Genomic DNA, 68056 nt, shown 5'->3' with positions numbered 1-68056 from the left:
CCTCATCATGGGAACATCTCTCAACATCTTCCCAGGCAGAAGCCCTACTGCCCAAACCCCTCCCGTCCAGGCCTGTAAGTACCCCAGCCTGTAAGCGGCGGTGGGCTCTGGCATTAAGTTGGTCCCCCACCTCTGTAGGTTTCTGCACTATACCTCTGTTGCTGTAGAGCTGCCCTCTCTCTCTCTGTCTTTCTTTAACCCTCGCCTTCCCTTTAAAAAACCTAACACCAGGCTCAAGCCATCCTCCTATCTCAGCCTCCTGAGTAGCTTGGACTACAGCCCCATGCCATTATCCATGGCTATTTTTTGCATTTTATGTAGAGATGGGGTTTCACCATGTTGCCCAGGCTGGTCTCGAACTCCTGAGCTCAAGTGATCCGCCCACCTCGGCCTCCCAAAGTGCTGGGATTACAGGCGTGAGCCACTGCTCCTGGCCTTCACATTTTCTTATATGCTTATTGGCCTTTTTTGTTTCTTCCTTTGGGATTGGCCAGTTAATGTCCATTGCGCATTTATCTTTGGGGCCGTTATTGATTTTCACAGAGACCTGTGATTTTAGCATTAAGCAGGGGCCTCCCATCTCCACCACACCTGATTTTATTGATTTTGATTCTCTCCCCTTTAATTCTTCTCTTCTCTAACTCAAGGCTCAACTGTGGCCTGAAGAGCAGCCCCTCCCTGCGCGGAGGCCTCCTCCAGCATCCTCCAGCCTTCTCTAGCTCAGCCTTCTCCAGCCTCCTCTAGCCCAGCCTCCTCCGGCCTCCTCCAGCCTCCTCCGGCCTCCTCCGACCTTCCCTGGCCTCCTCCAGCCTTCTCTAGCCCAGCCTTCTCTGGCCTTCTCTAACCTTATCTAGCCTTCTCTAACCTCTAGCCCAGCCTTCTCCAGCCTTCTCCAGCCCCCTCCAGCCTTCTCCAGCCTCCTCCAGCCTTCTCCAGCCTCCTCTAGCTCAGCCTTCTCCAGCCTTCTCTAGCCCAGCCTTCTCTGGCCTCCTCCAGCCTCCTCCGGCCTTCTCTAGCCCAGCCTTCTCTGGCCTTCTCCGGCCTTCTCCAACCTTCTCTAGCCTTCTCTAACCTTCTGTAGCCCAGCCTTCTCCAGCCTTCTCTAGCCTTCTCCAGCCTCCTTCAGCCTTCTCTAGCCCAGCCTCCTCCGGCCTCCTCCAGCCTCCTCTGACCTTCCCTGGCCTCCTCCAGCCTTCTCTAGCCCAGCCTTCTCTGGCCTTCTCTAACCTTATCTAGCCTTCTCTAACCTCTAGCCCAGCCTCCTCCAGCCTTCTCCAGCCTCCTCTAGCTCAGCCTTCTCCAGCCTTCTCTAGCCCAGCCTTCTCCAGCCTTCTCTGGCCTCCTCCAGCCTCCTCCGGCCTTCTCTAGCCCAGCCTTCTCTGGCCTTCTCTAACCTTCTCTAGCCTTCTCTAACCTTCTGTAGTCCAGCCTTCTCCAGCTTTCTCTAGCCTTCTCCAGCTTTCTCTAGCCTTCTCCAGCCTTCTCTAGCCTTCTCTAGCCCAGCCTTCTCCAAACCTTCCCATCAACAGAAGAAACGCCTGCAGGACAGAGACAGGAACTGCAGCTCTTCCCTGTAGGGGGCGCTGCTGATGCTTACTTTCCCTTTAAATGTTTCAAAATTCTCTCCAGTGAATGTTTGAAATGAAACTTTGTTTTCATACAATTAAAGAGATGAATTTAAAAAGACAAAAAAGGAATGTACCCACCACTGTTCAGTTCCTGACTGTTCCACCCGCACCTCCAGGTTGCTGCTCCTCCTGCCCTGCGGAACCCCCCCTTCCCCGCTTTCACGCCGCGCCCCTGTACCTGCCACGGGCAGTGTTACCTGTAGGCGTACTTGGCCCTCAGCAGCCTCAGAGGGCCCTCGTAGGGAAACATGTCTTCATACTCAATGAGGAGGCCGTTTGCACCTAGTGCACGGAACAGAGGAAAAATCTGGGGGGTAAACAGGGAGGGGTTAGGAAGAAGTGGCTGCTGGAGCACGATGTGGCAAGTCCACAGCGGGGAGACGCCTTCCCTTTCAGCCTGTGGAGACTGTGGGAGTTGCTACTTCTATTTCTCCTGGGAACCTTAAATCCGGAATGTGTACTTTACGTTATGCCAAATGAAACTCCCCGTTCCAGTGACTATTTTGCACAGAAGGGGAGATATGCTATGAAACAGGGCTGCTACTCAACGCGCTGGTGGCTCAGCTTGGGAGGGACAGGTCCGGCCAGCAGGGAGCCACCAAGAAGCAGCTCTTCATGCACGGCGGCCCAGCAAGGCAGCCAGGCTGAGGGGCACCGGCAAGGCACGGGGGACAGGGCAGCCAGGCTGAAGGAGAATGGCAAGGCATGGGGGACGGGGCAGGAGGAGCTGGGGCAGGGGGAGCAGGGCTCTGAAGGGTTGGGGTCAGCACCTGGGGGAGGTGAGAGAGGGGTGCAGAACTCATTCGTTCCTGGTCTGTACTCATGGGGTCCCTTCCCCCTTATTCTCCTCTTCACTTCCTTGTCTTTCTTCTTTTTTTTTTTTTGAGATAGAGTCTCGCTCTCTCGCCCAGGCTGGAGTGGAGTGGCGTGATCTTGGCTCGTTGCAACCTCTGCCTCCCGGGTTCAAGCGATTCTCCTGCCCCAGCCTCCCGAGTAGCTGGGATTACAGGCGCCCGCCCCGATGCCCAGCTAATTTTTGTATTTTTAGTAGAGACGGGGTTTCACCATGTTGGCCAGGCTGGTCTCGAACTCCTGACCTCAGGTAATCTGCCCCTCGGCCTTCCAAAATGCTGGGATTACAGGTGTGAGCCACTGTGCCCGGCCTCTCTCTTTTTTTTAACAGATGGGGTCTCACTCTGTTGCCCAGGCTGGAGTGTGCTGGCATGATCATGGCTCGCTGCAGCACCCAACTCCTGGGCTCAAGTGATCCTCCAGCCTCAGCCTTCCAAGGAGCTGGGACTACAGGCACATGCTAGGCCTCCTGGATGACACACGTGCAGGAGAACTAAGGAGCCCCAGCTGACAGTTGGGATGAACTGCCGGACGTGGAAGGCCACGCGGACCATCAGATGTTTCTAGATGTTACGGGGCTGTGACCACCTGAGGGCACCTCGGTCAGAAAAGCAGAACCACGCAGCCAACCCACAGAAACACAAGGGGTGATGAATGGGGACCTCAAGTTTGGGGAGATCTGTCACGCAGCAACAGATGACGGAAACAGGGACTCCAGCTGTGTGTAAGTTGGATCTTCTTTGCCTCTATTCAATTGTCAGAACGCCTTTCCTTTCTTTTTTTTTTTGAGATGGAGTTTTGCTCTTGTCCCCCAGGATGGAGTGCAGTGGTACGATCTCAGCTCACCGCAACCTCCGCCTCCCGGGTTCAAGCAATTCTCCTGCCTCAGTCTCCCGAGTAGCTGGGATTACAGGCACCTGCCACCACGCCTGGCTAATTTTTGTATTTTTAGTAGACACAGGGTTTCACCATGTTGGTCAGGCTGGTCTTGAACTCCTGACCTCAGGTGATCCACCCTCCTCAGCCTCCTAAAGTGCTGGGATTATAGGCGTGAGCCACCGCGCCTGGCCCAAGTCAAAACGCCTCTTCATCAGCTGTATGTAAGTTCAGTCTTCTTTGCCATATTCAATTTGTCAGAACGCCTTTTCATCTGTTTGCTTTTATCTTTTCTGTCATCTGTTTCCAAATACTGCACTTTCCATGGTGTCTACTCACTTTTACACTTCTTATAGTTTAGTCTTCATTAAAAACATTGTTTTCTCCTTATAATTCATTCTGAGCTCCACAGGCAATTTTTTACAACCTCCTTTTGTCTAATTACCACATTTCTGGGTTTGTCTTTTTTTTTTTTTAGACTGAGTCTTGCTCTATCACCCAGGCTGGAGTGCAGTGGCACGATCTCGGCTCACTGCAACCTCCACCACCCAGGTTCAGGTGATTCTCGTGCCTCAGCCTCCCAAGTAGGTGGGATTATAGTTGTGAGCCGCTGAGCCTGGCCTGGGCTTTTCTATTTCTGATTTATGCTGTTCTTTCACAGCTTCTGTCATCTTCTGAGTATCTTTTATCTTGTTATGAAATATTATGGAACAGTGTTTCCTGCTGGGTGGGCCTGTGTGTCTGGAGCACCTTCACTGCTGCAATGCTATTCAGATCATCTTCTTTTTTCTTTTTTTTTTTTTTTTTGAGACAGAGTCTCACTCTTCTCACCCAGGCTGGAACGCAGTGGCACAATCTCGGCTCACTGCAACCTCCACCTCCCAGGTTCAAGTGATTCTCCTGCCTCAGCCTCTCGAGTAGCAGGATTACAGGCGCATGCCACCACACAGGGCTAATTTTTGGTATTTTTAGTAGAGACACTGTGTTAGCCAGGATGGTCTTGAACTCCTGACCTTGTGATCCACCTTCCTCGGCCTCCCAAAGTGCTGGGATTACAGGCGTGAGTCACTGTGCCTGGCCTTCTTTTTTCTTACCGATCTTTGTATGTTAAACAACACTCTTTTTTGCTTCTTTTTTTCTTTTTTCTTTTTTTGAGATGGTGTCTTGCTCTGTCACCTTGGCTGGAGTGCAGTGGCGCAATCTTGGCTCACTGCAACCTCTGCCTCCTGAGTTCAAGCAATTCTCCTGCTTCAGACTCCCAAGTAGCTGGGACTACAGGCATGTGTCACCATGCCTCGCTAATTTTTGTATTCTTAGTAGAGACGGGGTTTCTCCATGTTGCCCAGGCTGGTCACAAGCTCCTGACCTCAGGTGATCTGTCTGTCTTGGCCTCCCAAAGTGCCTGGATTACAGACGTGAGCCACCACGGCCAGCCTGTTGCTCATTTTTAAGAACAGGCTCTTGTGTTTGCAAGGGTGACAGGCCAGCCTCAAGGCCCCCTCCTCTACTGCTGCCACGCGGTATTAGAAACCGCAGGCTCTGTGTAGCTGCTCCTGCAGTGTTTTTTGACCTCCACCTCTTCTGGACGCCTTTCCCCGGGACCTTTCCCTTCGCTGTTCCTGCCCAGTTCAATGTGGATGCTTTCCCTGTTTTGTCCTTAGTGGGGGGCGCTGTTCCTCTGGAAGGAAGTTTTGTTACGTATTTCTGAGAGTTTTGCAGCCTTGGGCCTCCCCTGCACCCTCCTGGATGTTTCATTAGGTATTTCTGACAGCCTTGCAGCCTCGGCCTCCCCTGCACCCTCCTTTAAGTCTCTTTGCACTCAATCTCAGACGGGAGCCATTAAAACTCTGCCCCGCTTCTCGCTATGGGAGACCTTTACTTACTTTTGAGGCTATTTTCTGGGTCCTCTGGTCATAGCACTGTTGGAGTTTCCCTCTTTCCTCTGTTACCTCCTGCTTGGCCGCTAACCCCATACAGGTGTTATTCTGTCTGTGGTTTGGTCCCACCCACTTGTAGTTTGGGATCCACGGGGACACCCTGATACCTAATTTTGTTGAAGAGTGTCTTAGTTTTCTAGGGCTGCTGTAATAAATGACCATAAACTGGGTGGCTTGGCCGGGTGCGGTGGCTCACACCTGTAATCCTAGCACTTTGGGAGGCTGAGGCGGGTGGATCACGAGGTCAGCAGTTCGAGACCAGCCTGGCCAACGTGGTGAAACCCCGTCTCTACTAAAAATACAAAAATTAGCCAGGCATGGTGGCAGGCACCTGTAATCCCAGCTATTCCAGAGGCTGAGGCAGGAGAATTGCTTGAACCCGGGAGGTGGAGGTTGCAGTAAGCCGAGACTGCGCCATTGTACTCCAGCCTGGATGACAGAGTGAGACTCCGTCTCAAAAAACAAACAAACAACTGGGTGGCTTGACACAACAGAAATTTATTCTCTCACAGTTCTGGAGGCCCTAAGTCCAAAATCCAGGTGTCAGCAGACCCAGCTCTCCCTGAAGGCTGAAGAGGAGGACCCTTCCTTGCTTCTCTCTAGCTTCTGGTGATCGTCAGCTGTCCTCGGCATCCCAGGGTTCGTGGCGCGTCATGACCATCTTGGCTGCTGGCACCGCGGGGCATCCTCCTGGGTCTTCACACTGCCTTCCCTCCGTGTGTCTCAGGCTCTAAATTTCCCTCTCCTCATAAGGATGCCAATCACTGGATTAGGGTTCACCGTATTCTAGTACAACTTCATCTTATTTTGATTACATCTGCAAAGATCCTATTTCCAAATAAGGTCTCATTCACAGGTCCCAGGGGTTAAGACTTGAACATATCTTTTTGGAAAGATACACTTCAACCCACAAGAAAGAAGCTGTGAGTTTCTTTTGTTCTCTGTCTTTTTTTTTTTTCCCCTTTTGTCATCCTGGTTGTTCTGTTTTTGTGAGAGGCTATGGAGAAAATTCAAAATCAATGCTGCTGCCACCATCTTGCTCCACCGAGAACCCTGTGGTTGTGTTCTAGGTACCCATTTCCACAGAACACTGCTCAAAACTTTAAAGAATGAAGCCAAGGCAAAAAGTAATGCTCTAGAGGTAAAAGGGAGTCCTTACCTCTGAGAGGTACGAGACCTTTGGTGGAGCTCCTTTAAGGTCTAAATGAACTAATCTCATCTGAAATGGCGTGGAACCTGACATTTCAATATTTCCTGTGAACTCCTACGGCGAAGTCTCCTTGGGGACTTCTACCTAGTGGAGAAAATCAAGAGTTATCAACAGGGGCAGAAGCTTCTCCCTTTGCCTTTCTCCTTATACTTTCAGTTTCAGTTCTGATACTGGCCAGTTTTGATAGATTAACTTGGAGGAAACTCATTTTGCTAACATGAAAATGAACCGGAAGTCTACCTCCATGTTAAGATATAGAGACCTCTGCTATGTGTGATTTGTTGCTAAAACAAAACAGCACTGGTTTGTTTATAAGATGGTTATGATCTATAATAACACAAATAACTGCCAAACAACCTTGTTTTAAAGACCTTGTTAAACTAGATGTACTATGCTAGTGAAAACAGTCGGGCAGAAGCCTCTACACATTTTCTTATCAGGCCGCACAATATGATGCTTCTGTAGGAAATGTATCCTAATTTTAGGTAATATTAAAACTAATTTGTATTTCTAGAGCTCAGATCAGCTTGATTATAAAGAGGAAGAAACTGCAAAACTGACTCCAGGTTGGAGAAAACTGCCTAGGATTTAAGGTAAGCTGATAATTTTGAAAAAGCCCCCAAGTGCATCAGAGCTGACAGTAGTATTATATTGAATAAAGGCGGCATCCAAGGGATAACGAAGCAGCTGGGGAAGGGTAAAATTTATGTATTTTTAATTTATTTTTCCTATCTACTATGAAAGCACAAAGGATTGGGTGAGAAAAGGAAAGGAAAGCTTTGCATGTGAGACAGACTCAGTTCAGTAATCCAACCCCTGGTTCCGTGCAGGGGTTCGGAGGCTGCTGACCCTAAGGGCTCTGTCACACAGCAGGGCAGGCCGGTGGTGCACACGGACACCAAGCACTTTCAGTTTGTACATACGACCAGTTACACACAATTTTCACCCACAGGCTCGGTGCGAGCCTCTCTCAGCAGCCCCGCATCGCCGCTGCGGGACAGCCACGCTGGGAGGCGTCGCTCGGGATCCCGGCCGTCCCTCTTCAGGTACTGGCGCGGGGGAAACGCTTCCAGCCAGGAGCCGCCCGGCCTAGCGCGCAGAGCCAGAGCCGCACCCGCACCTCACCTGCGCCGCCGCGGTCCCGCGAGGTCCGGGGGCGCACCCAGGCCCGGCCGCCCCGCCCTCGCGGCCGCCGCCTCCGCTCTGAGCCCCGCCCCGCTCGGCCGCCGATTGCTCGGGCCTGGCTGCCAGCCCAGGGGCCGATGGCCGAGCGCGTCGCACCCGCGTCCCTGCGCCGTGCCTGCCTCGCGCTCCCTGTTACGGCGTTCGTCCCCGGGCCTGGCGCCCGCGTCCGGCCCGGCTCCGCGGCGGCCTGGTCCGATGGCGCCTCAGCGGAGGGCCGCAAGCAAGGCGCCCGAGGGCAACGGAGCGCCCGAGCGCCGGAACCGGAGCAGGTAGCGGTGAGGAGGGGAAGGGCGCGCGCTGCGGCGGCGGACAGGGCCATGGAGTGGGCGGGACTGGGGCTGGTGGGGCGGGGCCTGGCCCGACCGGGGTGGGGGGGGTGGGGGGTGGGGGCGTGGTCTGCCGCGGGGGGCGGGGTCTACCGCAGCCCATGCTGGGAGCAGGGCAGGTGCGTGCGGGAGCCGCGGTAGCCGACGGCAGAGGCCCACCTATCCCAGAGGGGCAAGAGAAAGAGAAGGGGGCTTTGCTCCCAGCCTGATGAGCTGCTGCTGCTGCTCCGGGAACCTGCCGTTTGGCTGTCGCTGTCCCGTGGAATAACCCACCCAGCAGCCTGGAAAGTCCGCCTGAGCCAGGAGCGTGCCTCCGCCTTCACTTTTAAACCACGAAACCTGCTTTCCCCGTGGAATTCTAGAGGATCGGGTGCCATGGAGGAATGGCTTAGTTTTAGGATTTTAAAATGTTACAGGTGATCATTGGTTTGCAGGTATTAGTGAAGGAGCCTCTAACGTGCAGAATACAGCTTCTCGCTTGCTTGATATTAATATTTTGCTCTTTTGGGGAGTGCCCAATTCCCCTCTATTGACGATTTGCACATTGAAGTCGTCAGTTTAGAAATATCAGGAGGACACCTCAGGTTTGGATAGACTGCAATAACTTTTAAACCTCATAGTTTGTTCTTGAGATTTTTATCCCTTTTTCATCTCAGCTGCTTTTGGAGTCTACTAGATAGGATCTTAAATGCCTCATGCTAGTTCACAGATATATATATATATATATATATATATATATATATATATATATATATTTTTTTTTTTTAGACAGAGGCTCGCTCTGTTGCCCAGGCTGGAGTGCAGTGGCGCAATCTCGGCTCACTGCAACCTCCGCCTCCCGGGTTCAAGAGATTCTCCTGCCTCAGCCTCCCAAGTAGCTGGGATTACAGGCGCCCGCCACCATGCCCGGGTAATTTTTGTATTTTTAGTAGAGATGGGGTTTCACCATGTTGGCCAGGCTGGTCTCGAACTCTCGACCTCAAGCAATCCACCCGCCTCGGCCTCCCAAAGTGCTGGGATTACAGGCGTGAACCACTGCACCTGGCCACAGCTATCATTTTTTAAAAGCCAGTCAAATTTAGCTGTGGGGGGTTGTATACCAACATTGGTGACACTAAGGTTAATAAGTTCTGGGGATCCACTACCATCAGACTAGCTTGCAGCTATAATTTTACAAATGAATGACCTAGTGATGATTTATAAGTATTCTACCTTCTCCCAAAAACCAAATCTCTCCAAAAGAATATTTCAAGTATAAACATACATGTATCTATTTCCTTCAATAGTAATATGAGAAGTTATTTAATTAATACATTTTAAAAATTTCCAGTAAGCTTGTACATTTTCTGAAATACCGAGTAACAGTTTTTGTCAGCACTGAATGGTTAATATAGAAATATAGACTTTTGAGGCTGAGCCTGGTGGTGCTTGCCTGTAATTGCAGCACCTTGGGAGGCTGAGGCGGTTAGATTACTTGAGGTCAGGAGTTCGAGACCAGCCTGACCAACGTGGTGAAACCCCATCTCTATTATTAAAAATACAAAAAAATACCTGGGGGTGGTGGTGCACGCCTGTAATCCTAGCTACTTAGGAGGCTGGGGCAGGAGAATTGCTTGAGCCCAGGAGGCAGAGGTTGCAGTGAGCCAAGCTCGTGCCATTGCACTCCAGCCTGGGCAACAAGAGTGAAACGCTGTCTCAAAAATAAATAAATAAATAAAAATAAAAAAATAAAAGAAATATTGTCCTAATATGCCTTAAATGAGTCTCTATTCAAGTTTTGGAAATACATGTGTCCAAAGCCCCTCTCTTATCATTGTTGGGACAGGCCCAATACCTGCTCCTTGGAACAGACGAGAAGCTTATTTTACAGGAGGGGAGGGAGTGCGGCCCTGATGGAATAACCTGAGCTGTAGGGGGCTCACCTCCGCCCCACCCTGGAAACAACCTTCCTCCAGTGGTCCCCGTCCTTAGTGTTCACCCCTGTGTGGAGGCCCCCATCACTACCAGCCTGTCCTAGAGCAGCTGCACCACAGGGCACCCCATCCTGTCCCATTTTGCTAAGTAAACCCTTTTAAACATCCTTATTTTGTTGTGAAACATCTCACATTAAAGTGGTGTGTGTTTGTTTGTTTGTTTGTTTATTTATTTATTGAGATGGAGTTTTGCTCTCGTTGCCCAGGCTGGAGTGCAATGGCACAATCTTGGGTCACTGCAACCTCCACCTCCCGGGTTCAAATGATTCTCCTGCCTCAGCCTCTTGAATAGCAGGGACTACAGGCATGTGCCACCACACCCGGTTAATTTTTTTTTTTTTTGTATTTAGTAGAGACAGGGTTTCACCATGTTGGTCAGGCTGGTCTCGATACCCTGACCTCAGGTGATCTGCCTGCCTTGGCCTCCCCAAGTGCTGGGATTACAGGCATAAGCCACTGCGCCGGGTCTGAAGTGGCTTTTATAAGGAGCATGCCTGGCTTTTTTTTTTTCTTCTGCTTAAAACTCATGAGTCTCTATTGCAATATTTCTCAAACTCCCAGGCTCAGAAGGCAGTTAGTGTGTATTGGAGATCCCTGAAGGGAAAGGGAGGGAAGAGTCCGTGTTTCCTGAGTGGACAGCGCTGGCCCCAGGCAGGAAGCCCTCGTTTCAGGGGTGAGGTGTGAGTGAAGGCCGGGTCATGGTGCATGCACTTTGATGATCGGGGAGCGTTTTCTCTGGCCTCACTCCGTGTTTGGGTGACGTGGCCTGTTTTCTCTTCTCAGCACCAAGAAGGACCGAGCCCCGCGGGAGGTGCAGAGGCTGTGGCAGAGGCCGTGGCTAAGGACCGCGGGCCTGGGGGCCGGCCTTGTGCTCACCGCACTCCTGCTCTGGAGCAGCTTGGGGGCCGACGACGGGGTCGCAGAGGTCCTGGCCCGCCGTGGCGAGGTCGTGGCAGGGAGATTCATCGAGGTGCCCTGCTCTGAGGACTACGACAGTCACCGCAGGTTCGAAGGTAGTTCAGGAAAGCAACACTTTAAAATGAGACTCAGTGTGGTTAAAGGACATTGGCTGCGACGAAGGGGTGGGAATTGGGTTGGATGTGGTATGCTTGGGGGTAGCAGACAACCTCTCCCCTCCTGCAGGCTGGCTAGTCCACATCTGACTGGGAGTGCAGGTGTTTCGGGCCCTGCCCATCACTGCCCGGCCACGGTTGGCGTTTTAGTAAGCTGTGCGGTCTAGCGGAGGAGATGGTTTGCCTTGGAAAGATAGGGATGAGAAAGTCAAAACCAGAAAGATTTTTTGACTGGAGAATGTGGTAGAGTCAGAGAATGTTGGGGAAAATGTAACAAGAAACGACCAGCAGCCCTTCTGCCGTCCTGTGCCCCAGCTCCCCTCCCCCGCTCCCGTTCTGCCTGGGCCTGAGAGATGCGGGAGGTGGTGGTTCCAGGGCAGCCCAGAGCCTGGAGCAGCGCTGCGGTTGGCCGGGCCGGGGTTCAGCACCTTGGAGAGCGCACGGCCTCGGAGCAGGTCTGACCGGGCTGGCCACCGCACACCCCCTGTAGGCCTCCTGTCGCTTCTGTTTTCTTGAACATTCCATGCCACCTGGATATATTCTTAGTTTTAAAAGTCCAGCATGCGCCCCTGGGTTTTTGAGGCAGAATTCAGGTTTTAAAAATTCAATTCAATGCTTTGCACTTGAACCAAGAAAAGATTGCCAAGTTCTTCCACAAAGGGGCGCCGTTGTGACGCACGTGAACGTGGTCCCAGCCGCGCCGCAGGGAGGGACGGGACCGCCTCGGAGTCAAGAAAATGAACGTGTTTCTGTTGTGTGTTGTTGTGGGTGCTCTCTCTTTCTTAGCAGAAGTTCTCTCTCTAACATCCCAGCTTTCCAAAACTCTTTTTTGAATGCTAGCATGGAGCAGCAATTTTTCATGTTATCATTAATAATTTATCGACATTAAAAATAGTTTCAATGGCCTGGAGCAGTGGCTCATCCTCAATCCCAGCACTTTGGGAGGCCCAGGCAGGAGGATCGCTTGAGGCCAAGAGTTCAAGACCAGACTGGGAAACACAGTGAGACCCCATCTCTACAAAATAAAAAATGGGCCAGGTGTGGTGGTGCACGCCTGTAACCCCAGCTCAGGAGGCAGAGGTGGAAGAATCACTTGAACCCAGGAGGTTGGGAGGTCGGGAGGTCAGGGCTGCAGTGAACCTAGAGTGTGCCACCGCACTCCAGCCTGGGTGACAGAGCGAGATCCTGAGCCCCTGCCAAAAAAGAAAAAAGCTGGAATGAGGGAGGGAGGATGGAAGTCCATGTTTAATAGATTTGGGGTTTCACCTGTGGGAGGCGGAAAAGTTCTGGAGGTGGTGCTAGTGACGGCTGCACGATGCTATTGTGCCCGATGCCACCACACCGCACTTTTTAAAAAACTTGGCTAAAATGGTAAATTCTATGTTGTATATGTTTTACAATAAAACAAATGGTTTGATGTATTTTCTTTCTCTTTCTTTCTTCTTCTTTTTTTTTTTTTTTTTGGACAGAGTGTCACTCACTGTGTTGCCCAGGCTGGAGTGCAGTGGCATGATCTCGGCTCACTGCAACCTCCGCCAGGCCTCTTGGGTTCAAGTGATTCTCCTGCCTCAGCCTCCTGAGTAGCTGGGACTACAGGCACCTGCCACCATGTCTGGCTAATTTTTGTAATTTTAGTAGAGACGGTGTTTTGCCTGTATTGCCCAGGCTGATCTCAAACTCCTGACCTCAGGTGATCCACCTGCCTTGGCCTCCTAAGGCCCTGGGGTTACAGGCATGAGCCACTGCGCCTGGCCTCTAATTTTTATTATTATTGTTTTTTAACTCATGAATTACTTGGAAATTTAAAAGATTTGGAAATGCGTGGGATTTTTGGTCCCTTTTCACAATGTTGTGGGTATTTCTCCTGACCCACGCTCGTGTGCACAAATTCTCATCACCAGCTTCTGTCTCCTTCACCCACCGGCTATGGAAAGGGGCGTCAGAACCTCCACTGAGCATGGACCCAGCAGCGTCTGTGCTTTGGTTGCCACGTGTGTCATGGGGCGATGCTGTCTGCTGTCTGCTGCCCCTTCCCCTTCCTGCCGAGTCGCTCCTGTGCCGCGGGGGACCCTCTCTTCCCTCTAGTGATTCTCTTTGCTAGTACAGAGGCTGCGCCACGGGCCTATGTGGCTCTCATTGCATTTGCTGTTTGCTTTCCGCTTTCCTGTGTCCTCGTGTTTTGTGGGGTAAACCTTATAAAAAAGCATAAAATGACTTTTTGTTTTTGAAATACAACACCTATGTCCATTAGATCATTTAACCACATGTAACTACAGCCCCCCTTCCCTGATATTCAGCCAAGTGGAGCTCTGTTTATCTCCTGGCACAAGGCCCAGAGAAAGGAACCAAGGTCATCTCGGTGCCTTGTGATCCCTGGGTCCAAGCCCCTGATGCTGGCGCTCAGCACTGAGTGCGAGGCTTTTATTCCCATGGTCCCGGGAGGGATGCTCCATGTCCAGGCTCAGGGCTGGCTTTTTAGGCAGGATGTAGGGAGAGGGAGGAAAAGCATATTGTGGAGTCCCGGTTTGCCCCGTGTCCTGGTGCTTGTGGGCTGCCGTCTGATCAGTCAGGCATGGCCTGACGCCTTCCCAGCGCATGAAGCCAGCTGCACTTGGTACCAAACCACAGGGGCGGGTCCCTGGGCCCCTCTCCGACACTCTGCTGTACCTTGTGCATCTGTGCGATGCTGCCTCGACCACCCTGCCCCTGCCCCGACCACCCTGCCCCAAACACCCTAACCCTGTCTGACCACCCTGCCCCTGCCCTGTCCACCCTTCCTCTGCCCCAATGACCCTGACTCCTGTCCACTCTGATCCTGTCCCAACGACACTGCCGCTGCCCCAAACCACCTTGCCCCTGCCCCGATAACCATGCCCCTGCCCCGATAACCATGCCCCTGCCCCGATAACCATGCCCCTGCCCCGACCATGTTGCTCCTGTCCCAACGACCCTGCCCCTGCCCTGACCACCCTGACCCACATTTGAGCTGCTGCTTCCTCTTCCCTCTCAGCCTCCGCAGGTCACCAAGGTACGGGGAGAGACAGGGGGATGTGGGGAGCAGTTCGCTGTGCCCTGGGGAAGGACTGGGACTAGACCCACAAGCTCCACTCTGGTGGTCTCAGGAGGGTTTTCTGCTCCAGTGGTCCCAGGAGGGTCTTCCTCTCTGGTGGTCTCAGGAGGGTTTTCCTCTCTGGCGGTCTCAGGAGGGTTCTCTGCGCCAGTGGTCCCAGGAGGGTCTTCCTCTCTGGTGGTCTCAGGAGGGTTTTCTGCTCTGGTGGTCTCAGGAGGGTTCCCCCCTCTGGTGGTCTCAGGAGGGTTTTCCTCCCTGGTGGTCTCAGGAGGGTTTTTCTCTCTGGCGGTCTCAGGAGGGTTTTCTGCTCTGGTGGTCTCAGAAGGGTTTTCTGATGGTGCCTGTGGGTGTCTGGACCTGCAGTCAGTGATGGTTCAGGAATGCTGTTGACGCCGTGTCTGGGGTTTCTGTGACTTTCCCAGGGTTTGGGGCAGCAACAGGTGCCTCTGGATTAAATCTCCAGTTGGAGCCACTGGAAGCCAAGGTGGCCCAGTGAGACGTGAACTCCAGATGCACCACACAAAGCGCATGCACCCTGGAGAGCTGTGGTTGTGTGTGTCTGAAATTCACATTTGACCGGGCGTATTAGCTGGCTCTGGCCCTGATTCCCTGGAAGGGCATGCGCTGGTGGCCTTGGAAACTGCGTCTCACCCTGGCTGTCCCTTCACAGGCTGCACTCCCCGAAAGTGCGGCAGAGGTGTCACCGATGTTGTCATCACCAGGGAGGAAGCGGAGCGGATTCGCAGGTAACCGCCTGTCCCTGAGCACGGTGGGATTTAAACAAACACACGTGGAGTGGGGCCAGGGCGGGAAGCAGAGCATTGTTAGTAATAAAGTGGTTTTAAGGATTTTATTGCCAGGCGTGGTGGCTCACGCCTGTAATCCCAGCACTTGGGGAGGCTGAGGCGGGCAGATTGCCTGAGTTCATGAGTTCGAGACCAGCCTGGGCAACATGGTGAAACCCTGTCTCTACTAAAATACAATAAATTAGCTGGGTGTGGTGGCATGTGCCTGTAGTCCCAGCTACTCAGGAGGCTGAGGCAGGAGAATCGCTGGAACCCGGGAGGCAGAGGTTGCAGTGAGCCAAGACTGCACCACTGCACTCCATCCTGGGCGACAGAGCGAGATTCTATCTCCAAAAAAAAAAAAGATTTTATTATAATTTTATAAGAATTTCCAGGCTGGGTGCGGTGGCTCATGCCTGTAATCCTAGCACTTGGGGAGGCCAAGGCGGGTGGATTGCCTGAGCTCAGGAGATTGACACCAGCCTGGGCAACATGGTGAAACCCCTGTCTCTACTAAAATATGAAAAATTAGCCGAGTGTGATGGCACACACCTGTAATCCCAGCTACTCAGGAGGCTGAGACAGGAGAATTGCTTGAACCTGAGAGGCAGGGATTGCAGTGAGCCGAGATTGAGCCATTGCATTCCAGCCTGGGTGACAGAGTGAGACTCCATCTCAAAAAAAAAAAAAAAAAAAAAAAAAGAATTATGTGCTTTCAAGGGCCAAGCTCAGATTTTCTGATTTCAGGAGAGGAGACCATGGCCCTCAGCGAAGCAGTAGCTGGGAGAGTACCCAGAGGCCCAGGTTCCTCTGCAGGGGTTGTGGCCGCCTCTGGGGGCTGCTGCTGAGTGCCCCATGCTCCCCACGGAGCCTCCGGGACACTGCTCAATGACCGCTCAGTGTCTGCTCTGAAACTGCCTCCAGGGAGCCCGTCAGCCCACCTGGCTATGACTTGTGGCAGCACAGGATGCCACTCAGAGGCTACTGGTGCTGGACTTTTCTTACTGAGATCTTAAAAGAAAGTTTTGATTTTCCAACCACTTGTTGAGACGATAAGCATGTGGAATGGTGTGCAGCCCTGGGCCACGTGCCCTGCCCTGAGATTCTCCCCAGGGAGCCTGCCCCCGAGGATGCTGCCTAGCTCCACGCAGGGTTACTGCTGCCTAGCTCCAGTGGGGTTACTGCTGTCTGACTGAGGCACCGGCGTGTCCCCACTTGGTGTCCACAGGCAGCTCCCAGCACCTGTGGCAGCTCAGGGTGGTCCTCTGTGGTCCAGCACAGCTGGCGTGTGGGTGTCTTTCTCCCACCATGGTCAGGGCCCCTATCTCCTGAGCTGGTGAATCTCAAAGCTTCCCCCACCTGCCTGGGGTTCCAGGAGAGATGGGGAGCAGTGGGCCTTCCCCTAGATGCTCCCCAGGCTCCTGAGCTTGGCCCAGGTGGCTTTCAATGTTGAAGATGAGAGATTAAGCCCAGCCCTCCCTTTCTCTCTCTCTCTCTCTCTTTTTCTTTCTTTCTTGACAGAGTCTTGCTTTGTTGTCCAGGCTGGAGTGCAGTGGCGCGATCTTGGCTCACTGCAACCTCTGCCTTCTGGGTTCAAGCGATTCTCCTGGCTCAGCCTCCAGAGTAGCTGGGATTACAGGCACCTGCCATCACAGCTGGCTAATTTTTGTATTTTTAGTTGAGACGAGGTTTCACCATGTTGGCCAGGCTGGTCTGGAACTCCTGACCTCGTGATCCACCCGCCTTGGCCTCCCAAGGTGCTGAAGCCCAGTCGTTTCTAAGCTGAGTCAAATATTGACAAGACAACGATGGCAGTATTGTCGCTTATGCACTGAACTTTGAAAGTTGAGTCCTTTGGTCTAAACATTTGTTTACATCATAAACATTAAACAGGCAGGACCCACTAACATTGCATTAATTTTGCTGATTGATGTTTGCCTAGATTATACATTATAGACAATTCTAGCAACTAAATTCTGAATTATTTTCTCCCTACAGCATAGCTGAAAAGGGGCTCTCCCTGGGAGGATCTGACGGAGGGGTGAGTTGAATGTGGTCCCTGCCCCCCTTTTTTTACCCGTTAACTTTGCTCTCACTTGGATGGGAAGGGGAAGGCACAGACACGCAGGGTTCCCTGCGTGCCCCCAAATGTGGGTGGGGCCTGCCGTGGTGTTTCTCAGCACCAGCCGCAGCAGCTGCGCCTGACTGAAACCCATGCGGCGTCCCCTCGTTGGGAAGAGTGTGTCCTTAGATGTGCGTGGCCATCTATTCATGGCATGTCACAGCCTGCCTGGCTCCAGTTCACACTGGGGGATAGAGGGGGTCGGAAGCAGGGAGCCGGCAAGGGAGCGGGGTGGGAGCCCAGCGAGGAGACGGCTGCGCGTGCTGGACACAGGAGAGCCCGTGGAGCTGCCGGGAAACAGCAGGGCCTCCGTGGGACAGACACGCTGCGACGCATCCTGCAACTTCCGAGCTGGACGCCTCCATGGACGCCCTGTGGGGCTGTCGTCCCATGTGAGGCTGCAGGGGGTCAGCTAGTGGCCTCGGATAATGTGTTCACCTGGAGCCCGTGGACATGATCTGATTTGGAAAAGGGACCTTTGCAGATGTAATTAACTTAAGGATCTCAAGATGACATCATCCCAGATTTAGGGTCCTAAATCCAATGGCAAGTGCCTATAGGAGACAGAGGCAGGAGGAGATTTGAGAGGGAGGAGGAAAAGGTCCTGTGATGATGGAGGCAGAGATGGGAGCAGTGCGGCCATGGAAGAGGCGGGCAGGACCTCCCCTGGAGCCCTGGGAGGGAGCAGGGCCCCTCCCACACCTCGATTTTAGACTCCTGGGCTCTAGAACTGTGAGAGAATAAACTTGTGTTGTTTTAAAGCCCCGGTTTGTGTTACCGCAGCCGCAGGGATCATGGAGCCACCGCTGGCCGTGGCCTCGCCCTCCTGATGGGCAGTGGCTGGGAGTCAGTCTGGTGCAGCTGGTGTTAGCTCCAATTCCCATGTGGTTTCCTCAGGGTTGTTTTCTTGCTCGGTGTGTGGAATTGTCTGAAGATCTGTTTCTCTCTGTTTATTTGGTGATCGCTTTGAATTATAATCACTGAATAGACTTGAGTCTTTCTGCATATTTGAAACTTCTAGAAAATTAATTTATAGACTCTTCGAGAATTTCAAAGTATTTCTGTGATGGTCTGTGTGACTTTTTTCTGCAAACTCTTTTCTCTTGAGTTCTGAAAATTAAGTTCCTTTTTTTCTTCTTTTTTTGAGACAGAGTCTCGCTCTGTTGCCCAGGCTGGAGTGCAATGGGGCGATCTCCGCTCACTGCAACCTCCAACTCCTGGGTTCAAGCCATTCTTCTGCCTTAGCCTCCTGAGTAGCTGGGACTACAGGCATGTGCCATGATGCCCAGCTAATTTTTGCATTTTAAATAGAGACGAGGTTTCACCATGTTGGCCAGGCTGGTCTTGAACTCCAGAGCTCAGGTGACCCACCTGCCTTGACCCCCCCAAAGTGCTGGGATTACAGGCGTGAACCACCGTGCCCGGCCTAAGTCCCTCCCTTTATTTCAGTTTGGTTTGGTTCAGTTCGGGGGCTATTTGTTAAAGATCTGTGAGTGAGTGGGTTTCTGTTTCACAGCTCCTCCACGTTCACATGGGAAGTTGTCCTGCATGGAGCTGGCTGGGCCGCTGCCGCTGCTTTGGGTTCAGTTACCGTTCAGCGGGCCCAAGCTAGGTTAGTGCCACAGGGCCAGTGGCTGTGGCGATGAGGAAGGGGCAGCAGTGGGGCTCCTCTGGGGTCACAGGTGGGATGACTAACGTGGGCTGGAAGCCTCTTCCTCTGAGGACGTAGGGAAGGACTGAGAGGTGGGTGGTCGGGCAGGAAACACTTCAGCAGTGGCTTACAAAGTGATGACTCAGGCTTGGCGTGCCGCGCACTGTGGTGCCAGCCGCCCAGGAGGCCAAGGTGGGAGCACCGCTGTGAGGCGTTTACTCGAGAGAAGTCAACACTTGCCCACAGGGACACATGACTGACTGGCACGGAGCTGCACGGAGATGGCTCCAGACCAAAAATAGCCCACACGCGCCACCATCCTTTAGGTCACAGGGAACAAAAGTGTTTGGTCCAGGAAGATTTTTTTTTTTTTTTTGAGATGGAGTTTCGCTCTTGTAGCCCAGGCTGGGGTGCAATGGCGCGATCTCGGCTCACTGCAACCTCCGCCTCCCAGATTCAAGTGATTCTCCTGCCTCAGCCTCCCAAGTAGCTGGGATTACAGCTACTTGGGAGGCTATCTCTGTAGGTGTCCCAGCTACAGCTGGGATTACAGCCCGCCACCATGCCCAGCTAATTTTGTATTTTTAGTAGATATGGGGTTTCACCATATTAGCCAGGCTGGTTTTGAACTCCTGGCCTCAAGCAATCCACCTGTCTCAGCCTCCCAAAGTGCTGGGATTGCAGGTGTGAGCCACCACGTCTGGCCGGTCTGGGAGGATTTTAAGAAAGTCCTGGGTTGAGGCTGGGTGCAGTGGCTAATGCCTGTAATCCCAGTACTTTGGGAGGCTGAGGTGGGAGGATCACTTGAGCCCCGGAGTTCGAGACCAGCCTAGGTAATATAGTGAGACCACATCTCTACAAAAAATAGAAAAATTAGCCGGGTGTGGTGGCGAGCACCTTTACTTGGGAGGCAGAGGGTGGGAGGATTGTTTGGCCTGGAGCCCGGAATATTGAGGCTGCAATGAGCTGAGATTGTCCCACTGCACCCTAGCCTGGGCAACAGAGTAAGATCCTTTTTACAAAAAAAAAAAAACAAAAACCTGAGGTGTGTGCTGGCCAGACCTTGGAAACTCGCATTTACCATCCATGACTTTTAACAGCCATTGCCATTGCTGCGGCTGCACGCTTTACTCCAGAACGTCTTTTCCAGGCATCCATTCTGGACTTGCACTCAGGGGCCCTGTCTGTCGGGAAGCACTTTGTGAACCTGTACAGGTGAGTGCTGCAGCGTGACCTCAGTGCTGGCTCTGAAAGCCGAGTGAGCGGCTCCGTGCCTCTTAGCCATGGACATGTGGACATGTGGACATGTGAGGGGGGATCTGGCTCGGTGCAGCCTCAGGGCCTCAGTGGCTGTGATGTTGGCCGGGTCCTTCCTGGTTCTTTGGGACGCAAGAGCTGGGAGGTGTGGACTCTCCACAGCCTGTGGGCAGGGGGCTTGTTCATGAAGCTTTAGGGGAATCTGGTGTTTTTGTGGGCCCAGGGACAGAAGGGATGGGAGCAAGAGGCAGCAGAGGTGGGAGGCTCCCAGGAGCAGCTCCCAAGAATCCAACGGGGCCTTTGACGCTCCATGAGGGGCCAGGAGAGCAAAGAGACCCTCCCTGCGTGGATCCGTGTCAGCCTCATGCATTAGCCCTGGGTCCCGCTCCCGGCTGGCTCCTTGTTTTTATTATTATTATTATAATTTTGAGATGGAATCTTGCTCTGTCGCCTAGGCTGGAGTGCAGTGGCGCAATTTCGACTCATTTGACTCTGCCTCCTGGGTTCAAGCAATTTTCCCATCTCAGCCTCCTGAGTAGCTGGGATTACAGGCACACACCACCACGCCCAGCTAATTTTTGTATTTTTAGTAGAGATGGGGTTGTGCCATGTTGGCCAGGATGGTCTCGAATTCCTGACCTCAGGTGATCCACCTGCCTCGGCCTCCTGAGTAGCTGGGGTTACAGGCACGCACCACCATGCCCAGCTAAGTTTTGTATTTTTAGTAGAGATGGGGTTGTGCCATGTTGGCCAGGATGGTCTCGAATTCCTGACCTCAGGTGATCCACCTGCCTCGGCCTCCCAGAGTGCTGGGATTACACGCATGAGCCACCGCGCCCGGCCCGGCTCCTTCTTTATAGCAGTTATCATTGTGGAAATGGAGTTGCTCTGAGTGTGTGAGTTGATTTTCAGGGACTTGAGGAATGGCTGAACTGAAAGGAGATGAACAACAGATTAATGAAGTGTTGTGACCGTTGTGAATACTCCTTTTCTCACAGATACTTCGGGGATAAAATACAGAACATCTTCTTAGAGGAGGACTTCCGGTTATACCGGTAAGGAGGAGTGAGGCGGGTGGGGGTTCGCAGGCGGGGTGGCCTGGGGCTGAGGGGTGTGGCAGAGCTGGCCGGTCCGGGGAGGCCCCACGGAGAGGCCCAGGGGCCAGGGCCAGGCCCGCAGAAGTGAGTTCTCATGGAGCAAAGGCCGGGGCAGGCCCAGCGTGGCCAGGATGCTCCCGGGTCGGTGAAACAGATCTGGAATCCTGTGGCTGCATCCTGGTCAGAACCTCTTGTTTTCTGCTGTGTAAAATCAGCCCAGTTTTTAAAATTCTGCCAGATGAGGCTGGGTGCGGTGTCTCATGCCTGTAATCCCAGCACTTTGGGAGGCGAGGCGGGTGGATCACCTGAGGTCAGGAGTTCGAGACCAGCCTAGCCAACATGGTGAAACCCCATCTTTACTAAAAGTACAAAAATTAGTTGGGTGTGGTGGCGGGTGCCTGTAATCCCAGCTACCCCGGAGGCTGAGGCAGGAGAATTGCTTAAACCCCGGAGGTGGAGGTTGCAGTGAGCTGAGATTGCACCACTGCACTCCAGCCTGGGTGACAGAACAAGTCTCATCTCAAAAAAAAAAAAAAAAGAAAAAAAGAAAAAATTCTGCTGGAGGAGCCCAGGTTGAGATGAGGGCAAATGAGCTAAGAGTCACGCAACCATCCCAGGACACACGAGTGCCCCCCTCGAGCCCCCCACATGGGCCCATGCCCACCCAGACATCCATTTCAGAGCTGCTCTGGCCTGGCACGTGGGGTCTTCTGAGTGAGAGTCCCTTTGTCCCCAGTACAGACACCCCATCCACACTTAGCAGGCTCGACACCCACTCCCCTCTCCCCACGTCCACGCACCCCGCACACTCACGTTGGGGGACAGCAGCCTCTTCGTTGCTGAATAGGAGGCTGGGCTCCAGGCCCTGCAAGTGAAGCCTGGAGGCTCTGGCATCTGGGGCCTGACTCCACACCAGCCTCCCCAGCGTTGGTCCTGCAGGCGCCCTTCTGCCTCCCCAGTCCTGCTGCTGTGGTCTTGCGCCTGCCTCTGGCTGCTCTGCGCGTGGGCTGTGGGCCGCGTCGTTCCCAGGCGGAGCCGGTATCTGTTCCCGGTGTGCTTGGGAGCCCCCGCCCCGCGGGTCCGGAGCCGTACGAAGGCTGGTTCCTTTCCTGCCGCCCACGGGTTGGGACCCACGAGCGTCCCCTCCCGCCTGGGGCTGCGCTGACAGCTATTGTGTCCTCTACAGGGAGGTGCGGCAGAAGGTCCAGCTCACCATTGCTGAGGCTTTCGGCATCAGCGCGTCCTCGCTGCATCTGACCAAGCCCACCTTCTTCTCCCGCATAAACAGCACGGAAGCGCGGACGGCGCACGACGAGTACTGGCATGCGCACGTGGACAAGGTGAGCGCGCCCGTGGGCAGGGTGAGCGTGCCCGTGGACAAGGTGAGCGTGCCCGTGGGCAGGGTGAGTGCGCACGTGGGCAGGGTGAGTGCGCACGTGGGCAGGGTGAGCGCGCATGTGGGCAGGGTGAGCGCGCATGTGGTCAAGGTGAGGCCTGTTCTCCCGTGGCCTGGGGCTACCTACCACAGGGCTGTCTTTTGCAGCATCCGCCTGCTGTGTGCATGGTGTTAGGATTGATTGGTTGAGACAGAGTCTCGCTCTGTCGCCCAGGCTGGAGTGCAGTGGCGCGATTCGGCTCACTGCAACCTCTGCCTCCCGGGTTCAGGCGATTCTCCTGCCTCAGCCTCCTGAGTAGCTGGGACTACAGGCACGCCCCACCAGGCCCCGCTAATTTTTGTATTTTTAGTAGAGACGAGGTTTCACCATGTTGGCCAGGATAGTCTCAAAATCCTGAGCTCAGGCAATCCTCCTTCCTCGGCCCCCCAAAGTGCTGGGATTACAGGTGTGAGCCACCATGCCCGGTGGGTGTAAGCATTTAGATGTCTTCCTCTCTGAGGTTTCAGGGCACACCCTCAATCTCACTGATGGAGTTGGAGAAATAAAATTTCTCATTTGATGGTGACAAGAAGAAGTGGAGAACCCGGCCCACACGGCCTGTGGTTACCCCATTGTTATTTATTAACAGACTGATGCTTAACCTCTTACGGCAGATGGTCTCTGCTCAGCCACTCATGCTCTCTGTGGCCCAGGTCTCTGTGTTGTCTCTGGGAGCCTTCTTTTACCACTTTCTATCTTTCTTTTATTTCTTTTGAGTTACAGCTTCACTCTGTCACCCAGGCTGGAGTGCAGGTGTGCAGTCATGGCTTACTGCAACTTTGACCTCCCAGGCTCAAGCCATCCTGCTGCCTCAGCCTGGGACTGAGACTATAGCTGGGACCACAGGTGCGTGGCCCGATGCCTGGCTCATTTTTCTATTTTTGTAGACACAGGGTCTCACTATGCTGCCCAGGCTGGCCTGACCTCCTGGGCCGAAGCAATCCTCCCGCCTCGGCCTCCCAAGGTGCTGGGATTACAGGCGAGAGCCATTACCCATCTCATTTCTTTTCTTTCTTTTTTTTTTTTTAAGATGGAGTTTCACTCTTGATGCCCAGGCTGGAGTGCAATGGTGCGATTTCGGCTCACTGCAACCTCCACCTCTTGGGTTCAAGTGATTCCCCTGTCTCAGCCTCCCAAGTAACTGGGATTACAGGCACATGCCACCACGCTCGGCTAATTTTTGTATTTTTAGTAGAGATGGGGTTTCATTGTATTGGTCAGGCTGCTCTTAAACTCCTGACCTCAGGTGATCTGCCCACCTTGGCCTCCCAAAGTGCTGGGATTACAAGCGTGAGCTACCATGCCCAGCCTTTTCTTTCTTTCTTTCTTTCTTTTTTTTTTTTGAGACAGTCTTCTTCTGTTGCCCAGGTTGGAGTGCAGTTGTGTGATCTTGGCTTACTACAACCTCTGCCTCCTGGGTTCAAGCGGTTCTCCTGCCTCAGCCTCCCAAGTAGCTGGGACTACAGGCATGCACCACCACGCCCAGCTAATTTTTGTATTTTTATTAGAGACAGGGTTTCACCATGTTGGCCAGGCGGGCCTCAAACTCCTGACCTCAAGCAATCCACCTGCCTCGGCCTCCCAAAGTGCTGGGATTACAGGTGTAAGCCACCGCACCTGGCCCTTAATAAAAGATTTTAGAAGATAAAAGTAAAGCACAGCTAATACAAAGAATGGTATTATAATAATTCTTTAAGGTTGATTTTTATGGTGTAGAAGCCATGAGTTCCCTTCATACAGTCAACCTGGATGGAAGTGGTTGAGTGGCACTGTGAGCCCTGGAGCTGAAGCTCAAATAGAAGATTAAAGCCAGAAAGCACATGGCTGGGGAGATTAGGACTCTTGCTGCCCCACCGTGCCTGCTGTGACAGAGGAAGGAATGGCAGTTAGATGACCAGCTTTCTGTGCCGTGTGACATTTGTTACTAAATTATTCTTCAAGGGCAGTCTTTTTTTTTTTTTTTTTTTTTTTGAGATGGAGTCTTGCTCTGCCACCCAGGCTGGAGTGCTGTGGCGCGATCTCAGCTCACTGCAACCTCTGCCTCCCAGGTTCAAGCCATTCTCCTGCCTCAGCCTCCTGAGTAGCTGGGATTACAGGTGCGTGCCACCGCGGCCGGCTAATTTTTGTATTTTTAGTAGAGATGGGGTTTCACCATGTTAGCCAGGCTAGTCTCGAACTCCTGACCTCAGGTGATCCACCTGCCTCTGCCTCCCAAAGTGCACTCTGTGCAGTTTCAGTTGTAATCAGAAGGAGAGAGAGATTGCAGTTATAATCTGCAATCAGCATCTGCCATCTTGGCGCTCTGCTACTTGGCATTAAAATGGTAAACCCAGGGCCGGGTGCGGTGACTCACACCTGTAATCCCAGCACTTTGGGAGGCCGAAGCGGGTGGATCATGAGGTCACGAGATCGAGACCATCCTGGCTAACACAGTGAAACCCTGTCTCTACTAAAAATACAAAAAATTAGCCGGGCGTGGTGGCAGGCGCCTGTAGTCCCAGCTACTCGGGAGGCTGAGGCAGGAGAATGGCATGAACCCGGGAGGTGGAGGTTGCAGTGAGCCGAGATCACGCCACTGCACTCCAGCCTGGGTGACAGAGCGAGATTCCATCTAAAAAAAAAAAAAAAAAGGTAAACCCAAGGGAACAGGAACAGCGAAGGAACCCAAGGCCTGGGACTGCCTTCAGTCCTCCTCTCTCCCTCTCGGGCTGCAGTGTCGGGAGCAGCCGGCGCCACCGCTTTGCCGTAACCACTTTAACCACTTCCTTTTTCACGACTGCACGGCACTCACCGGCCTTCCGCCGGCACAGACAGCGGATTCGCCCTGGTCCGGTCGCTCCCGGCTCCTTCCATGGCCCCCGACCGAATTTTGTCTGCTCATCAGGAAACCAAAGTGGCGTCTGAAGATCAGTGTTTTTCTAATTAGCAGAGACTTTACTTCAGTGAAACAGAACTGTTTAGAAACCTGGGTGATTTTCGTGTTGTTCTGTGGGGAGCTATTTTGCTATGACTTCTGGCCAGTGTACTTTATTTTAAATTTAGTTTTGAATAAATCATGCATCAAAATTTGAATATTTGAATAAGTAATGCATCCTACAAGATTTAAAAGTCATATATATATATATATATATGTATATAAATAAAGGCAAACCAGTAACCCCCTCACCTACAGGTAACCACAGTCCTGAGATCTCAGAGTTCCTTCTTGAATTTCTCTGTGTGTATAAAAACGAATGCATAAGAATACCGCATTCTGTCAGTTGTAAAGAATCACATTTAAAACAGTTTTGGCAATTGTTCCTTCTTGCCATTGCATAACATAAGGCAGCTGTGGCTGTCAGATCATGGACCCTGGTGTGGTTTCCTTTTTACAGAAGGCAGTGCAGTCCGCACGCGGCTTTGCTCACTTGACGTCTGTCTTACTCTGGTCTCCCCAGAATCAGAGCCTGTCACTGACTTGTGTTTGGGAAGCTTTTAAGGGTGGACTCCGGGGGGCATCCGTGAGGCCTGGAGGGGGCAAAGCCCACGGGAGCTGAGCCCAAGGGGCCTCCTGGCAGCTGGGAGGGGCAGGGGGGAGGGAGCTTGACCCACCGCCCAGGGCACCACCTGAGACTGGGCTTCCTTACAGCGGATTATGTGAGGTGGATATTGGCGGGACGGACTGGGGGCTGGGCCCCAGCGTGATCCTGCTCTCCTTCCCAGGAGGACTCAGAGGAGGCCACCTTGCCCAGGTTGGGGGCCCGGTGTCTGCCTTCAAGCCTGGGCTCTCTCCACTGCACAGAGGCTCTGTTGTGTGTGATTTACCTAGCTCAGCGCCCGCACAGTGGGTGTCCAGTTCCGCGCTGGTGCGGCTCCATCCCCCTTCCCTCCCCAGAGTGTCTCTTTCCCTCCATGCTCTGGGTGTGCTTATGACAGCTGAGCTGGGTGAGACGCGCCCTCCCCTTTGCAGCCGGTGTCCTGGCAGCTGCACCTTTCACCCCCAGGGCGTGGCCCCAGCTGGGTTCTGGAATGGAAGCTGAGTGCTGCGACCCCTGAGTGAAGTAAGCCAGTCACGGAGGGACAGATCCTGCCTGATCCCACGTCCGTGGGGACCCTAGAGTCGCCAGGTTCACAGAGACAGAAAGCGGAATGGAGAGGGCAGGACTGGGGGGCGTGGGGAGTCAGTGCTTCCTGGGGACGGAGCTTCGGCCCGGGAGGATGAGATGTTCTGGAGAGGACGGTGCGGTGGCTGCACAGCGTTGGGAATGTGCTTAACATCACTGAACTGTGCTTAAAAACAGTGAAGACACAGTTAAGCTGGTAAATCTTAGGTTCTGCATTTTATTACAAGTTTTAAAAAGTTTGGGATTGCTCCATTTCTGAAGAAAGGAGAAAAGCGCGTCCACCGCTGCCTCTGGTTCCCATGTGTGGGCAGCGAGGCTGGCACTGGGGGACCAGCCCAGCGTGCACACCCTGCTGGCTGGCCTGCTGCCCGCAGCCTTTGCTGGAACACGGCTGCTCCAACATTTGAGCTTACGGGAAATCCTGGGCAACAATGCATGAGGCTGGAGACTCTGCAGAGGGTTTTTAAAGTTGCAAAGGAACAAATGGCCTCATTAATGGGGCCGACACATGTTGTTAATTTACCTTCTGGAAAATAAGAAGCACAGATGTTGGTGACTCACGCGCGTAATCCCAGCACCCGGGAGGCTGAGGCGGGAGGATCACTTGGGGCCAGGAGTTTGAGACCAGCCTGGGCATCATAGCGAGACCCGCCCCCCCCGCCCCCACCACCCCGCCCCAACCTCTACAAAAAATACAAAAATCAGCCAGGCACAGTGGCTCATGCCTCTAATCCCAGCACCCGGGAGGCCAAAGTGGGTGGACTGATGCCATCTCTACAAAAAAAAAAAAGAAAAGAAAAAATTAGCTGGTTGTAGTGGCGTGCGCCTGTGGTCCTGGCTACCCGGGATGCTGAGGCAGGAGGATTGTTTAAAGCCAGGAGTTCAAGGTTATGGTAAGCAATGACAGTGCTGTGACTGCACTACAGCCTGAGTGATGCTGTCTGTAAAAAAAGCAATACCCTATTAAAAAAAAAAAAAAGAGGCTGGGTTCAGTGGCTCATGCCCGTAATCCCAGCACTTTGGGAGGCCAAGGTGGGTGGATCACCTGAGATCAAGAGTTTGAGACCAACCTGACCAACAAGGTGAAACCCTGTCTCTACTAAAAATACAAAATTAGCTGGGTGTGGTGGTGGGTGCCTGTAGCCCCAGCTACTCGGGAGGCTGAGGCAGGAGAATTGCTTGAACCTGGGAGGTGGAGATTGCAGTGAGCCAAGATCGCATCACTGCACTCCAGCCTGGGCGATGGAGCAAGACTCTGTCTCAAAAAATAAATAAACAAAAAATAAGAGAGAGAAGCAGCACCTGCCCTGGTCGCATGCTGAGAGCCCATTCTGCCCCCTCCTCCCGGCTCTGCCCTCAGGTGACCTACGGCTCCTTCGACTACACCTCGCTGCTGTACCTCTCCAACTACCTGGAGGACTTCGGCGGAGGGCGGTTCGTGTTCATGGAGGAGGGTGCCAACAAGACGGTGGAGCCGAGAGCTGGTAGGAGGCGTGAGCGGGGCCTGGGCGTGGGGCTCCCGGCTCAGGCAAGCACCGTGGGTGTGGGGGGTGTGTCCCTGGGAGCGAGGCTGAGTTCACGGAGCACCTGCTGTGTGCCGGGCCGGTGCTGAGTGATTCCCAGGTCTAGCGCCAGTCCCAACACCCAGGAGGCCGGTGTCTATGGGGCCACATGTCTGAGGTCACTGTCAGTCAGCGGCAGAGCCCCCCTCCACGCCCTGGTGTGTGTCACCTTGACAGGCACCATCCATTTCCCTCCCTGGTGTGTGTCACCTTGGCGGTCAGGGTCTCCCTCCCTCCCTCTCTGGAGTGCGTTCACCTCTGTACCCTTCTCAGAGACTCGCAACCTAAGATTAGACGAGGCCCCAGCCCAGTGTCGGTGACCGAGTGCCCTCCTCGCTGGTGGCTGGAACCTCACCGGGTGGCTCTGCGGTGCCGGCTTCAGAACCCATCACGCTGGACCTTGCAGTCCCAGAGCCCCAGAGCCCCAGCCATGCCCAGCCTGCTGCAGACACAGCAGTGCCAGTGAGCATTTGCTGAGCGGACAGTCGTCCTCTGCTCCTTGAACTTGTGGGTAACACAAGCCCAGATCCTGGGGTGGGAGGGTGTGGGGAGTGGGGAACCCCTGTTAGGGGCCTCCTCAGGTGGAGCCCACGGCCCTGACCCCAGATGCAGCCGAAACTCGCATAGGCCTGGGAGCCCTCTGGACTGTGCCAGCGCCATCCACCCACCGCTGCCTCACCCGTCCCCAGGGCACTGCCCTCACCCCCCACTGCCTCACCCGTCTCCAGGGCACTGCCCTCACCCCCCGCTGCCTCACCCGTCCCCAGGGCACTGCCCTCACCCCCCACTACCTCACCCGTCCCCAGGGCACTGCCCTCACCCCCTGCTGCCTCACCCGTCCCCAGGGCACTGCCCTCACCTATGGGGTGGCCTCTCAGCACGGGTGTTCCTCCTGCCTGGCCGCTCAGTCAGACCAGGGACTGTGTGACAGTCAGGACTTCTTTCTTTTATCTCTTTTAAGATCTCCAGCTTGTTTATTTTGAGATTCCTGTTATTTGTACTTGCCTTTCTCAGGTTAGTTTACGACTTCAGTTTGCAAGCTCAGTTTGAGGGACTCTCTTTCCACGACCACCTGTGGCAGGTGGCCTGAGCTGCCCGGCCACTTCCTGCCATCCTGCCTCCCTCAGCTGCTCCCTGACCACAGGCTGGACAGTTCCTGCTGTAGCCAGTGGCTGGCCAAGCCCACTCCCTGCAGCCGGCTTCAGGCCGTGTGTGCCGCAGCCCTGGGCACAGTCTCCCCTGGTGTGGACTGGGGGCGTTTGGCCTGACTGCGTCCTGGCCTCGCTCTGCCTTCATGTCAGTCGTTCTGAGTCATCTCTGCATTAGGGGAAGGGTTTGGACGTCCAGCCTCTGCAAGCAGGAGCCCAGCCTGTCTGCCCTCACCCCAGAAGTCCCAGTCACAGCAGTTTTGTGGGAAAATGAAAAACTCACAGAGCACAAGACAGGCGTTTTCTTGAGAAGTCAAGCAGCTGAAGCCTCCTGGGACTCGAAATTACACAACTTTTTAGCATATTTTGATCTTAGTCATTTTAAGCATGATAAATACTTGAGTCAAACATTTTGTATCACGATCTTCTTTCAGATAATTAAAACAACCTGTCTCCTGCATGTGTCTGTCTAATTGTGTGTATCTATGTGTTTACCTGTGATTTGATGTCATACATATGTCTAATTGTATCTATGTGTTTACCTGTGATTTGATGTCATACATCTGTCTAATTGTGTGTATCTGTTTCCCTGTGATTTGATGTCGTACATCTGTCTGATTGTGTGTATCTATGTGTTTACCTGTGATTTTATGTTGTACATCTGTCTAATTGTGTGTATCTATGTGTTTACCTGCGATTTGATGTCGTACATCTGTCTAATTGTATCTATGTGTTTCCCTGTGATTTGATGTCATACATCTGATTGTGTATCTGTGTGTTTACCTGTGATTTGATGTTGTACATCTAATTGTATCTATGTGTTTACCTGCAATTTGATGTTGTACATCTGTCTGATTGTGTGTATCTATGTGTTTACCTGTGATTTGATGTCATACATCTGTCTAATTGTGGATCTGTGTTTACCTGTGATGTTGTACATCTGTGTGTTATCTATGTGTTTACCTGTGATTTGATGTCGTACATCTAATTGTGTGTATCTATGTGTTTACCTGTGATTTGATGTCATACATCTAATTGTGTGTATCTGTGTGTTTACGTGATTGATGTCATATATCTAATTGTATCTATGTGTTTACCTGTGATTTGATGTTGTACATCTGTCTAATTGTGTGTATCTATGTGTTTACCTGTGATTTGGAGACTTTTTTTTTTCTTTTGAGACGGAGTCTTGCTCTGTCGCCCAGGCTGGAGTGCAGTGGTGCGATCTCGGCTCACTGCAAGCTCCGCCTCCCGGATTCACGCCATTCTCCTGCCTCAGCCTCCCGAGTAGCTGGGACTACAGGTGCCCACCACCACGCCCGGCTAATTGTTTGTATTTTTAGTAGAGACGGGGTTTCACCATGTTAGCCAGAATGGTCTCAATCTCCTGACCTCGTGATCCACCCGCCTCGGCCTCCCAAAGTGCTGGGATGACAAGCGTGAGCCACCGCGCCCGGCCGTGTCGCAGTTCTTACCATGAGTGGCAAATGCTAGTTTTCTTTGTAGGGCAACTTTATCGAGGAAGGCAGAGTCCTGTGTTCGGGGGTTCCCAAGACCACCCTTAGGTCCAGTGACTCACTGTTGGGACTCACAGAACTCAGCAAAGCCATTATACCCTTGGCTGTAGTTTATTACAGTGAAAAGAAATGGATTAAAATCCACCAAGGGGGCCGGGTGGGGCGGCTCACACCTGTAATCCCAGCACTTGCAAGGCCGAGGCAGGCGGATCATTTGAGCTCGGGAGTTCAAGACCAGCCTGGCCAAGATGGCAAAACCCCGTCTCTACAAAAAATACAAAAAGCAGCCGGGTGTGGTGGCGTGCACCTATAGTCCCAGCTACTCAGGAGGCTGAGATGGGAGGATTGCTTGAGCCTGGGAGGAGGAGGTTGCAGTGAGCCAAGATCCTACCATTGCATACTGCATTCCAGCCTGAGAAACAGAACCAAACCCTGTCTAAACAAAAACAAAAACAAAAAACAATCCAGCAAGGGGAGAGGCCATGGGGCAGGTTGAGGAGTGACCAGGTGTGAGCTTCCCACTGTCTTCTCCCGGAGTTGGGTCAACAGCTCTTAGTTCTCCAGTAGTGATGTGTGATGATATTCGGGGGTGTCACTGACCAGGGATGCTCGGCCGAGCCTTGGTGTCCAGGGTTTTTACTGGGGGGCTGGTGGTGCAGGCACGGCTGGCCTCTGTCCCCAGCCCCTCTGGATATTGAGCTGCTGCTCTGTGGCCCACGTCCCACCATAAGTGACACTGTCAGTGTGGACCATCTCGTGTGGCCCTAGGTCCCCAGTAAACAGAGGTTCTCCTATCAGGCAGGATGTTCTGAGGGCTCAGAGGTCCCCCCTGGGAGCCGGGGCAAAGGCCAGGCCTCTCTCTGGAGGGTGTAGGGTGTGCACCGCCCAGGCCCCTGGAGTCAACCCTTTACCACACAATCCCTATCCTGTGTCCCCAGGATGTTTTTGTTTCCGGGTGATGTCTTGTGGGTTCCAAGAAGTTAATGGACCGAGAGCCAGTGAAGCTGCTGGTGCGAAGGCTGGAGTCAGGTGTCCTCCGGGGACTCACCACCCGCCCGAGAGGGGAGAGACACATGCGATTCTGGAAGCTGAGAGCATTGCTTATTGTTGATTCCTTGGTTGCCGTCATTGCTTATTGTTGATTCCTTGGTTGCCGTGCTGAGTCCTGCTTTAAGGAAGCAGGTGATAATCTAATAGTCATTTACTAAAGAAAGTGCATCTTAGGCCGGGCGTGGTGGCTCACGCATGTAGTCCCAGCACTTTGGGAGGCCAAGACGGGCGGGTCATGAGGTCAGGAGATCGAGACCATCCTGGCTAACACGGTGAAACCACATCTCTACTAAAAGTACAAAAAAATTAGCTGGGCATGGTGGCGGGCGCCTGTAGTCCCAGCTACTAGGGAGGCTGAGGCAGGAGAACGGCGTGAACCCAGGAGGCAGAGCTTGCAGTGAGCCAAGATCATGCCGCTGCAGTCCAGCCTGGGCAACAGAGCGAGACTGTCTAAAAAAAAAAAAAAAAAAAAATGAGTCCTTTTCTGGCCCCGTATTGATCTCATCTCCGTCTAAGCCTTCAGTAGTGTGGATGGTGGGTGGTTTCCTGTCCTCCCACAGCTCACGAGGCTCAGCTGTCCTCCATCCTTCCCCCTGTCCTTTGGTGCCTCTGTTTGCAAGATGTGCAGAAACACCAGAGGGCCAGAGGAGACCCTTTTACTGAATGCTGGCAGCCTCCTGAGAACCATGTCTGCCAGCAGTGGAGAGCAGAGAGTGTGGACGAGCATGGGCGACTGAGGTCCCAAATGGCGCGAGCCGCTGGGCCCTCCTGCTTGTGCCGATGTCTCAGGCTCGATTGAAGCTGGAAGAAACCAAGGACAATGTGTCCTTTAAAAGTGTAAGGTCAGAAGGTGCCCTGACTCCAGCCGACCTGGAAAAGGACGTGTCCTGCCTATCTGGAGGTGGCCCACACGGTCCGGGAAAGATCGGCTGCCTTGCCTGCATCCCAGGGCGCTTCCCGGCCTCCATTAAGAGGTGACCATTGCATCCACGTGATTTCTTTTGCTCCGATATTTCCAGGCACAGTACGACTGACTCCCTCTTGAAGCTAGAATGCCCTGCACACCCGGGATGGACTTCTCTCCCCTTTCAAAGATCGAGTGACGTTTGCAAATGTGAAAGGAAGGAATTGCGTTTCCAGTGGAAACCTCTGAAGGGGAATGAAACTGTCACAGGACGTCAGGAGCCACGTGGGGGAGCGTGGTGTCCTCTGGGTCTCAACGCCCCTTGCTTCCCGCTTGGTGACGGTCGATGGCTGTGTCCGGCGGTGAACGCTTTACCACAGAACTCTACGGTGGGGTAGGCAGCGCCACTTCAGTGTGAAGACAAATGAACTGGCGTCTCTTGAGATAGGCCCCTGCCTCCAGGACCTCTCAGGCCCCGGGCCCTGGTTGCTGCGGTGGAAGCTGCCTGTTCAGACGTCATCTCCATCACCCCTTGAAGGGAGCCGGAGAGGTGTTTGCGAGTTGGATGTTTTATCTTGACTTGTCTTTCCTGATTCTTTGTTAGAACACCCCCAGGGCTTGGTTTTTGTTCTCAACCTGTGATTAGAAATAAGATCCTAAAGCGTCAGACCTGGAAGGCCCATGAGAGCTGAGGAGATCAAATGCCTGGAGCTCGGGAGATCAGATGACCTGGGGTGCCTGGAGCCAGTGGTGGCCTCGTCTGCAGCTCCTTCCTCTGTCCCGCCCACCACAGAGTCCCTGCTGGCCCCGGGGGGCCCCTCCTCCACCACAGGGCCCCTGAGCATTGCTGGGTTTGTTTCTCCAGCTCCTCCTGCTTCCTGCAGAAGCAGTTCCCAGAGGGGCAATTTCTCCAGCCTGCCTGGTTGGTTGTGTTGATTGGTTATAGTTGCTCTTTCAGGTGACCGCAGACCCTCTGAAGGCTGTGGCCGTGGGTGTGGCTCTATGGCCACCTCTCTCTCTTCTCCTCTCCCAGGTCGCGTCTCCTTCTTCACCTCGGGGTCCGAGAACCTACACCGCGTGGAGAAGGTCCACTGGGGCACCCGTTACGCCATCACCATCGCCTTCAGCTGCAACCCCGACCATGGCATCGAGGACCCAGCGTTCCCGTAGCCGGCAGCCGGGCCAAGGTAACTTCAGGAGGGCCCGTGTGGAGGCAGCCGCACCAGTCGTGCGCCCGCCCCCACGTCCACCCGCTCCCGTTGCACAGAGTGCCTTAGGAATTCTCTGATTTTGATTTGCTGACATGTTAATCTTTTCATCCGTGAGTAAATGAAGGGAACCAGCTTTTCACTTCTCCAGCATCATGTGTGCTTGGGCTGTAGGCCTGGGAGCCTGAGGTGGAGGCCAGCTCCTCCCTCAGGAAAGGGGCCCAGCAGGACGGGGCACAAGTCCCCATCTGTGAACGGACGGGACTCATCCACCCAGGCCTCGTCGAGGTTCAGCAACCCCCCGGCCCATCAAAGACTGGCTAAAGCATCAGCCATAAATGGGGACAAACGTGGGGCCAGCAGCTTCCGTTCGGGGTCTCGGCATCAGCAAACCGCAGCAGCTTTGGAGAAGGGTCCGTGAGTGGCGGCTCTGGAGGCAGCAACGGGGTCCTTTGGGGTGGGTGGGAGTTCTGCTGGATTCAGGTGGAGGTGAACATCTGCCGTTCCCACAGCCCTGCGTGCACCCCCAATGCTGCTGGCCCACAAATCACCGTGGGCCACGGCCCCACCACATCAGGCTTGGCCCTGTCAGCAGCCAGCATCCCGAGGGCCAGGGTCCGAGTGTCCTCACCAAGGAGGCTCTTGGCGTCGCTGTGCCGGCTCCCATGGGCCTTCTGCTGGGTTGAGGGTAGGTCGTCTCCTCCCCCTTTGCCCTGGCATTAAACTGATGGTCAGGCATTAAACTGATGGTCAGGCTGGGCGCGGTGGCTCACACCTGTAATCTCAGCACTGCGGGAGGCCGAGGCAGGAGAATCACTTGAGGTCAGGAGTTCAAGACCAGCCTGGCCAACATGGCAAAACCCCGTCTCTACTAAAAATACAAAAACAAATTAGCCAGGCGTGGTGGCGCAAGCCTATAATCCCAGCTACTGGGGAGGCTGAGGCAGGAGAATCGCTTGAACCCAGGGGGAAGAGGTTGCAGTGAGCCAAGATCGTGCCACTACACTCCAGCCTGGGTGACAGAGTGAGACTCCATCTTAAAAATATAAAAATAAAGTGGTGGTCAGAGAAGCCCCAAATAGACGAGCTGTGGAGAGGCCTGGGTGGGGTGGCTGGCAGGGAGGGCAGGCCAAGCCCAGTTTCTGCCCACAGTCACCTCGAGGTGACTGTCCAAGGCTTTGGGCACCTTCCCGGGAGGGGGACGGCTGCCCACCCTGAGTGGTGTTGAAGCCGGGCTCGCCTGGATGCCCTGACCCAGCTGCCTGGGGAGAGCCCTGGGCCCCTCCTCCCTCAGCCCCTCCTGCCTCGGTCCCTCCTCTCTCAGCCTGTCTGGCATAGATCCATGTTCCCCAGCCCCTGGCACAGGTGCCTCTGGCTGGAGGAGGCCCCACCTGTGGCCCAGGAGCTGCTCTGGGGGTTGATAAAGAAAGGGCAGCGTTATTGGGCCCTGGGAATGAGCGGGCGTGAGGCCAGCTGAGGCATGGTGACCCCTGGGAATGAGCGGGCGTGAGGCCAGCTGAGGCATGGTGACCCCTGGGAAGGAGCGGGCGTGAGGCCAGCTGAGGCACGGTGACCCCTGGGAAGGAGCGGGCGTGAGGCCAGCTGAGGCACGGTGACCCCTGGGAAGGAGCGGGCGTGAGGCCAGCTGAGGCACGGTGACCCCTGGGAAGGAGCGGGCGTGAGGCCAGCTGAGGCATGGTGACCCCTGGGAAGGAGCGGGCGTGAGGCCAGCTGAGGCATGGTGACCCCTGGGAAGGAGCGGGCGTGAGGCCACCTGAGGCATGGTGACCCCTGGGTATGGGGGACTTGGGGGCCGCACCTCGGTTTGCCCAGGGCCCCTCCTGCACCACGGGCCACATGCGGAGGACGGCGTGGGATAGGCTCCCTGGGTCCACAGCTTCTGCCCATGTATGGGGAACCCTCCTTGGTCAGGGCTGCGGGCTCTGGGCAGATGGGGCAGGAACCCTGAGGCTCCCGCGCCCTCCCATGGCCTCTGACATGGGACACTGGAGCGAGGCATGATTCTGAAGGACTCCATGGATCTGGGAGGATGAGGCCCATCTCCGGTTGGTGGCCAAAGCCGTCCTTGCGGGGCCGGCTGCTTCACGGACGCTCTCCGGGTCGGGCCGGTGGGCCCCATCGTGGGTGGGAAGTCGCCTGAGCCTGGGCCGCCCTTGAGCTTCTCCCAGTCTTGACTTTCCGGAGGGTCCGTGGCTGTGGTCATGGTCGGGGCAGGTGGAAAATGCTGCATGGAAACCTGATCCTGTCACCTTGGAGTAAATGATGATGTCGCCGGCTTCTCGCCACGTCTAAAGGATAAATGCATTTGAAGAAAGTGGGTGTTGGGTTTGTTATGGGTTAAAGTGCTTTTGAAATAAGTAAATTATTAGTTTGATTTTCATTCTTGGCTACTTATACTATTCATGATAATCACAGAGGTACTTGGACAAAGAAATATATTTGGGCAAAAGCAAGAATTTCCTTCTTTTTTTTTTTTGAGACGGAGTCTAACTCTGTCACCCAGGCTGGAGTGCAGTGGCGCAATCTCGGCTCACTGCAAGCTCCACCTCCTGGGTTCACACCATTCTCCTGCCTCAGCCTCCCGAGTAGCTGGGACTACAGGCGCCCGCCACCATGCCCGGCTAATTTTTTTTGTATTTTTAGTAGAGATGGGATTTCACCGTGTTAGCCAGAATGAAGAATTTCCTTCTGAAGTGGGAACATATGGCTCATGCTGGTAATCCCAGCACTTTGGGAGGCCAAGGTAGGAAGATCACTTGAGCCCAGGAGTTGGAGACCCATCTGTGCCACATAGTGAGATGCTGTCTGTACAAGAAACTTTTTAAAAATGTAGCTGGGCGTGGCAGCGTGCTCCTGTGGTCCCAGCTACTCGGAGCTGAGGCAGGACGACTGCTTGAGCCCAGGAGGTCGAGGCTACAGTGAGCTGTGACGGCTCCACTGCACTCCAGCCTGGGAGACAGCAAGATACTGTCTCAAAAAAAAATTTATCATTGAAGCCTGGGCATTTTTAAAAAATAAAAAGGTGGGAAAACACGTGGGCACAGCAGTGAATCCTCACACCCTGGGCTTTGCCCAAGAAGTGCTCGTGAACCTGATGAAAGTGTCGGGTGTGGCCGACGTGAGGCTGTTCCAGGAGCCACGAGGGGTGATTGGTTCCGCTAGAAGGTTCCAGGGAGGAACTGGAGTCTCAGGTGTGTCCTCTGATAAATGATCTATTTTTAAGTAAAAGTGTTTCATTAAAGTCAAAGATGATTATTCCTTTCAAAATAAAGAATCTAGGAGGGCGAGTCCTGCTGTCGGGAAGGGAGACGTTTCCTGCTTCCGTCCGTGCTCCTGGCCTGGCGGTGGCCCTGTCCCTGCTACCTGCGTGGACAGTCTCCAAGACGCGGCAGCCACCAGAGCCAGGCCCGAGCGCACAGCCGTGCATTGCGAAAGCAAAGCCGAAACACGAGGTCGCCGTATGTCAGCCTGGGGAGTACAGAGCCCCAAGGCTGGGTTTCTTGAGTTGTGCGGAAAGCTCCGTGTACATGTCCCGAGTTCTCACGAACGAAGGGGAGGAAGCCACGAAAGCAGAGGCCACGATGGTGAAGTGGGTGGGGGGTTTCCGGGGAGGGGTTCCGGGGAGGGGTTCCGGGGAGGGTTCCCGGGAGGGTTCCGGGAGGTCTCCGGCTTTCTGCAGGGCCGAGGCCGGGAGGGCCTTGGTGCCGTGTGGGTGTGTGGCCGGGGCCTGTGAGGCCACAGGGTGAGCAAGGAAAGCCGTCCATTTTTATGTATGGGAGACTCGTTTTCAAAGGAAGGGAAACGGGCGTGACCCTCCCATCATTGGTCCCATCCCGGAAGACTCGTCACCACGGCCAGCCTGGAGCTGACTCTGCGTGGTGTGTGGGTCACTGCCAGGAACCCACATGGCAGCCACCTCTCACCCCCCCATGGTCACAGCCCTGGAGTGGAGCGTGGTGGCCTCTGCTCCCTCCACCTTCTCTCTTGATGGGGACCCTGGCCCGGCTCTGCCCAGCCCTGCTGTGCTTATCACCGAGATGGGAGCCAAGGGCCTGAGACACCAGCGGTGTGTGCCACGCCCACTCGCCACCTGGCACGTCTCCCAGGTCAGCGCTCGCTGCTGGACAGCTCTGGGCTGGGGAGCTGGAGGACCCGCGGCCAGAGGGTGGCCCCGCGAGCTCAGGGGTGGCTCAGGCATCAGGAAGGCTCCGTCCACACTGGACGCTGTCCCTGACCTGCACGTCACTCTGTTTGTCACACCGTGGCACTGCCCAGTACTGGTCCTCGCCCTGTGATCTGGGGGTGCCCAAGCATTGCCCCTCACCTGGCTGGCCCATGCATTTTCTGTTCCTCTCTGTCCGTTTCTGTCCGGTCTCTGTCTCCTCTGTCTTGTCTCTGTCCTCCTCTGTCCCCTGTCTTGTCTCTGTCCAGTCTCTGTACCCCATCTCCTCTGTCTTGTTTCTGTCCAGTCTCTGTCCATCTCTGTCCCCCTCTGTCCCGTCTTGTCTCCATCTCTGTCCAGTCTCTGTCCCCCGTCCCCTGTCTTGTCTGTCCATCTTTGTCCCCCTTTGTCCCCTCTGTCCATCTCTGTCCAGTTTCTGTCCCCTTCTGTCCCCTCTGTCTTGTCTCTGTCCATCTCTGTCCAGTCTCTTTCCTGCTCTCTGTACCCCTCTGGCTGCTGTTTCTGTCTAACCTCTGTCTGATCTCTGTCCAGCGTCCTCACATCTTAGAGCCTCCTGGCCCCCAAGGCAGGTGGGTGAGGGACGGAGCTAGGCCAGCTGGGAGCAATGAGAGTTATTTTCCATTTATTCCATTTACACATCTAAATAATTTGCGGAACATCAACAAAGCACGAGGCAGGAAGAGGATGAAACAGGAACAGCAGATGAGGAGGGGCTGAGGAGGCCCCTGTGCCTGCAGCAGTGAAAATGGATCCCGAGGCTCCTCGTGTTGGGGAAGAGGGCGTGGGGTCCCCCGCAAGCCAGTCCATCTCCGTGTCGTTCTGGGGACGCCGGACACATACTGGAAATATCCGAGTTTCAGGAGAAGAGCGGGTCAGGCCCCTCACCATCCCCTGGACTCACTTTGCATGGCTGCACCTTCCTCCCCAGGAAGGGGCCCCGTGGCTCCTGTCTAGCGTCCCGGGAGCCGGCCACACCCTGCCGAGACACACCTTCTTTCTGCGTGGTCTGGGCCCCTTCTCCGTGTGTCTCTGTCCTTCCTGTCTGCTCCCAGCCCCAGCGTAGGGTGGGGATCAGGTCCTGGCCGGTTTAGGGCAATGCCAGGCAGCAGCTGCTCCCTCACGGACCCCAGGCTCCCAGCAGAACCTCCGGCGGCTCACCCTTGGGGGCTTGCCCCACCCCGCCTGCCAGCATGCCCTGCCTAGAGGGCAGGGGAGGGTCTGTGGCTGGAGACCAGGGCGGGTGCTCCGGGGAGGGTCTGTGGCTGGAGACCAGGGTGGGTGCTCGGGCCCCTGACAGACCCTACCTGGGCTTTCCTTCCCCCGTAGCCCCTTGTGAGGCCAGGCCAGGCTCACTGTCCCCACGTGCCCCTTGGCCCTGGGACCCCGCACCCAGGCCCTCCTGCTAGCCAGTCCTGCCCTGCATCTTCATTTCGGCTGGCGTGTGTGGCCACCTCCCTGCTCTGGGCCCTCCCTGGGTGGCCACGCCGTGTTCAGGGCTCTGGAGCATGCAGTCCTCAGAGGGGAGCCCAGACCCCTCAGCCCGGCTCAGAACTTGCTGGCATCCCTACCTCGCTGTCCGCCCAGCCCTCTTCCCGTGCTCTCGCCCGCTGGCCCTGGAGTCCTGCCCATGGTGAGGTGGGTACGCTGGCTCCTGCCTCTCCTTGGGCCCCTCCCTCCACCCCTGAACCCACACCCCCCGGGACTGCCTCTTAGCGTCCCAGGGAGAAGGCTTCTGGCCCCCAGCTGCCCAGGGGAAGGCGGAGGGAGGATGGGGAGGAGAGCCTGGGACAGAGACAGCCCCTCCCCATCACTAGAGGCCGGGGGAAGGCAGAGGGAGGATGGGGGAGGAGAGCCTGGGACAGAGACAGCCCCTCCCCATCACTGGAGGCCGGGGGAAGGCGGAGGGAGGATGGGGGAGGAGAGCCTGGGACAGAGACAGCCCCTCCCCATCACTGGAGGCCGGGGAAGGCGGAGGCAGGACGGGGGAGGAGAGCCTGGGACAGAGACACCCCGTCCCCATCAGGCCCCAGGCCCAGCCCCCGGGAGGAATTTTGGCTCAGGGTGGCCAGGTTTGGCTGAAGGGCGGGGGGGCAGCGGCTCCAGTTTCCCGCCAACTCCTAGTTCTGGGGTGAGACACAGCTCTGTGTTTTTAATCACGCTGTGGGGTGCTGGAGGCCACCTGGACGGACAGAGCCCGGCCCGACGTCCTGCGAGGACCCGTCAGTCCCAGGCACCTGCATGTGTCCACTCCCGGGATTTCCAGCACTGGGCCCCAGGCGCGGCCTGGGTGGTTCTTCGAGCCGAGGTCCCTTAGCTGTGAAACAGGAGAGCACTCGGTCGGAGAGCAGCCCAGTGGTGGGCTCTGCCAAGGGGGCTCCCGTCAGGGCCATGAAATACCCAACAGCCCAGGCTGCTCGGCCTGTGGGTTGCTGTGGGCTTCAGGGAAGCGGGGGTGGGGGGGGGCTTGCCAGGAGGTCCCGTTGGGCTGGCTGGAGGTGACAGGAAGATCCCAGGCCTAGCTGGCAGTGGGGTCTGCAGGGGCCCCATGCGGGGAGGGCAGAAGGGGCTGGGGCTTGGACCGGAATCTCCAGGCTGCTGACCGTTGGGGCTGTGTCCTGCTGTGACCTCACTCACCCCCCAGGCCCTCGCAGCCTGGGTCTCCTTGGCTGCAGGTGGGCAAAAGTGACAGACCAGCGCTACCCAGCCTTGGGCCAGTGCCAGCCTGTGCACCTGTCCTGGTGGCTTGGGGCACGCGACGCCTCTGGGCCCTGGGTCAGTCCCAGGAGAACTGGCCTCCCCTGACCCCTGCATGGGGCTGGGCACTTGGCCTGGGAAAAGCCGGAGTCTGGAACAGCCTGGCCGTTGGCCTTGGCAGCCTCGCTTCCAGCTGGGACTGTCATCTGTCTGGAATTCAGATGGAAAAACCTGCCCTTGTGAGTGATGAGGGAAGGTGCCAGACAGCATGGGTTGCACCAAGTGCTTTCCTAGGGGCAGAAAGGGGCCCGTGCACCCTGCCACCTCCCGGGGCTGACCCTCCAGGTGGCCAGGAGCGCACCTGTGATGCTGCGCAGGTTCAGGGCAGGAACAGCGCAAGTCTTTGCCAAGCAGCTCCAGCCATCCTCCCCGGCCAGGGCCGCCTCACCCCACAAGCGCAGTCACTGCTGCCACCCGCAGCGGCGGGCCGCTTTGAGGTCCATTCCACGGGGACGGCCTCCCACAGCAGAGAGCGCCCGGGCAGGTAAACAGCGGAGCCTGCTGGCTGGAGGTGCGACCCACTTCCTGAAGCACACTGTTCCTGGAATGCCTGGGAGTTCAGCTGCTCTAAATGGCAGGTGCTTCTTTGTTGAGGAATAACTCATGTGAAGTGCAGCTTGGGGCCTTGAGACCCCTGTGTCCACGCGCCGGTGCACCCCACCCTCCCCGCCGTGGACCCCAGAAGACCATGTCCCCACGCTCACTATTGGGAAGGCGGGAAGGTGGGACCTGGGGGTGTCTGAAAAAGCCCCTTTGAACTTGAGGCCAGTTTGGGGAACATGGCGTCCACCCCCACTGCCCTGCAGCAGCCCTGGTCAGGGAGCGACGATCAGAAACCAAACCCCAGCCACGCCAGAGCCGCCTGGAGACAGACCAGACGTGGGGCAGTCTGTGAGGGCGCCTGGCAAACCAATCACCCGCCGCCAGGCACCTGCCGCCAGACATCCACCCCCAGCCGGGGACACAGTTCATTCATGCGTTCCTTCGCCCCCCAGGCATGGGCCACCTGCTGCCTTGTTCTCGGGCCGAGGCCTGTCCAGGACACCTTCTCCCTTGCCATTTTTGCTCTGGGCTGAAGCAGCTGGGGGTGTGGGTGGAGGGTAGCAGGGGTGGGCATGGTGGGGGGATATGACAGTGCTGGAACCCAGCCCCTATCCTGATGCAGGGGGGGCCCCATCCCGGCTGCTCCACTGCCCAGGGCCTTCCAGGGGAGCTGCACACCCCACACAGCAAAGGCCTCTCCAGCACAGGCCGTACCATCTACCCCATAGGCCAAACCCAAATTTACAAAACCTCCGATCCAGCACAGTCAGCGTCTCACAAAGGGATTTTCAGTCGCCTTTTATGAAAAGAAATGCCTTTCCCAAGTGCACCTAATATCCAGTAAATTCCAGGTGCTTGCAGGGGGGCAACGGGAGGGCCGGTCCCTTGCTGGTGAGTGTCCGCGGCACGGCTGAAGCTGCTTTGGGGAACAGGGAGACAGCGAGACAGCTTCCACCTGCCCAGTGATTCCGCCCCTGGGTTCTACCCAGGGCAAACGAAAGCAGAGGCTGAGGCAGCAGCGTTCACAGAAACTTCCTTAGCGACTGCCCACCCAGCGCTGGACCCAGACAGCCGCCCCTCGGCAGCGGCAGCGATCCCTCGGCCAGGCCCCGGCAGCGGCAGCGATCCCTCGGCCAGGCCCCGGCAGCAGAAGGGAGGCAGCTGTGCTGCAAACTACTGGAGTCCGGACATGCAGGACCGCAGGCTGCAGGCTCCCATTTGTAAGGAATGCTGGAACCAGCAACACCTGCCAACGGCCTGCAGCAGGGATGCAGCCTCGTGGGGAGGGTCCAGGGGGCCTTGCAGCGGGGGGGGAGCCTTGTGGGGAGGGTCCAGGGGGCGTTGTGGGGGGTGGAGGGACATGGCAGGGAGGGTCCAGGGGAGCCTGGCAGTGGTCGGGGCCGTGGGCACAGCAGAGCTGTGGTGCTGGGGGCAGCCAGCCATGGACAACGTCAACTAGGACCTGTTAGAGCCGGGGTCTTACTCTTGCTTTCAGGGCGGAAAGGACTTTTGCTGAAATCCCCAGCGGGGCACTCGACCCCTATAGTGGTGGGTTGTGCCATGCGCTCCACTGTCGCCGCCCCCGACCGGCCCCTGGCGCCGTGTCCCTCCTACCTGAGCGGGCTCTGACTCCAGCCCTGGACACAGCTGGGGTGGCCACGGCGACTCCTGAGGAGAGGGGCTGTCCACACAGCCTGGTGGCTTGGAGCCCCGGGACCCCCACGCCTGGCTCAGGGTGGGGCTGGATGAGGTCTGAGTAAGGGAGTTGGGTGCCAGGGAAGGGCAGGGCCTGGGGTGGGAGGGGAGGAGGGGAGAGGAGGAGAAGGGCCTCCAGGGGTGGCCCAGGGGACGGGGGGCAACGCGTAGATGGACACGCAGGCCTGGGCCCAGCTCTGACCTCCCCAGCTGCAGGCCTCTCACGTGCCATGTCCTCCTCCTCCTCCAAGGCAGGCGCCCGACAGCCCCGTGTGCAGGAGACGCACAGCACTCACCGACCCCAGGCCTGGCTACGTTTGAGGCAACCGTGAAGGCCTCAGACATTCAAACTTTTTAATAGACCAGGCGTGGTGGCTCACGCCTGGAATCCCAGCACTTTGGGAGGCTGAGGTGGGCGGATCACTTGAGCCCAGGAGTTTGAGACCAGCCTGGGCAACATAGGGAGACCCTTGTCTCTACAAAAAATACAAAAATTAGCCGGGTGTGGTGGCGCGTGCCTGTAATCCCAGCTGCTCAGGAGGCTGAGGTGGGAGGATCACCTGAACCTGGGAGGCGGAGGCTGCAGTGAGCTGAGATCACACCACTGCACTCCAGCCTGGGCAACAGAGCAAGACCCCATCTTAAAAAAATTTAGTAACAATCCTGATTTTAAAGCTGCGTATACCTTTTGGGAGAAATCTGGAAAAGACTCAAAACTATAAAAAGTAAAAAAACAAAAAACAAAAAAACCTACCTAAAATTCCCCACCAAGGGCTAACACTGTTGCTTTTTTTTTTTTTTTTTTTTTTTTTTTTGAGATGGAGTCTCACTCTGTCGCCCAGGCTGGAGTGCAGTGATGTGATCTCAGCTCACTGCAATCTCTGCCTCCCGGGTTCAAGTGATCCTCCTGCCTCAGACTCCTGAGTAGCTGGGGTTACAGGTGCCCGCCACCGCACCTGGCTAATTTTTGTATTTTTAGTAGAGATGGGGTTTCACCATGTTGGCTAGGCTGGTCTCGAACTCCTGACCTCATGATCTGCCCGCCTTGGCCTCCCAACGTGCTGAGATTACAGGCATGAGCCACCGTGCCCGGCCCACTGTTGCTATTTTAAAGTGTCCCTGTGAAGCCTTGAAGCATACATGCACACGCATGCACCCGCACATGCCTACACAGCCACCTGTGCACATGACACAGGGTCCCAGTCACACACACGCCACACGCCTACACAGCCACGTGTGCACATGACACAGGGTCCCAGTCACACACACGCCACACGCCTACACAGCCACGTGTGCACATGACACAGGGTCCCAGTCACACACACGCCACACGCCTACACAGCCACGTGTGCACATGACACAGGGTCCCAGTCACACACACGCCACACGCCTACACAGCCACGGGTGCACATGACACAGGGTCCCAGTCACACACACGCCACACGCCTACACAGCCACGGGTGCACATGACACAGGGTCCCAGTCACACACACGCCACACGCCTACACAGCCACGGGTGCACATGACACAGGGTCCCAGTCACACACACGCCACACGCCTACACAGCCACGGGTGCACATGACACAGGGTCCCAGTCACACACACGCCACACGCCTACACAGCCACGGGTGCACATGACACAGGGTCCCAGTCACACACACGCCACACGCCTACACAGCCACGGGTGCACATGACACAGGGTCCCAGTCACACACACGCCACACGCCTACACAGCCACGGGTGCACATGACACAGGGTCCCAGTCACACACACGCCACACGCCTACACAGCCACGGGTGCACATGACACAGGGTCCCAGTCACACACACGCCACACGCCTACACAGCCACGGGTGCACATGACACAGGGTCCCAGTCACACACACGCCACACGCCTACACAGCCACGGGTGCACATGACACAGGGTCCCAGTCACACACACGCCACACGCCTACACAGCCACGGGTGCACATGACACAGGGTCCCAGTCACACACACGCCACACGCCTACACAGCCACGGGTGCACATGACACAGGGTCCCAGTCACACACACGCCACACGCCTACACAGCCACGGGTGCACATGACACAGGGTCCCAGTCACACACACGCCACACGCCTACACAGCCACGTGTGCACATGACACAGGGTCCCAGTGACACACACGCCACACTCCTACACAGCCACGTGTGCACATGACACAGGGTCCCAGTGACACACGCCACACGCCTACACAGCCACGTGTGCACATGACACAGGGTCGCAGTCTCACAAGCCACACTCGAAATGCCACACTCACCACACATCCACACACACATTCTTATTTGTTTCAAATGAAACCTGGATTAGGTCACTCGGTTTCACTTTCCAGCTTTCCTCATTGGCCGTCATGCCTTGGATCGTTAAGGACACTTTGGAACGGACCTTTGCCATTCTCTGAAGATACACAAAATCCTCCACTGCTCACGTCATAATCTATTTACCAACCGTGGAAAATTCCGCGGTGCCTGTGGTTTTTAAAGTAATGCTGAAGCGAGCACCTTTGTGCATACGTCTTGATCCACGTCTGATTTTTAAATTTCAGATAAAATCCTAGAAGTGAAATGGCTGGAGAGAGAGTTACAGCAGAGCCAGGGGCTCCATCCTGCGCGGTTTCTGCGTTTGGTGTTGAGTCGTCCTTTCTGCATCGGAATTCTGACTCCTGAAATCACATTTCTCACCGTGTCTAGGTCATACTTTCAATAATCTTTCAATAACCTTTATGCTTCTTCTTCTTTTTTTTTTTTTTTTTGGAGACGGAGTCTTGCTCTGTCGCCCAGGCTGGAGTGCAATGCAATGGCGTGATCTTGGCTCACTGCAACCTCTGCCTCCCAGGTTCAAGCGATTCTCTTCCCTCCTCCTCCCGAGTAGCTGGGATTACAGGCACACGCCACCACGCCCTGCTAATTTTTTTCGTATTTTTAGTAGAGACAGGGTTTCACCATGTTGGCCAGGCTGGTCTCAAACTCCTGACCTCAGGTGATCCGCCTGCCTCGGCCTCCCAAAGTGTTGGGATTACAGGCGTGCGCCACCACACCCGGCTAATCTTTGTATTTTGTGTTTTGGTAGAGACGGGGTTTCACCATGTTGGCCAGGCTGGTCTCAAACTCCTGACCTCAGGTGATCCACCCGCCTCAGCCTCCCAAAGTGCTGGGATTACCGGCATGCGCCCCCGCGCCCGGCCCCTGCTTCTCATTTTAGAATACATTCACTGCTACTTCCTCTTCACTGATTATGACTTTATACCCGGCATTTACATATAAAATTCCATCTGGATTTGAGGGTGCTGTCCTCAGTGCCCTTTCCCCGGGACAGAACGCTGCCTGGGCTGCACCCCCTGCCAGAGGGTTCTTGGCAGAGCCCTTTGGTGCTTAGGAAATGTGCAGAAGAGAGAACGAGACACAGAGCAGCTGCCAGGCCTGACGGGCTCCGGGGACCCTGCAACAATGGAGGCTTGGCAGGGCAGGGCCCAGCTGTGGGTGTGGGTGTGAGTCTGCAGTGGTGTGTGTGTGAGTGGGTGTGAGTCTGCAGTGTGTGAGTGAGCGGGTGTGAGTCTGCAGTGGTGTGTGTGAGTGGGTGTGAGTGCAGTGGTGTGTGAGAGCAGGTGTGAGTCTGCAGTGGTGTGTGTGAGTGGGTGTTAGTCTGCAGTGGTGTGTGTGTGAGTGTGAGTGGGTGTGAGTCTGCAGTGGTGTGTGTGAGTGGGTGTGAGTGCAGTGGTGTGTGAGAGCAGGTGTGAGTCTGCAGTGGTGTGTGTGAGTGGGTGTTAGTCTGCAGTGGTGTGTGTGTGAGTGTGAGTGGGTGTGAGTCTGCAGTGGTGTGTGTGTGAGTGTGAGTGGGTGTGAGTCTGCAGTGGTGTGTGTGTGAGTGGGTGTGAGTCTGTAGTGGTGTGTGTGAGTGGTGAGTCTGCAGTGGTGTGTGAGTGGGTGTGAGTCTGCAGTGGTGTGTGTGAGTTTGAGTGGGTGTGAGTCTGCAGTGGTGTGTGGGACCATGTGTGTTCCGGGAGGCAGGGGGCCGGTGCTGCTGCTTACAGAGCTACTTGTCACTGACGTCATTGCTTATGGAGGCCCCCTGGGTGGAAGGCAGGTGCGCTGCGGGGTCGCCAGCGGGCGGGGGGATGCGCAGACACGGCTCATGGTGACAGGACGATGTGTTGATGAGGACGGGGCCGGGGCTGGGGGTTGCACAGGGGCGCCCACTGCTGCCCCATCCACACCCAGGCAGGGGAAGCGGGCACCGAAGAGAACGTCCCGCTTGTGATCTGGGGTGCACTGTGCTGTGTGTGCCCACCTCTGCATCTTCACGGTTCTTTAATAAGAGGCGTTGGAAAGGAGAGAGGGGATCAGGGCTGGGGGACTCCCTCCCGGAACCAGGTGCTCCTCCCGGAGGAACTGCGGATCAATCTGCCAGCCTTTCAGCGAGTGCTTTGTTTTAGCGCCCAGGTCTCCAGGTTTCCTTTTCCAGCCTCTACCTGCTCCGGTTTCTCAGAGTCCGTTACTTAGATTTTTTTTTTTTTTTTTTTTTGAGATGGAGTCTCGCTCTGTCGCCCAGGCTGGAGTGCAGTGGCGCAATCTCGGCTCACTGCAAGCTCCACCTCCCAGGTTCACGCCATTCTCCTGCCTCAGCCTCTGGAGTAGCTGGGACTACAGGCGCCCGCCACCACGCCCGGCTAATTTTTTGTATTTTTAGTAGAGACGGGGTTTCACCGTGTTAGCCAGGATGGTCTCGATCTCCTGACCTTGTGATCTGCCCGCCTCGGCTTCCCAAAGTGCTGGGATTACAGGCGTGAACCACTGCACCCAGTTGTCCCATTACTTAGGTTTTATTTAATTTCTCTCCTGTCCCTGAATCATTCACCCCTTGTTTTGCTTTCTCCTTTGTCCAGGGGTTTCCCGCAGCCCACGCTCACATGCACACGCGTGCCCGTGCCACCCTTTTCTTCATGTTACCCAGCCCTGCCCTGAAGCTCTGCCTTTCTGGGGAACTCTGTCCGCATCAGCCCCGTGCTGACATCCGTGGAGGACACACGTGGTTGTAGATGCTTGCATGGTCACCTCCAGCAACTGTGCCTCACATCATGGGGGCTACCCGCCCTCTCCAAACCCAGGTGGGAGGAGGGGACCCACTCCGTGCCCCTTGGGGACAGCAGGTCGCCCGCTGAGTTGGGTGGAGGGTGGCTCTGGGGTGGTCTTCTCTGGGTCGTGGGGCTGCAGGGCCCCTCCTGGGACTCGAGTCTTCAGCTGTGTTCTGACTTGGAGTCAGGGGGTCATGGATGGGACCATGTTGCTCCAGAAATTCCCTCTTTTGGAGCTTCTTGGCTCTGGAGACATGGGGGGCCTTCCACGGAAGTGGGGGGTCTCCTGGAAAAGCGGGGGGCCAGGAGCAGTGAGCAGCTGCTGTGAGGCAGTCACTGCCGGTCACCACCCTGGGCCCCGTGCCACATGCAGGTGCTCAGCGCAGAAGCCGTGTTGGCGCGAGCAGACCGGAAGGCGGTGGGCAAGAGGTTAAGCGTGGAGTCTCCCCATGTCCTGTGCCCCGCCGTCTGGGCTGCCGCCGAGAGTCTGCGTGTCAGGCGAGGACAGTGCCAGCTGGAACCACCAAGCCAGGGACCAGCTCTGGCTGTCAGATGTTTAATTTTGATTTTGCTTCTCTACAAAGACAGCAGCTTTAGGAATCAGGCTTCGGTTGGGAAAGAGAAAGCACCTCCAACCCCCAAAGCTCTCCTTCTGCATCAGAGAAGCTGCGAGGATGCCTCAAGAGACCAGCCGCCTACACAGGCCTCAAAGGCAGGTGCACCCCTGCAAGGACGCATGGCTCGGGTGGCTCCTGGGAGCCTCTGGAAGGGGCGTCATCAGCCCTGTCCCACCCTCCGCAGAGCTGCCTGCTCCCCGGGTGATTTTACCAGCAAATCGCTGTTTATTTTTTTCTTTTCTTTTCTTTCTTTCTTTTTTTTTTTTTTAAGACAGGGTCTCTGTTGCCCAGGCTGGAGTGCAATGGCACGATCTCGGCTCATTGCAACCTCGCTGCCCAGGTTCAAGCGATTCTCCTGCTTCAGCCTCCTGAGTAGCTGGGATTGCAGGCACCTGCCACTGCGCCTGGCTAATTTTGTTGTATTTTTAGTAGAGATGGGGTTTCACCATCTTGGACAGGCTGGTCTTGAACTCCTGAACTGTGATACACCCGCCTCGGCCTCCCAAAGTGCTGGGATTACAGGCATGTGAGCCACCGTGCCTGGCCTTCTTTTCTTTCTTTCTTTCTTTTTTTTTTTTTTTTGAATTTTAAAGATCAGATTTATTTGGAGAAAGCAAAAAACCCCCAACCCAAAGATGGGATTTTACATCTAAGACATCTCCAAGATTACAAATCCCAGATTACAATCTACAGATTACAAACCATTTTCATGGAAGATATTTTTGTATCCATTTTACATGTATTCAGGAGTGGGACGTACATCAGTCTCTATTTCAATTTTAACAGAGGGACAAGGTCGGGGAGTGGGATCCTTTTGTTTTTAAACACCCACGACAGAACTCACACATTCAGGTGCACAGTTCTGTGGCACTGGCTCGTTCACAGCGTCGCCCAGTCACCAGCGTCTAGTTCCAGAGCACTTTCGTAACTCCAGGGGGGTACTGCAAGCATTGCCCCTCTTCCGGGAGGCCCTGGGGAGAGCACTGCATGCTTATTCCCGACGCCGGCCACAGTCCTGCCAGCAGAGCTGTGCTCACTCCACTGAGGGGCGGGCACTGGAGGGACCAAGCGGGCATGACCCTTGCCCCAGTGTTCAGATGGAGCCCCAAGGGGCTGGTAGTCTGGGCATGGCCATGGGGAGGGGAGGCCAGGCTGGGGGAGGCCGTGCAGGGTCCGGGGCCGGGCTGGGGGCTGGAGGGGGGCAGTCGCCAGAGAGGATGGTTGGCTAAGCTGGGAGCTGGGGCAGGAAGTCTGTCCAGGAGGCAGTGAGGGGTGAGTGGGGCAGAGACTGCCAATGCTACTGTGAGGTGGGACCTGGATTCCCTTTCTGATCAGACCTGAGCCAGACGTGGATGAGAGGCCAGGAGGCCTGTAGGTGCAGCCAGTGACCTTGTCCTCTTGCGTTCTGCACCCGAAGCCTCAGGCCTCTGCTGGGCAGTGCCTTCCCTGCTCCACCCCTCAGCCGGAGCCTCCTCTCCTGGCCACCTTCCCCGCCCCACGTCAGGTGCCAGACCAGCCGCCTGCACAGGCCTCAAAGGCAGGTGCACCCCCCACCCCAGCCAGACCCACAGCCTCCCCCTTAAGCTGCCGTTGTCGTCCTGGGGATCCTGCCGGCCGATCCTCCCACCCCTCAGACGTGGCGTCCTCCGCGCCGAGGCAGGACACGGAAGCCAGCTCAGGGTTGATTGTTCCAGTGGCAAAGCCACAAGGGATGGAGCCACACAGGCAGGGACGGGAGTCACAGGGCCGCTGGCTGAGAGGAGGAGGGTCCCGGGGGCGGCAGCCTCGCTATGGTCTCCACACGGGCCGGGCACTGGCGCCTGCTGCCCTCTGTGACGAAGCCATGGTCTCCAGAAGCCGGGACTGCGCTGGAGCCTCCTGGAGACCCTCAGGGAGGCGGGTGGGCGCTTCTGGGCATCACGGGAAGGGCGCTGAGGGGAAGCGAGCAGGATCTTTCCAGAAGGGGACGGAGGAGGGGCAGGGCCTGTGATTTGGGAGTTGGGGGGGCCTCTGTGGAGGGGCTCCCGGGAGTGGCTGGGGCTTTGCGGCGCGTCCCCGCCTGGACTCCAGCCGCCCCTCCGCGTGCTCAGGCCGGGGCCCTGGGACCCTCGGGCGCAGGTCGGGCCGGGGCCGCTGGGGCCAGCACAAGGCTCTCAGTGGGCTGTGGGCTGCAGGAAGACAGGGAGCGGCCCGAACAGCGCTGGAAGCGGGCGCGGGGCTGCAGGGAGGGAACGGGCCCCCGGCCTCCCCCGCTGCCCGGGCCCCGCACGCGGCCGCGCAGGTGGTCGCGGTAGTTCCTGGTGAGCAGCGTGTAGAGGAAGGGGTTGGCGCAGCTGTTGCCGTAGGTGAGGCAGGTGGTCAGGTAGTTGACGATGCGCGCCGTCCGCGGCGCCAGCGGGGCCTGGTGGTACTGGGCGAGCAGCTGCCACAGCCAGAAGGGCAGGAAGCAGGCCCAGAAGAGCAGCACGATGCCCAGCACCAGGCGCAGCGCGCGCGCCCCCGGCCGCCGGGCCCGCTTGAAGGAGGCGCGCTGCGAGCGGCGGTAGGCGCGGGCCAGGCGCGCGTAGAGCAGCCCGATGAGCAGCCCGGGCCCCGCGATGCTGGTGGCGAAGAGCAGCGTCAGGTAGGCGCGGTGGGCGCGCGGGCCCCAGGCGGGCAGGCACAGGCTCTTGGGACCCCGGCGCACCAGCCGCATGGCCAGCATCACGGGCAGCGTCAGCAGCAGCGCCAGCAGCCAGGTGCCCAGCGCCAGCAGCTTGCGGTAGCCCTTGGGGCGCTGCACGGTGTCCAGCGGCCGCAGCACCGCAGCGTAGCGCTCGCTGCTCATGACGGTCAGCGTGAAGATGCTGGCGTGCATGGTCAGGAAGTCCAGGCTGAAGAGCACGCGGCAGCCCACGTCCCCGAAGTGCCACTCCTTGGTGACGTAGGTGGCCACGATGAAGGGGATGCTGAGCAGGTACAGCAGGTCGGCCAGCGCCAGGTTGACCACGTAGACGTACATGGAGGCCACCGCACGCAGGGAGCGGCAGGTGACCACCAGCGTGTAGGCGTTGCCCACCACGCCCACCACGCCCATGGCCGACAGCAGAGTCCCAATGGCGCCCGTGGCCACCAGGTCCTCCAGGGAGCTGGGCTCGGTCGGGCTGGCCCAGGAGCTGTTGAGGGTTGCGTTGGGGCCGCCAGGCGGCTCCGGCACAGAGCTGCCGGTCGTGGCCAGCCCAGGGAAGCTGCTTGGGGACTCGGGGGTCAGTGCCATCTCTGACCCCTCACGACGGGCTCAGGGCTGGGTGGCCACTCCCCGAGATGGGGCGGGGGCCCCTGTGGGGAAAGAAGCAAATCAGGCAACGCCTTCCGCTCCCACGAGGCCACTGTGATGGCCTCGTTCCCACAGAGTCACGTGGGCTCCCCAGTGCCCTCCGACTCCCGGGACTCTCTGGAAGCCACCAGCTCTGCAGGAGGACTCGAGAGCCACCAGACGAGCTGCCCCAACCCCCCTCCCCGACCCCCGCATGCCCCAGCAGGACCCCTGCCCCCCCCTCACTGTAGGTCCCATGGCCTCTGGGATGGACTGGGCTTTTCTGAAAGCCGGAACACAGGAGGGCAGCCCCTGGGGCAGAGGTCGGCAGTGGACAGAACTGGGAGTCCTGGGCTCTGCCCAGTGCGCCCCCCCAGGCCTCACTTTCTTGTCTATGCACAGGTGGGGCCCACTTACTCCTGAGTCCTTTCTCATATTTATTTGACTTGTACATTTAAAAAAATGTTTTCTTCAGATTGCAAAACTAGTAGCTACTGACTTTAGAAGTCCAAATAGAAAAACATGTAAGGTAAGGAGAGGAAGGCCTCTGCAATCTCCATTTCTCATACAGGGAAACGAATTCAAGATGGATTGCAGGCCTAAGTGTGAAAGGTTAAATCAGTCAGTCGAGGTTCTGGAAGAAAACGGGAATACTGGCGTGACCTTGGATGGGAAAATATTTCTTAAAAATGAACAAAAAATACTTTCAATAAAAGACTGAGCAAATGGGTTTCATTAAAATTAAGAACTTTACCAAGAGAGCGAAATCATAAGCCACAGGCTAAGAGATCATCAGAAAACATATATCAGGCTGGTTGCGGTGGCTCACGCCTGTAATCCCAGCACTTTAGGAGGCAAAGGCAAGTGGATCACCTGAGGTCAGGAGTTCGAAACCAGCCTGGCCAACATCTCGAAACCCCGTCTATACTAAAAATACAAAAATTAGTCGGGCATGGTGGCGCACGCCTGTAATCCCAACTACTCGGGAGGCTGAGGCAGGAGAATTGTTTGAACTCGGGAGGTGGAGGTTGCAGTGAGCCAAGATTGAGATTGTGCCACTGCACTCCAGCCTGGGCAACAAAGTGAGACTTTGTCTCAGAGAAAAAAAAAAAGAAGAAACATAGACAAAAAGCTGGTGAGAAAAATATAGGGAAGAACTGCAAATTAGTAAGGAAAAGACAAACAACCCATTTGAAAAAAAGAGACCAAAACCGTGACCGGGGACTCCCTGAAAAGGACACCCACGCAGCCAACAAGCAGGGAAATGCCAGTCAGGGCCACAGGAGCCCCTGCGTGCTGACAAGGATGAACGCGTGAAAAGGCAGACATCCTTGTCAACAGGCGTGGGGGCTGCGGAGGAGCTGGCCCTGCCGTTTCCTGTTGCTGGGAACCTGGACTGTGCCGCCGCTTTGGAAAACCATTGGCACGATTTGCAGAGCTGACCGGCTATACCTTCTCACCCGGCAATTCCACTCTCGGGTTAGTACCTTAGATAAAGGGCTGCCAACGTCCAGAAAATGACAAGCGTGCGAAAGTTCACGGCAGCTTGACTCCTAAGAAGCTGGAAACAGCTCAAATGTCCCCAGTGGACGGGGCAGGCAAACTGTGACATGAAGCCAGTGAAGGAGTCGCCGCTGGGGTCAGCAGCCTGGATGGTGGTGGGCTGAAGAAACAAGACACAGGAGGCTGCCTGATTCCACGAGCCACGCTGAATTTAGGCCGAACACTCATGGCTGCGCAGGGAGCAGTCTTGGCTGGGGTGGGGAGTTGTCAACAGGTGGGGGCGCTGGGGGCCTTCCAGGGCCTGGAAATGTGCCCTGTCCGCCCTTTCCCACCAGGCCGAGCAGCTCCCAGCTCCGTCTGTCCAGAGGACCCTCAACCCCTTGCTACCCCCACCCGGGGCATTTCCAGAGCCCTCACCCAGGGGACGGCGCAGAAGCCGAGGGGGCACCGGGCTCCCCAATTGTGCGCGAGCCCGAGTCACGGGCAGGGGGACAGCGGCCGCCGGGCCGCTAGGATTGCTCCAGGGTCGCTAGGAGGGAAGGGGAGGGGCCGAAAGTTCCACGGCACGGGAGAAGCCGCCTCGCTGGACCCCGCTCCCCTCGCCCAGGGTGGGTTCCCACCGCGAAACCCCGGCCCAGCCCTGCGGAGGGCCCCGAAGGGCACAGACCCGGCAGTCCCCGCGCGCTCCCGGTCACCCACGGAGGACCCACCTGCCTCCGGTCACTGAGCGGCCGGACCCGCCCGCCGAGCCTGGGGTCGCGCGTGGGGGCAGCCGCTCGCGGCTCCAAACTCCTCGCGCAGCGGGGCCGCGGGGAACTTTCCGAGGCGCGCTCCCCTGTCCCAGCGCAGAGGGGGCGCGAGGGGCTCCGCGGTGGCCTCGGCTTCCAAGGCACACGGCAGGGGCGCCCGCCAGTCCCGCCACCAAAGCCGCGCCCCGCGCCCCGCGCCGGGTCTCTGCGCCGCCGCCACCTGCCCGCCGCCAGCTGGGAATGCGCCGCGGCCCCGCGCCAGGGCCCGGTATTAAAATAACCCCAGCGGGCAGCAGGCGCGCGGAGAGGACGGCGCCGGGTGTCTAGGGGGCGGCGCTGACCGCGCGGCGCCGGGAAGACGCGGGGGGCGCGGGGCCGCAGCGGGGTCGGCGGAGGGTCCCAGGCGGGTCTCGCGTCTGCGTCTGCGGAGCGAAGCTGCCTCCAGCCCGGCTGCCCCGAGGCTGACCCCGCAGCCCCTCTTGGGTTCTCCGCCTCCAGCGTTCACCCCAGCGCCCCTCACGCCCGTGTTTTCAGGGCACGGAGCCTGGGATTCTCCGTGTCCACCAAGCCCTGGACCCGCCCGCGCGCAGGTGGGGGGCAGGAACACCCCTAAACCCCGAGAGGGTCATAGAAAGGAGGTTAGGGGAGGGAGGGAGTCACCCGCCCAGGCGGGGACGGGCTCTTTGGGGTCCTTGACGACCCCCGCCCCTGTTGCGGGTCTCCCACAGATGCTCTTCGAAGCCCACGCAGCCTCTCCAGGCCTCGGCAGGGACTCGTGGTGGCCACATCCACGGAAGTGACGCTGGGAGCTGCAGGGCCCCGCGGGGTAGGAGGAAGGACCCCACAGCCTCACCCTCGAGCCCCTGAGCTGGGTGCTGGCCCCCACTCGGTTTCACTTGCTGCTCGGAGGTAGGATGTGGGCCTTCACTCATGCTGAACCCCTGAAAGAAAAAGACACAGAACATTAATAAATTAGGCTAGAGGAGAGCTGGAGAGCTGTGAACACGGGGTCTAAAGGGCCCCCAGCGAGGAGCTGGCCTCGCCCACTCCACTCCGCCCGGGGCTCATCTGCTGCCTGAGGCCGTGGACCGGCCCCTAAAGCTGAAGGGGTTCTGCTGGGGGAGAGGAGGTGGCCAAGTGTGAATGGCCGAGAGGCTCCTGCAATGAGCTGGATCCGGGGGAGCCCCAGATGCCCACCAGTCCCCTCCATGGGACGTTTGCCACGTGCTGGGGAGGCGAGGCTGGGCTGGAGAGGGCGGGAAAAGTCCCTCTGGTCTCCGAGCGTCCGCTGGACGGAGCAAGGGTCACACAATAAGACAGTTCATTCTCTGTGAGCTGAAAACAGCCGAACTGAAACCAACTGCAGCTGCAGCTTCCGACCCAAAAGGGGAGCAGCTCATCCTGCCTGTGCGCGGGAGGAAAGGGGATGGAAGGCTGCCTCCGACGTGATGGTTCTGTGAGAGCTGATTACTAAGCTGGAGTCTAGGGGCTGGGGCTGGGGAAAAGCACTCAGGACCCAGAATGCCTGCTCCAAGAATTAAATTTCCCGCAAGCCAGCTGCCGAAACGATCTGCTGTCACCTGAGCCAGTTCACCGAGTAGCTGCTGAAACGACCTGCCCTGACACTAACACCGGTTTTTTGTTTTATTTTTTATTATTTATTTATTTATTTATTTATTTATTTGAGATGGGGTCTCACTCTTTCACCCGGGCTGGAGTGCAGTGGTGCGATCTCGGCTCACTGCAACCTCGGCTCACTGCAACCTCCACCTCCCAGGCTCAAGCAATTCTCCTGCCTCAGCCTCCCAAGTAGCTGGGATTACAGGCACCCACCACCACACCCAGCTAATTTTTGTGTTTTTAGTAGACGGGGTTTCATCATGTTGGCCAGGTAGGTCTCAAACTCCTGAGCTCAGGTGATCTGCCCACCTCAGCCTCCCAAAGTGCTAGGATTACAGGCGTGAGCCACCGTGCCTGGCCTCCAGTGCTGGTTTTACCACTGAGGCCACTCGCCTGAGCTTGCCAGCTCCCCAGAACTACCAGTGCCAACGGGCTTTCTTTCAAAGCAATAGATAACGTTTCTCTTTCCAAAAGAATCCCAATTTTCTTTTGTTCGTGAACATACCGAATTGAAATTCTTCCTAAAATTAAACATTAAACTTAAAGATTTGTCTGTATATTTGGACTTTGACAGTTGCTATGTATAAAATGCTTCAGCAAGGAAATAATAATCTGATTATTGTTTCCTTGCTGCTTCATATCTTATGTGATCCGTAATTGATGGGGAAAAATAGCCAATAGAAGCAGGTCCATATGTGACACAAGTATTGGAATTAGCAGACCAGGAGTTTCTGTTTTACAAAAACTGTTAAAATATAGTAAAGCAAGCAGAAGAACCTGGGCAACATGCATGAAAAGATGGAAATTTTCACCAGAAAATGGGAATGTATTTCTTTCTTTATTTGAGACAGGGTCTCGCTCTAAGGTCTAGCCTAGGCTCGCCCAGGCTGGAGTGCGGGGGTGTGATCATGGCTCACCGCAGCTTTCTTTGACTTCCTGCACTCAAGCAATTCTCCTACCTCCCGAGTAGCTGGGACTACAGACATGCACCGCTACATTACGCTCGGCTAATTTTTGTATTTTTTGTAGAGACAAGTTTCACCATGTTGCCCAGCCACTACGCCCAACCCCATTTGACTCTTTTATTAGAAATTCCCAGGCTGGGCACTGTGGCTAACACCTGTAATCCCAGCACTTTTTTTTTTTTTTTTGAGGTGGAGTCTCGCTCTGTCGCCCAGGCTGGAGTGCAGTGGCGTGATCTTGGCTCACTGCAACCTCCACCTCCCAGGTTCAAGCAATTCTCTGCCTCAGCCTCCCGAGTGACTGGGATTACAGGTGCCCACCACCACACCCAACTAATTTATATATATATATATTTTTTTGAGACGGAGTCTCGCTGGTCGCCCAGGCTGGAGTGCAGTGGCGCAATCTCAGCTCACTGCAAGCTCTGCCTCCCGGGTTCACGCCATTCTCCTGCCTCAGCCTCCCGAGTAGCTGGGACTACAGGTGCCCACCACTGTGCCTGGCTAATTTTTTGTATTTTTAGTAGAGACGGGGTTTCACTGTGTTAGCCAGGGTGGTCTCGATCTCCTGACCTCGTGATCCGCCCGCCTCGGCCTCCCAAAGTGCTGGGATTACAGGTGCCCACCACTGCTCTCAGCCTAATTTTTATATTTTTAGTAGAGATGGGCTTTCACTATCTTGGCCAGGCTGGTCTTGAACTCCTGACCTCGTGATCTGCCCACCTTGGCCTCCCAAAGTGCTGGGATTACAGGCATGAGCCACCGCACCCGGCCAATCCCAGTACTTTTGAAAACTGAGGCAGGAGGATCACTCGAGTCTAGAAGTTTGAGACCAGCCTGGGCAACATAATGAGACCCTCCATTTCTATTTCTAAAAAAATTTTTTAAAGGGTGAAGGAAATAATGTATACAGTGGTCCATTTCCAAGACAGTGTGCCTTGAATCGGCTTAGGTCAGCAAACTACAGAAGAACAGGATATACTAGGCCCCAGCTTGGATAGTGGATGCCTGCTTGTCGGCCTCATCCACTCCCCTTTTAACCCCCTCTTAGTTGCCCTCACCCAAATCAAAGAAGTTTAAGATGAAATTTTACTAGCCTGCAAAATAGCTGGTTTGATCTATTCTTATCAGCCTGCCCAGCTACTTAGGTCATAAGTCAAATACTTAAAGAGCCCCTGAGCTAACTAGGATTGCAATGCATTGTGGGCTGCAACAAAATGCAGCAGGACAACCCTGAAGAAAACACCTACAGCACCTGCCCAACAACCAATAGGCGACATCCGGGAAGATTGTGACCCGAGAGTACTCAGCCTATGAGGAACCTGGGGAGGGACCTGCACCCTGCAGCCCCTGCCCAACAACCAATAGGCGACATGCAGGAAGACTGTGATCCCCTAGTACTCAGCCTATGAGGAAGCTGGGGAGGGACCTGCGCCCTACAGCCCCTGCCCAACAACCAATAGGCGACATGCGGGAAGACTGTGACCCCAGAGTACTCAGCCTATGAGGAACCGGGGGAGAGATCTGTGCACTAGGGGATAAATTGCTTGTTGAAACTGCTGGGTGTGCCTGCCCACCAGACACCCGATCTTGCCGTCATTAAAAGCCTCGCTTTCGCTGTTCTCCAGGTCCCTGAGTCAGTTCTTTGGATTTGGACGGATGAGTTTCTTTCTCACAAGGGTCAAATGGACATTTTATAACTTTAAAAGTACAGTATCTAAAATTCAGAAATCACAGCAGAAGAAAGAATCAGTTAACTTAAAGGTAGGTCAATAGAAATTATCCAGACACAGAAAGAGAAAAGAATGAAAAACAGAAAAGCCTGTGGAACCACACCATCAAATGATCTGACGTACATGTCACTGGAGTCCCCAGAACAACAGCAGAGGAAAATGGGGCAGGAGCAATATCTGAAAAGGCAGTGGCTGAAATTTTCAAAATTGATAAGCAGTGTCAACTTACAGACATTAGAATCTTAGTAAATCACAAGCAGAAAAAAACTAAAAGCAAACAACTCCAGCGCATTGTAGTAAAAAATTCCAAAAACCAAAGGTAAACAGAAACTGTAAAAATTATTGAGATTAAAAAAAAAAAAAGACAATGCATTCAGGGAATAACAATAGGAAAGATGGCTAGATCTCCTCAGAAAACCATGGAAACCAAAAGAGAATGACCTCTTTAAAGTACCAAAATAAAGGATTTTAACCAACAATTTATGTACAATAAAATAAAGATACTTTCAGACAAAGCTAAGAATATTTGTCACAGCAGAAAAAAATACTAAAGGAGCTCCTCAGGCTTTCCTTCTGCTGACAGAAAATGACCCCAGATAGAAACTCAGAAGTGCATGAAAAATGAAGTGCACCAGGAAGGTAAATATGTTTGTAAATTAAAATGATGAGGACTATGCAGCGACAGCTCTGGTGGCACATGATGATGATAACACGTGTCAACTAATATCCAAGACAACAATAGCACCAGGTCTCTGGAGAAGGGTAAGTGAAATTACGCAGTTGGAAAGCTCTTTGTTGTTGTGTAAGAATTCACATTTCAGGCCGGGCGCGGTGGCTCACACCTGTAATCCCAGCGCTTTAGTGCAAAGTGGCTCTGCCTGCCTATGATTCACTTTATGGACCATTAAATCATAAATCATAATCATAAAGCTCCCATTTTCCACAAATGTGACTTTTGAAGCTTTGCTCTGCACTTAATGGGTTCATTATGTTTTGCAATGATAATTTTTCTGAAAGAAGTACTTTCCAATTGGATTACTAAATTCTGTAGAAAATGAGGTTCCACAGACAGAGCTGGTTTCATGGGGCTCTTTTCAGGTGCCCATCCAGCCTGATGCTTGTGTTTTTCAGACTTGAAGAGGATGCTTTGTTCAGAACCCACTCCACCTCTCAGGTGCTCAGAGACCAGAGGCCCATCCTGCTGCAGACACTGGGGCAGAGATGCTTGATGAAAATAAGGGAACGTGGCCGAGCGCAGTGGCTCATACCTGTAATCCTAACACTTTGGGAGGCTGAGGTGGGAGGATCGCTTGAGCCCAGGAGTTCAAGGCCAGCCCCAGCAACATAGTGAGACCCTGTCTCTATAAAAAGAAAATAAAAATAAAAATAAATAAGGGAATAAAAGTGAGGGGTGGAGGCAGCTCAGGCTGAGTGCACCCCAGATGGAGTTAGGGAACCTCATGAGGAGCAAAGACTGGGCCGTGCAGAAACGGCCAGGCCCTCAAAGCCCCAACTAGAGCTCAGCCATTAGCCATCAGCTGCCTGGGATCCTGCCCAGGGGGCGTGGGCCCACTTCATTACCCAGAGCTGAGGGCTCTTTCTTTTGGAAGGAGGTCCCAGGGGGACACCCCTGCAGGGCCTCCCACCTCTCCCAGAGCACCTCTGCAGCTGGTGATTTCACTTTACTCTTCCAGGAGACACTTCCCTTGATGCTGCTGTTGGTATTTTCCCTTACTTTTGACCTCAGGCACCACAATTTCCCCAATCTTGGTCTCAAACACCTCCAGATGTGAGACACAGCTGGAGAGATGGTAACATGAATCAAACCAATTAGAACCTGCACGGGTCTCCAGCTGGTGGTGGCCCTATTAATTAGCGGAGAGCCTCAGACATCTGAGCAATTGCAGGGGATGAAAGGGCTTAAGCTGGCAGGAGACAACATGGAATTCAGAGCACTTCCCCTGACTTAAAGTGTCCAAGCTCGTGAAAGCTCAGACATAGGGAGAGTGAGGAGAAATGTCTAGTGTACATAATAGTCTTTTCTCAGAATCAACTTTTGGGGGCCCCCTGGGAGTCCCAACACTACAGCCTCCCTGGCCCCATGAGGCCACTTGAAAGCTGGCTAACCTTTGGGAAAAGGTTCCAGTTCAGGATTCACGAAACCTCACGTCCTGAGTGAAGAGGCTGGATGCAGAGCTCTAGAAAGCCCTTCCAGGGATTCCAAAGGTCAGAGTCAGGGCTGGGGTGAGGGCAGAAACCCCAGAGGCCCCAGATTTCTCTTGCAAGCATACAACCAAAGGCACATGTGTGTACCACGCCATGGGGCCAAACTCCTCACCCCGTGTCATGTAACAGAGTGTGGGGGTTCCTTCCTTCTCAGCGTGCTCATTCCACTTCTTCCTGCCTTCCTGGGAGGCAAGGAGGTCAGGGGCCCCACCTCCTTCTTGAAGGACTATCATCCACATCCATGTCTGACAGCAGCGGAGGGCCCCAATGCTGAAACTAATGGAGGGGCCTCAGCAGCAGCCAAATCCAAGGAGGCAGAGCCCTTTATCCTTCAGGTCTCTTCCTGTGGGCCTTCTTTACTATCTTCACTATCTCCATCACCATTATTACCACCACCACTATAACCATCACCACCATGATAGCCATCATCATCATTGGCATCATCTGTCTCCTCAACATTAGCAAACTTTTTTTTTTGAGATGGAGTCTCACTCTCTCACCTAGGATGGAGTTCAATGGCATGATCTTGGCTCACTGCAACCTCCGCCTCCCAGGTTCAAGCGATTCTCTTGCCTCAGCCTTCCAAGTGGCTGGGATTACAGGCACGCGCCACCATGCCCAGCTAATTTTTGTATTTTTAGTAGAGACGGGATTTCACCATGTTGGCCAGGATGGTCTCGACTTCCTGACCTCGTGATCCACCCACCTCGGCCTCCCAAAGTGCTGGGATTACAGGCATGAGCCACCGTGCCTGGCCAACATTAGCAACCTTTACATGTGGTTTGGTCTATAGACTTAAAAAAAAATTCTGGGGCACATATCTAAATTAATTATATGTTTAACAACACATTTTTATTGTTCAAAACATGGCGGTTCTTTAAGTATATATTTTTATTTCTTTATTTTTATTTTTTGAGATAGGGTCTCACTGTTGCCCAGGCTGGAGTATAATGGCATGATCTTGGCTCACTGCAGCCTGAACTCCCAGGCTCAAGCAATCCTCCCACCTCAGCCTTCCAAGTAGCTGGGACTACAGGCACACACCACCACGCCTGGATCATTTTTGGATTTTTTGTAGAGATAGTGTTTTGCCACGTTGCCCAGGTTGGTCTCAAACCCCTGAGCTCGTGATCCACCCACCTCGGCCTCCCAAAGTGCTGGGATTACAGGCATGTGCCACCTCGCCTGGCCTATTTTATTTTTTGATACAGGGTCTTGCTCTGTCGCCCAGGCTGAAGTGCAGTGATACAATCACAGCTCACTGCGGTCTTGACCTCCTGGACTCAAGCAATCCTCCTGCCTCAGCCTCCTGAGTAGATGGGACTACATGTGCATGCCACCACACCCAGCTAACTTTTTTTATTGTTAGTAGAGATGAAATCTCACTATGATGCCGAGGCTGGTTTCGAATTCCTGGGCTGACGTAATCCCAAAGTGCTGGGGTTACAGGCATGTGCCACTGTGCCTGGCCCTGTATTTCTTTATAAATAATGTGAAACAAACTCCCATGATGAGCCTGAAAACCGACCAGAACCCTCATCTCTCCCGTGCTCCTCTTCCCTTCTATCCTCTGTTCCCACCATTTGGTGGGATTTCAAGCCAGCAAAGTGGCTTAGCCCAGATACTGAGAGGACAAGGATAAGGCCAATCAACAAAACTTGCTGAGGAATGACTTACACAGGAGCTTGATTGAAAGCTTTTATGACTTTTTAAAATTAAAAACAACATATAGAGCAACAGGAATTAAATGGTTAAATTTCATCAACGGCCAACATTTAAAACCAGCTCTCCCTCCACTGTAGACCAGAGATCCTAGTGCTGCTGACAGGGTCTTGTGGCACCCTGAGATTGTCCTGGCAAAGTCGAGAACACATCCAGGTCACCACAGATTCTGGTGTGTTCTGCAGAGCATGTGTTTTACAAGCAATGTCCCTCCCCATGGCCAAGGTGAAATAGGCACAAGTTCTGTGCCCTGCCCCCCATGTCACAAGCAGCACAACAGCCATTCAGGCCAACACATCCAGAACTATGTGACAATCAACTGGTAAGAACTTGTTTCCAGGTTATGAATATTTGTAATGCTTCCCTCTGAGGCCACAACAGGCCCTATCTCCCAGCCCCTAAAGTTGCTCCCCATGTTTCCTTTGCCAACTGCTCCCCTGGCTGTTGTGGAACAGCAATTGCTGGCCCTTCCCAGTCTCTGATGTCCTGGTGTGCCCAGGACAATGGCAGCTACATGAGCCTTAGTCTCTCAGTTCTGGGGCCCTGGACTGAGGCTGGAAACAGGGCAGCTCCCCCATGGCCGAGCCTCCTGCAACAGCCAGGCTTTCCTCAGGACCCCTGCTCTGTGTCTCAGGGGTGCTGAGATCCTGTTCTTGGCTGGAGGACTGTGGCTTACAGGCTGAGTCTCCCTTCTTGCTCTCCCTGTTGGTCCAGGGTGAATAAGAGACTATGGTGAATCCTCTTCTGCAGGGCTGAGGCTGCAGGGACCAGCTCTGCCCTGTGTCCTGTTAACGATGTTTCTAGAATGCTCAGCGTCCACCAGTGCAAGTCCTGCTCTTGGGGTGCATCTTGGAGTCTCACCACCCACACTTCACCAGGCTCCAGCAGCAATTTCCAGTGCTGCCCTGGGGTCCTCAGGGCCCTGTCTGGGGTCATCTTCTATAGGTAGATGGTATCATAGCAGCCCACCATGGAGACAGGCTGCAGGGCCAGTAACTAGGCCTCAGCCTCGGCAGGGTCCACTGCCCAGGTAATGCCCAGCTTGAACACCATGGGCTCCCCTGGGGGCAGGTCCACTTTGAGAAACCCCTGCTATGAAGGAAAGAAGCTTGGCCAGTGTGAGCAGGTAAGAAGCTCCTCAAATCTCCAGGGAAGACCCTGGGTCCAGTCAGCATCCTCAAGGCCCAGGCCCAGGGGCACAGCCTCCTGAGGCCATAGTTCAGTGGGGACAAAGTGGGGGTCCAGACCTGCATCTTCCAACCCTTCTGGGGCTGCTGCCAGGGTCCCTGGCCCCCATGCCTCAGAGCCCCCCTGCACAGGCTGTCCTGGGCTCTGCCCCCAGCTCAGCTCCATCCCTGAGGACCCCTCCTGCTCCGACTCTGCCTCAGTGTGCTCCATCAGCTCAGGGTCCCAGTTGTCTTCTTCCCAGTCCTCTGACTCCAGCAAGTCTTTAAAGTCTAGAAAGGCAGCCTTGAAGCAGGTGAAGCAAATGCTTAGCTGATCTCCATGTTGAAGCTGATACATCCAGGAGGCGTAGAGGTAGGACATGCCCTCTTCCTCATACCGCATGCTGACCGGAGGGCACATGGCCAGCCTGCCTGCCTACTGCCGGGGTGGACAGCAAGAGCTGGGCCTTCAGAGGATCTTGGACGGTCTGGCCACAGGTGCTGAGGCCAGTAGGATGCTGGGCGGCAGGGATGAAGGGGACAAGGAGCAGGAGGAGAAAGGGGTTTCCTATCCAGGGATTTGGGGTGGGGTGGATGACCTGGGTTCCAGCTCAGTGGGGACCTGCAGAGGGTGGAAGCTTGAACTTCTGGAAATGTCTTCAGCTTCTGCAGTTGCTGTGGTCTCAGGAGAGCTGGAAAGGCAAAGGAAGGGAGGTTAGGCACCCCCAGCAGGCAGGGTGGGGGCAAACTGTGGGGACCAGCAGGGGCAGGGATGTTGGGGTTCAGACTGGCCCTTTAGTGGGGACCCTGCTCAGTTTGAACAGCACCGGGGCTGGGAGGCCTTCAGTTACTCCATCCGACCTCCCCGGGCTCATCAGCCACCCCCTACACCTCAGGGACCCCAACAGCCCATCAGCCTCACCTGACAGAACCTGGGGGAACATGAGGGAAACTGGCAGAGCCTGAGGGGACCTGATGGAAATTGAGGGAACCTGAAGGAAACTGAGGCAACTTGAGGAAACCTGAGGGAACCTGAGGGAAACTGGGGGAACCTGAGGGAAACTGGGGGAACCTGAGGGAAACTTGAGGGAAACTGAGGGAACCTGAGGGAAACTGAGGGAACCCGAGGGAAACTTGAGGGAAACTTGAGGGAAACTGAGGGAACCTGAGGGAAACTTGAGGGAAACTGGGGGAACCTGAGGGAACCTGAGGGAAACTTGAGGGAACCTGAGGGAAACTGAGGGAACCCGAGGGAAACCTGAGGGAACCTGAGGGAAACTGGGGGAACCTGAGGGAAACTTGAGGGAAACTGAGGGAAACTGAGGGAACCTGAGGGAAACTTGAGGGAAACTGGGGGAATCTGAGGGAAACTTGAGGGAAACTGAGGGAACCTGAGGGAAACTGGGGGAACCTGAGGGAAACTGAGGGAACCTGAGGGAAACTTGAGGGAAACTGAGGGAACCTGAGGGAAACTGGGGGAACCCGAGGGAAACTTGAGGGAAACTGAGGGAACCTGAGGGAAACTTGAGGGAAACTGGGAGAACCTGAGGGAAACTGGGGGAACCTGAGGGAAACTGGGGGAACCTGAAGGAAACTTGAGGGAAACTGAGGGAACCTGAGGGAAACTTGAGGGAAACTGAGGGAACCTGAGGGAAACTTGAGGGAAACTGAGGGAACCTGAGGGAAACTTGAGGGAAACTTCGGGAACCTGAGGGAAACTGAGGGAACCTGAGGGAAACTTGAGGGAAACTTGAGGGAAACTGAGGGAACCTGAGGGAAACTTGAGGGAAACTGAGGGAACCTGAGGGAACCTGAGGGAAACTTGAGGGAAACTGGGGGAATCTGAGGGAAACTTGACGGAAACTGGGGGAACCTGAGGGAAACTTGAGGGAAACTGGTAGAACCTGAGGGAAACTGGGGGAACCTGAGGGAAACTTGAGGGAAACTGAGGGAACCTGAGGGAAACTTGAGGGAAACTGAGGGAACCTGAGGGAAACTGGGGGAACCTGAGGGAAACTGGGGGAACCTGAGGGAAACTTGAGGGAAACTGAGGGAACCTGAGGGAAACTGAGGGAACCTGAGGGACACTTGAGGGAAACTGGGGGAATCTGAGGGAAACTTGAGGGAAACTGGGGGAATCTGAGGGAAACTTGAGGGAAACTGGGGGAACCTGAGGGAAACTGGGGGAACCTGAGGGAAACTGGGGGAACCTGAGGGAAACTTGAGGGAAACTGGGAGAACCTGAGGGAAACTGGGGGAACCTGAGGGAAACTGGGGGAACCTGAGGGAAACTTGAGGGAAACTGGGAGAACCTGAGGGAAACTGGGGGAACCTGAGGGAAACTTGAGGGAAACTGAAAGGAACCTGAGGGAAACTTGAGGGAAACTAGGGGAACCTGAGGGAAACTTGAGGGAAACTAGGGGAACCTGAGGGAAACTGAGGGAACCTGAGGGAAACTGGGGGAACCTGAGGGAAACTGAGGGAACCTGAGGGAAACTGGGGGAACTTGAGGGAAACTTGAGGGAAACTGGGGGAACCTGAGGGAAACTGAGGGAAACTGGGGGAACTTGAGGGAAACTGGGGGAACCTGAGGGAACCTGAGGGAAACTGGGGGAACTTGAGGGAAACTGGGGGAACCTGAGGGAACCTGAGGGAAACTGAGGGAAACTTGAGGGAACTCGAGAGAACCTTAGGAAACCTGAGGGAAAGTGAGGGAAATTTGAGGGAAACTGAGGGAACCTGAGGGAAACTGAGGGAAATTTGAGGGAAACTGAGGGAACCTGAGGGAAACTGGGGGAACTTGAGGGAAACTGGGGGAACCTTAGGAAACCTGAGGGAAACTGAGGGAAATTTGAGGGAAACTGAGGGAACCTGAGGGAAACTGAGGGAAACTTGAGGGAAACTGGGGGAACCTGAGGGAAACTGAGGGAAACTTGAGGGAACTTGAGAGAACCTTAGGAAACCTGAGGGAAAGTGAGGGAAATTTGAGGGAAACTGAGGGAACCTGAGGGAAACTGAGGGAAACTGGGGGAACTTGAGGGAAACTGGGGGAACCTGAGGGAAACTGAGGGAAATTTGAGGGAAACTGGGGGAACCTGAGGGAAACTGAGGGAAACTTGAGGGAACTTGAGAGAACCTGAGGGAACCTGAGGGAAACTGAGGGAAACTTGAGCGAAACTGAGGGAACCTGAGGAATCCTGGCCCCGCTTCAGCCTCCCAACCCCTCACCCAGCACCAGGCCGTGTCTCCGAGACCCCTCCTCAGAGACCCCTCCTCAGGAGACCTCACCATCCTGGTGTCTCTGCTCATGTGGGCACCCAGGGAAAGGCGGAGGCAGAGCCCATCTGGGTATATAAAGGGCCATTTCCCATGGTGCTCTGGGCTCATCTGCATATCTCCCATGAGCCTCAGTTTCCAGGAAATGAAAGTGCTGAGTCACCAGCTCCCTCCAAGGAGGGCCATGTGCAGCCCCTGGGCGCCTGCAGGAAGGCCCTGGAGAGGCAGCTCCTCTGGGGGCTGGAGATTGCGGTGGGTGCTCTCCGTCTGCAGGCTGGCACGGGGTGAGCATCCAGCCTGTGGTTGCTGGCCCGTCGTGGGCACGACGTCCTGGTCCTGCCGCGTTTGTAAAACGTGATCCCTGCTTTGCTGTCTCTGTCTTAAAGTTCTCTGAATTTTAAGAACCAGCCAATTGTCAATTAGTTATTGTTTAAACACATTTTCCCCTTTGTGGTTCATCTCTTTGCTCTTTAAACGAGACGCTTATAAATTAACACTTGTTTTTTCAATAGACTCTATTTTTTACAGCAGTTTTAGGTTCATAGCAAAATTGAGCCAAAAGCATGGAGCTCTCCCACCGCTCCCCTGCTCCTGCAGGTGCACAGCCTTCCCCAGTCCTCCCCTCCCAGCCATTTGTTACACGTTGTTATTATCATCATCGCCCTCTGCAGTTTCCATTATGCTTTCCTCCCGTGCTGTGCATTCTGCAGGTTTGGACACATGTATAATCATGCAGACCCACCACTCTAATATTGTACAGACGGGTTTCTCCGCCCCGATTCATCTGTGTTCTGCATTTTCATCACTCCCTCTCCCAGCCCCTGGCAACCAGGAATCTTTTGACTGTCTCCTTAATTTTGCCTTTTCCAAAATGTCATAGAGCTGGACTCATACATTATGTAGCCTTTTCAA

General features: G+C 55.2%; 4 protein-coding genes and 2 long non-coding RNA genes across 10 annotated transcripts in view; 1 reads left to right on the top strand and 5 right to left on the bottom strand.

Moving 5' to 3' along the window:
- The window catches only part of HEXD (hexosaminidase D), a 24133-nt gene extending 16363 nt beyond the window's left edge, over nt 1-7770 (bottom strand). For all 3 annotated transcript variants that reach the window (XM_024926198.4, XM_024926200.4, XM_024926201.4), the window contains exons 1-3: nt 7629-7770; nt 6453-6587; nt 1826-1935 (exon numbers count right to left, since the gene is read on the bottom strand). In XM_024926198.4, coding sequence (XP_024781966.1) covers nt 1826-1935; nt 6453-6536 — 194 coding nt within the window. In that variant the 5' untranslated portion in view covers nt 6537-6587; nt 7629-7770. The remainder of the gene's footprint in view (nt 1-1825; nt 1936-6452; nt 6588-7628) is intronic.
- A 16-nt stretch (nt 7771-7786) lies between these two features.
- OGFOD3 (2-oxoglutarate and iron dependent oxygenase domain containing 3) lies at nt 7787-34106 on the top strand. 3 transcript variants are annotated; one of them, XM_003808960.5, is made up of 9 exons: nt 7787-7957; nt 10771-11000; nt 14801-14876; nt 16914-16956; nt 19839-19903; nt 20944-21000; nt 22229-22382; nt 27942-28065; nt 33796-34106. In XM_003808960.5, the coding sequence occupies exons 1-9, from the start codon at nt 7884-7886 to the stop codon at nt 33930-33932; spliced, it is 960 nt and encodes a 319-aa protein (XP_003809008.2). In that variant the 5' UTR covers nt 7787-7883; the 3' UTR covers nt 33933-34106. The 3 variants fall into 3 exon arrangements, with proteins under 3 accessions (XP_003809008.2, XP_063455579.1, XP_063455578.1); XM_063599509.1 differs by lacking the exon at nt 33796-34106 and adding an exon at nt 31747-31985 and having other exon boundaries at nt 7825-7957; XM_063599508.1 differs by lacking the exon at nt 33796-34106 and adding an exon at nt 29158-29749 and having other exon boundaries at nt 7825-7957.
- LOC134729538 (uncharacterized) lies at nt 26783-29409 on the bottom strand. Its single transcript, XR_010110743.1, has 2 exons — nt 29003-29409; nt 26783-28672 (listed from the first exon to the last, which is right to left on the bottom strand). It is a non-coding gene; the product is annotated as an uncharacterized LOC134729538 (long non-coding RNA).
- A 4673-nt stretch (nt 34107-38779) lies between the features above and the next one.
- On the bottom strand, nt 38780-41376 carry LOC134729438 (uncharacterized). Its single transcript, XR_010110526.1, has 3 exons — nt 41230-41376; nt 39165-40488; nt 38780-39013 (listed from the first exon to the last, which is right to left on the bottom strand). It is a non-coding gene; the product is annotated as an uncharacterized LOC134729438 (long non-coding RNA).
- Nucleotides 41377-47044: 5668 nt separating this feature from the next.
- Nucleotides 47045-52346, bottom strand: UTS2R (urotensin 2 receptor). Its single transcript, XM_055101100.2, has one exon. It carries the CDS (start codon nt 52146-52148, stop codon nt 50979-50981), a length of 1170 nt encoding a protein of 389 aa, XP_054957075.1. The 5' UTR covers nt 52149-52346; the 3' UTR covers nt 47045-50978.
- Nucleotides 52347-62665: 10319 nt separating this feature from the next.
- TEX19 (testis expressed 19) lies at nt 62666-67195 on the bottom strand. The gene is made up of 2 exons (XM_057300334.2): nt 67157-67195; nt 62666-64560 (listed from the first exon to the last, which is right to left on the bottom strand). The coding sequence occupies exon 2, from the start codon at nt 64287-64289 to the stop codon at nt 63795-63797; it is 495 nt and encodes a 164-aa protein (XP_057156317.2). The 5' UTR covers nt 64290-64560; nt 67157-67195; the 3' UTR covers nt 62666-63794.
- Between the last annotated feature and the right edge of the window lie 861 nt (nt 67196-68056).

Source organism: Pan paniscus, chromosome 19, assembly GCF_029289425.2.
Source record: "Pan paniscus chromosome 19, NHGRI_mPanPan1-v2.0_pri, whole genome shotgun sequence".
Classification (NCBI taxonomy): domain Eukaryota; kingdom Metazoa; phylum Chordata; class Mammalia; order Primates; family Hominidae; genus Pan; species Pan paniscus.
This window is presented reverse-complemented; position numbering and strand designations above follow the sequence as displayed.

Bases quoted from the DNA above. Each gene is read 5' to 3' on its own strand.
- OGFOD3 (XM_063599509.1), top strand. From the start codon at position 7,884: ATGGCGCCTCAGCGGAGGGCCGCAAGCAAGGCGCCCGAGGGCAACGGA. The intron at 7,958-10,770 runs GTAGCGGTGAGG...TTCTCTTCTCAG, and splicing joins GAGCGCCGGAACCGGAGCAG to CACCAAGAAGGACCGAGCCC. The intron at 16,957-19,838 runs GTGAGTTGAATG...CGTCTTTTCCAG, and splicing joins TGGGAGGATCTGACGGAGGG to GCATCCATTCTGGACTTGCA.
- UTS2R (XM_055101100.2), bottom strand. From the start codon at position 52,148: ATGGCACTGACCCCCGAGTCCCCAAGCAGCTTCCCTGGGCTGGCCACG.
- TEX19 (XM_057300334.2), bottom strand. From the start codon at position 64,289: ATGTGCCCTCCGGTCAGCATGCGGTATGAGGAAGAGGGCATGTCCTAC.